Source organism: Nicotiana attenuata, unplaced genomic scaffold, assembly GCF_001879085.1.
Source record: "Nicotiana attenuata strain UT unplaced genomic scaffold, NIATTr2, whole genome shotgun sequence".
Taxonomy (NCBI): domain Eukaryota; kingdom Viridiplantae; phylum Streptophyta; class Magnoliopsida; order Solanales; family Solanaceae; genus Nicotiana; species Nicotiana attenuata.
Window position 1 is genome coordinate 9664 of NW_017672898.1, and position 72089 is coordinate 81752.

Genomic DNA, 72089 nt, shown 5'->3' on the forward strand with positions numbered 1-72089 from the left:
CTTGTTGAAGTTTTCAGAATAAAGTGATAGACAGAAATGTTAGCAAAGAAACAAGAAGAGAGTTAATGAAGCATTATGAGTAAAATGTGGTACATGGATGACAACGGTAGATAAAAAAAGACAGTATTACAGAGTCTATAGACAAGGAAAGGAAAATACGAGAGGTGACAGGCCTTGAGGCAACAAAAAACTATAGGTCACAAAGTCATATCCTCATTTGAGAAATAAGTTTGTGACTCTAACGTGATTAACAGAAGGAACAGCTAGACCCCAGAGTGATAGAAATCAATATGGACTGGTGAACAAGATAAACTAAACATGAATTAGGGACTGAGTAATTTGATAACAGTCGGCATTATGAGAATTTCAGAGATTGCGTTCCAGCGATAATAGAATGGACGATAGAAGAATAACCTTTAGAGGTCATTTAGGAAGATTCTTCCCTAAAGCAAGCAATGTGAGCAAAGTTAAGCTTAAGGGACTATGTGTGCTAGTTACACTAAGTGTCACCCTCGTGAGTAAGGAATTTTGTTATCCTTGGTACAGAATGATTACCGCAAGGCGAGTAAGGGTCATCGATGATGTGAAAAGACGTCAAAGATGAAGAGGTAAAACATCTATAGGTAGATCGTCGTAGCCCTAACTCTTAGTACTCCCTTAAAAGGGGTAATATGGAGTGATGTGGCATTAAGTCAGAATTAAGTGGTTCTAGTATATATTGAATGGTAAAGGAAGAATGCGATAAAAATGATGAAAAAGGGATGAGATCGCACTTATTCAAATCCCACAGATATGCTACGATTCCAGAACATTATGCAAGTAAACGCCGGGGAGAGGCAGTAAGGGTTTCCCCCAGGAGGTTATTGATTAAATAAGTGTGAATGAACACTTGAGACATAAGGAGCTAGTAAGAGAGGTAAGTTAAGACAAAGAAAATAACCCAAGAGAGATTACGCGAAATATAGATATGAGAATGGGCCAACGAGTAGTTAGTAGTTGATTCAGGAAGAGCCTCGTTATGGCTAGACAAGAGGATACAAACAAATCAATCAATCGTACAAGATAAACATAGTGAACCCCAAACATGGGAATTCAATCTCGCAGATATGACATCGTGATCCTTGAGAAATGTTCAGATAGGAGTTGGGGTAGTTAAAGGTACCTTATGAGTAATACGGAAATAAAAAAGAATGCCACTGGGAAGACAGTCAAAATATCAAGTTCAAAAGCAGCCCTACAAGCACAAGGGCGTGGAGGTAAGTAACCACGGATAATTATAGGCAAGGAAGGACATCAAAAATTCCATCGAGTATACGATGTAATAAGCTCACAGCTTTACAAGAGTCAGAGGGTCCTCCCTAAGTACTACAACGAAAGACTAGCTAAGGAAATAAGGAAAAGGCTTCAACCTAAGCTCAGTGACATAAAGAGGAAATGGTCTTATAACAACAGTCTCACAACAACATTGTATGCACAGCATAAGAAAGTGGTACCTATCGTGACTAATGAACAGGAAGTGATATTCGAGATCAAATAAGTTACATGGCATTCTACTATGCGTGAGCCCCAAGATAAGCCAAGCATGCACACAAAAAGGGGCAGAAAGACTAGGAAAAGTAATTGTTTACATTTAAAGAAAGCTGAGAAGTGTCACGACCCAAGTTCTTCCTCTGTGAACTGTCGTGACGGCACCTAGTCTCTACAACTAGGTAAGCCTAACAAATTGCAGAAAATGAAATAAAGATACAAAACTAACAATTAACAAGTAAATATAATAAAGGAATTTAGAATGTCGCTCGACATATACAATAATAATACTCTCGAACTGAACATAGCACTCCCAAAACCCGAAATCTCATGAATCACAAGCTAAAGAAATACACAATGTTTCTAACTCCAGAAGTCTAACAACAAAGCAAAATACAGGAAGTCTGTAACTGAAGGGAGAATAGAGAGGGATTTCTAGGTCTGCGGACGTGGCAGATATACCTTGAAGTCTCTGGATCGCCTCGCCTCACTGGAAGTATGGCTGAGAAGAAGAACCTGGATCTGCACACAAAAATATGTGCAGGAAAGGGCATGAGTACACCACAACGGTACTTAGTAAATGCCAAGCCTATCCTCGGTCGAGTAGTGATGAGGTCAGGTCAGGGCCCTACTGATTTATACATATAATAAGATAAAACAACATGAAATATCACAGTAGAGTTAAAATGCTAACAATCAATAAAGAATGAAATCACAGGAAAGAATAACCCAATTGTTTACCTTGAAAATGGTAATAACAATTAGATTTGATTTTGCGGTTCTAAAAATACGTGATTTATTTTTATTCTAGTTTTTAGGCAAATAGATGTTAAGTGAGAGACTAGAAGACAAGGTAAAAGCTTGAAGATAGTATAATAATCAAAATCGAATGACTGGAAATTGGGGCCTCGAGATCTAGTTGGATGCTTAGCTACGGGCAGTCGATGAAGGACTAACAATTATGAGAGCTTTGATAGCGACTCTTTATGATCAATAATGAACAATAAATGAAGAACTGAAATGTAATAAATGCAAGTAAGATAATGAATATAGGCAATGGAACCAAATAGAGAGTATGCTTAAGTTAGAGAGCAGAGAATGTTCTTCTTTTTCTATTGAATGTTGTGTCCTTCTACAAAATGATAAGGATCCCCTCTTTTATGTGAGAGGGAATCCCAACATAGTAAGAATACATTTAATACAAAGATACGTGGTTGGTACAGCCATTTAATGCTACAGTACGGGCTCATACGAGCCTAATAGGCTTGGTCAGCTTTAATTAAGTGCCTTGGGAACTTCCCGTTTCTCCATCATAGCTATTGATTTGCATTGCCCCAGAGTCGAGCATTTGGGAACCCTTCGAGGTTGAACCTCGAGCCTTAGGAGTTGTGTCTACGAATCACCGTAATGACCATAAAATCGGACTCTCTGATTTTAACGTATACAGATAGTCCCCACGTTTCCTAGAATAAAAATGGTAGGAAACGGTTTTGAACTCTTGCTTCTTCGATACTACCGTCATGACATCAGCCTATCAGAGCATTAAATGCCATGACTCAAAAAGTCGCGCAGGGACGCTGTCAATACGACTATCGAGAAGCCCACGAACCACTGTTGGTTTGGCCTTTCCGCTTCCCAAACGCTGCCCATATGGCTTCTATAAATACCTCAATCGTTTTGTGATTCACGCTTTTACAACATCTTCAAATTTTCAGAGCCAAGTTCACCAGCTTTTACATTCTTCTCTCTTCCGTTCTTGATTCCTCGCTTCCTTTTCAAGAAAACCTTTCTATAGTCATGGCTAGAACCTCTAAAATAGTGCCTCGAAAAGAGGGTACTGCTTATTCATCTCGATCATCCAGGGGCAAACCAAAAGTGCCCCCAACTGTTGAACAATGTACCCCTACTAAATTTGACACTGTGCCCGATTTTTCCATTGAAAATCCCCCATCTACACCGGGCCGATGCGAGCATGTGTCTCGGTATATTAGCGTGGTGACTAATACACGCAGAGTGAAAGAAGACTGCCGATGGGAGGAGGCAGTGCTAGTTGAGATTCCAACTCTGATGAAAGCATAACAAGACATAAGGCTGGCTTTCTTTATGTATACACATACCCATTCACTTTCGGTCCCGTCGATTCTTCAAACCCTTCCTCCCCGGCATAGATCCGGTTATTCTCGACTTCTATCGTGAGTATCGGGTGATACTTGGCCAAATCTATCCTTCTTTATAGAGGATAGTCTATATGCTCCGATATTTTTCTAACAAGGTCGAGGGTATGACCTTCACCCTCGACCACTTGATTAGACTATACAGCCCTCATCTCTTTCGAGGTTTGATCAAGCTGCACTCTCGATCTGTGAAGCTGTTTTTCTCGAGCATTGATGAGGACAAGGATCGGGGGTAGATGAGCCGATTTGTCCGAGTGAGGACCTCGGACATCATCCCGACCGAAAGGATGCCATTCCTGGAGGAGTGGAATATGGAGCGTAAGTGCCTCTCCCTTGAGCACGTTTTACTGCCTTCTTACCCTTTCCTCAAAAAATGATATTCTCTTTGATTATGCAGCCACCGCTTGGTACCCTGACGCGGTCCAGGACCTATCGGGGTGGATTAGGCGGTTGGATTCTTCTTTCCCTTTCATCGAGCATTCTTGGCGTGACTTGGCCAGGACGCGATGGCCGGCTAAGAATCATGATACGCTTTTTACTGTTATCTTTACCATGTTTCCTTTGAGTATCTTTTATGTTGGTGAACCTAACGCATCATGCTAATGTAGGCCTTGGTGATGGAGTGTTGATGAGACCGTCTCTCGACGGCGAGGAAGGGACCCTCGAGGAGGGTGCAGATATAGTTCCTGAGCTCCAAGGCCTTTGAGTTCCTCGAACCCGTTGATGATGACTCCAAAGGGCCTGAGCCCGAAGCTTCTCAGGGACAAAATGGGGTCTTTGGTGAAATTGATGCCCTGAGTGGCCTTAATTTGGGCCCTCGGTTCTCGCTGCGGGAATTCAGGGATGCACAGGACCCGAAAGCCGCCAATGTGGGGGGCCCTCATGAAGGGGGGGATATGCTTGGGGACTTCCTTGATGGTGTCGGTGAGTATATTGATCTCGATGCTCCCGATGCTATCGAGGAGGCGGAGAGGCTCCAGCAGCAGGTGATACCTTTTGATATATTTTTGTGTTTCAAGTATTTTCCTTTATTTTTCTGACTCCTCTGTCTTGTTGTAGGCTAAGAAAATGTATGATCCTGCCATGTCTAAGCTGCGAGACGAGCTTACATGTTGTAGGAAGGAGGTCGAGAAACTCACCTCGGGGCTAAAGGAGTCGGGGGCCTCTTCTACCCGAAAGGAGGAGAGTTGAGCGGGCTCCGGGCAAGGTTGGAGGGAGTGTGCCAAGAAAAAGCTGGCCTCGTTGAGCAGGTAATATTGCATCTACGAGTTTGCCTTTCATTCTTATAACTTAACACTTACCAACTTGTTTTACCTTTGCAGGTTGGGCAAAGGGATGCCCTCGTGGGGCAACTTCGAGAAGAGGTTGTCACCAAGGATACGGAGGTCCTTGAGCTGAGGGGGCAAAATGAAGCTGGGACCTCGGAGAGGGACTTTCTAAGAACGGAGTTGGCGTCAACTCGGGACCTTCTTCAAAGTGCCAAGGAGGAGGTTGCCGCATTATTGGCGGCCAAGTCTGTGGCCGAAGAAAATGCATTTTCGTATAGGAAAGATGCCCGCCACCACATATAAACGAGCTCGAGAGATATTAGAGAAGGCCGAGCAGAAGCTGACTTAGGCTATTGCTCATGCTCGTTTGCAAGCAAGGAGGCAGGCTCTCAAGGAAGCAAGTGACAAAGGCGCCGAGCTCTCAGCCGAGATTGAGGAAGCCTGAACCTTGGAGGAAGAATCCGCATTCTCGACCACTTCAGACGAGGGTTCCGGAAATGATCTAGAAGATAGTGAGGGTAAAGAATAGACTTGCGTCATCTTCCCCTTTTTCTTTTTTGTGTAAAGATTTCTCAGGGAAAAGGCTTTGTAAATGCTCCCCTATTGTAAATATATTTTTGGGGATATAATAGATTTTCTGCTTCAAGCCTTCTTGAGTTCCGTACTTCAGTGCTTTAGTTTATGAATTCTTGTCTTGGCTCTTCGTAGACCATGCATGGAGCAGTTAGGGCCCTTGAGATCGGGCACCATCTCAAGATTAGGCCGATAGTAGCAGAAAATCCTTGAGATCTAATGGCTCCCGAGCGCTTGTATGACAGTTTCATTTCATGTGACATGGTTGTGAAGCGACCGAGGTGGCCCCACCGGTACACTTCCCAAGAAATGGTACTGACATGGTTAGATTTAATTGTCCTTTAGGGTAGGCGAGCAGTCGCCGCCTGCTCTATATATGTACTTGTTTTCCCTTTATTTGAAAGGATTCTGCTACTTTGAGTAACTATCCCTTTTATAGAGCTCTTTTTGCGCTAGTTCTTTTACCATTTCGAAAGCTTTCGCCCAAGCCTTTACCTACCCCTTTCTTATTTTATCATAGCCATGGCTGCTACGTCCAAACCTGTTTACCAAGGAGAAGAGAGTTCCGCCTCTGCTTCGCGCTCGGTCGGTGGTACACCACCGGTATCTGGTGAGCCAACCTCGAGATGCTTTGTTACGCGGAGGGATTTTGCGTTAGAGAGACCTCCCAATGTTCAGGGTCGTCGGGAGCACGCATCGAGGTTTATTTCCTCAGTAGGGGAGGAGCACCTCGAGGCAGTTAGAAAAGACTGCGAATGGGGAGAAAAAGTGGTACTACAGGTACCTTCCCCGAAATAGAGCATCATGGCTCATGTCGAGGGGTTTTTGAACATATATACGTACCCTTTTGACGTTGGGCCCCCTCGATAGAGTCGTGCTTGAATTTTATAGGAGATGTCGGGTTACCCTAGCACAGGTTCATCTGTCGTTTTGGAGGATAGTGTTGATGATAAGGTATTTTGCAGATAAAGCTGGGCTCGAGTTCACCCTTAGTCATTTCTTAGGCTGTACCAGCCCCTGCATCATTGAGGCCTGATTACTCTACGACATCGATCCACTCGGCCCTTTGTTTCCAGTAATGAAGAAGATTGGGACCGAGGGTGGATAAGTCATTTCGTCCGAGTACGGACTGTCGATATTATCCCCGCAAAGTTCCTTCCATTTCCTGAGAAATGGAATCTCACACGTAAGCGGTACACTTGTGTTATTATTATTTTTGCCCATGGTGAAGGCGGACTCTGTAAAGATGTTTTCTTTGTCTTTTCTTTTTTGCAGCAATCCCATGGATTCTACACGAGGTTCCCGACCTGGCAGATTGGTCTCGGAAATTGGCAGCTTACTCGTCTTACGATGAGCGTAAGCGGCGAGATCTGGCCAAGGGTAGATGGGAGGAAAAACATCATGGTGCGTGGTGTGTGGCTCGCTTTCTTTGAAGGGTACTTTCATTTATGTGTACTAACTCCATCATCGCAGGCATCGGAGATTTTTCTGAGATGAGGCCGTGCCCCCTCGGGGAGGAAGAAGGATCATTGGCTTTGGGGTTGAGGACTCATAACAAGCATAAGGAGTCCTGGAAGTGCAAGAGTGCTCATAGCGGGCAAACCCTGCTCGAAGGATCAAAGAAGACATATATGCTGATCCTGCGGCATCTGAAGCTTCTAGCCTTGGAAGAGCGGTTCCTCTCTCGCCGTCGTCTTTAATTCCCGCCGAAGTTACTTCGAGGGATACGGGTGTTCAAGCGCCGTCCTCGCCCCCATCGAAGGTACTTCGAGGGATGTTCGAGATTAGGGGCCGCTTCTCGAGCAGCCATGTCCCCACCGAGATCGGTTCGGCTGGGGTCGGTGAGACCAGGCCAGTAGGTGTACGCTCAACCTTTGAGGAGGCTCAGCAGCTTTATTCTGTGGTGAGCTTTGGTCGACTTCGTTGATCTTCTGATTTTACACTTTCATTTTCTCATTGAGCTTCTTTTTCATAGGCCTTTGACAAGCTCAAGTCCGAGTTGCTCCGCCGTGAAGCCTGTTTATGGAAAGCCTTGGATGGGGAGAAATCCCTCAGGCTTCTTTGTGATGAAAGGGGAAAAGAATTGAGGCACCTTCGGTACGAGGCAAATCAAAGCCTGAACTATGGAAGCCACCTTGAGAAACAGGTAACTTTTGCTCCGAGGGAATGCATGCTCCTTTTTCTATCCTCAGAGATTAATATTTTAATACTTCAGTTGCAGAGCAAGACAGAATATTTGGAATGCCTTTGGGGCGAGGTTGGCCAGGCCAAGCATGAGTGTAACGAGCTAAGGGCTCAGATAGATGCCCAAGTCGCGGCCAAGAAAAATGCTTCGGCCAAAGTTTCTACCCTCGAGGTACAGCTCTGGAACGCCCGTGAAAATAGCTCGGTTCAGATGAGCAGGATTGCAAGGCTTGAGTCCAACCTTTTGGAGATAAAGGCCGAGGTCATGGATGTCGGGGCTGAAGCTGAAGAGATTCGGGCTAAGGCCGATAAGAAAGTGGTTGTCTATTTAAAGGACGCTGCTGATGCTCGAGCTAAGTTGAGAGGTGCTTCCGATCCAGAGAGCAGAAGTAATAAATATGCTCGGTGCAAATCTCGGAGGGAAACCCTCGAAGAGATTCATACTAGGGACTTCGATCTCTCGGAAGAGATAGCGCAGGCCAAGGCGAATGAATACGACGCCGAGTTCCTTTTGTTTGATGCCGAAGATAATGAGGAAGAGGCCGATGGGGCCGCAGTCCCCGAGGGGAAAATAGACTAGGCTTTTTTCTTTTTGATTCTTTGTACAGTGTTCTTTAGAGAACTTTGTAAATGTAGCCTTGCATCGCTTCATATATGCATATATAGAGAAACCTTTCGGTTTTCTCCTTTTATGAGTTTCTATTTGCTTGTGAATGTCTTTCTTTGTTTAGGATCTGTCCGTTCATCGATGATTGTCCAGACGATTTGGCTTTTGAGTAGAAACTCTTAGGTTTACAATACGGCCCTAAGGCTCGTTGGGCTGGCCCGTAGGCTCTTACGCGTTTGCCTTTAGGCATTTTTAACTGTTTTCGGGCTCAATCCTTGAGTCGGGTTTCAACTTTAGTTTATTGACCCTTAAGTTTTTGAATTTTTAAGCTGGCCCTTAGGTTCTTACACGTTGGGTCGGTACGACTCTTTAGTATAAGCTGGCGTTTAAGCTCTTACGCGTTGGGTCAGTACGACCTTTTAGTATAAGCTGGCGTTTAAGCTCTTACGCGTTGGGTCGGTACGACCTCTTATGTAGGCTTTATTTTTTCCTCGTTAAAGACTTTTTGAAATTTTGTGTTCACCCGACTCTTCGACGGTTCGATAAGAACCTCGATTGTGAGCCGTTATGTAGCGATAACGAGCACCTCGGGAGGTTTCGCTCGGTGGCCGAGTGTTTCGAAGCCTATTGTTTGGAGCTGACGTTGTCGAAGCTCTTTTGCTTGTGTCGAGGGTATCCTGTTTAACCGGTTCTTTTAGAAGTTTTTTTGAAGTAATCAAAGGCCTGTGATTTTATAGCGACGGTCAGGCGTCCCCGAGTCGCGTTAGTTTGGTTGGAATAGCCTTGTGACCGTAGTCATTTGTATTTGGCCGTAGCCTTTTAGTCCCCGAGTGAAGTAACTTCGGCGTCTATATCGAGGGTATGCCTTTTTAGGGGTCTTACAAGTTCGAATATATAGCCTTAGCTTTAAGACTGGGATTATGCCTTTTTGTAAGGTCTTATAACTTTTTACATGCCTTACTTGAGGTCTTACAGTTTTGGTTACTTGGTACAAGTATGGTTCATGCCTTGCTTGAGGTCTTACAGATTTTGGTTTTGCCTTATAAGGTATTACGAGCTCGAGGTTGCCCACATGGGGTCTTATAGCCTCGGGTTTTCGATAAGTCGATGGGGTGGCAGTCGGCGACAGTCCCCGAGATATTGAGAGTTTCTTGGCTCTAGAGCCATTTTGTGTAAACTTGGAGTTGCCTCATTGAGGGATTACTAGTTCGAAGTTTTCGGCCCGGAGGTCATGTGACTTCGAGTTTTTGACGTCAGTCCCCGAGTGTTCGGGAATTTTCTGGCTCCGGAGCCGTTTCTTGAAAAAATAGCAGATTTCTTTGAAGCGCAAAGCGTTTTGATGGAACAAATATTTCTCGATTACTTGGCACAAGTATACATGTTTTCGCTGTCAAGGGCTCAATTGTTCTATACGGACACGGTTCGTTCGACCGTTTGGCTTGATACTTTATTTTCCTATCGAAACCCTTTTTGGCACATCTTGACTTCTCCGAGGAGGTGACCTCCCGGGGGGGATGACCCCCAGTATTCGAGGTTGATTGAAGAGAAGCCTTGAATACTTGTTGAGTTTTCCTTAGGCAGCACATAGATGTTGCCTCGTTAAAAACCTTGCCGGTAAAACCCTTCTTGGGATAAAACCCGATCGAAGGAAAGCATGCTTTGAAACCTAAGGTCTTCAAGCTGGAGATCGCTTCGACTGTTCCAATCGGATACCTGCGCATAGGTTAGTGTAAAATTTAAATGAAAAAGGGAGATGATTATACCTTAGTGTTGATGGCGCTTCGAGCCTCGATATGCTCCAACCGTTTGCTCCGAGGACGCAGTATGGTCCTTTACTCATTTAGTCGGGTGTAGCCGAGAATATATCTCGCTATTGCTTCTTCACTATTTGCTTATATTTTGCTTCCTTCGATGCTGGAGGTGTTGATGTCGGTGCCATATCGTGCACCGCGAACATCTCTCNCTTTAATAAAAATGGTGGAAAAATGTCAATTGATGCTAATGCATAGTTTTGAAGGTATATATGCACTTAAAAAGTATTGTACGAAAAAATTGGTTATCAACAGCTACCCCTCTTTACCCGGGAAGGATGAAATAGTTTTCGGATAAAGAAATAATGGCCAATTTCGACCGAATGAGCGTTTTGTGAAATATAGGCCATACCCCGGTCTTTGAGCTGCCTACATATCCCTGGTTTTAGAGGAATCAAGCCATTTGTAGTTCTGGATCCACCGGTGAATGAAGCCGATGGAGTTGTTATAGGGATGGTATGGAGGTCATGTGACTTCGAGTTTTTGACGTCAGTCCCCGAGTGTTCGGGAATTTTCTGGCTCCGGAGCCGTTTCTTGAAAAATGCAGATTTCTTTGAAGCGCAAAGCGTTTTGATGGAACAAATATTTCTCGATTACTTGGCACAAGTATACATGTTTTCGCTGTCAAGGGCTCAATTGTTCTATACGGACACGGTTCGTTCGACCGTTTGGCTTGATACTTTATTTCCTATCGAAACCCTTTTTGGCACATCTTGACTTCTCCGAGGAGGTGACCTCCCGGGGGGGATGACCCCCAGTATTCGAGGTTGATTGAAGAGAAGCCTTGAATACTTGTTGAGTTTTCCTTAGGCAGCACATAGATGTTGCCTCGTTAAAAACCTTGCCGGTAAAACCCTTCTTGGGATAAAACCCGATCGAAGGAAAGCATGCTTTGAAACCTAAGGTCTTCAAGCTGGAGATCGCTTCGACTGTTCCAATCGGATACCTGCGCATAGGTTAGTGTAAAATTTAAATGAAAAAGGGAGATGATTATACCTTAGTGTTGATGGCGCTTCGAGCCTCGATATGCTCCAACCGTTTGCTCCGAGGACGCAGTATGGTCCTTTACTCATTTAGTCGGGTGTAGCCGAGAATATATCTCGCTATTGCTTCTTCACTATTTGCTTATATTTTGCTTCCTTCGATGCTGGAGGTGTTGATGTCGGTGCCATATCGTGCACCGCGAACATCTCTCCCGTTGCATGTTGTTCTCCGTAGACGGTTTTTATTCCGTCATTTGTCGGAAATTTCATCATTTAATGGAGGGTGGATGGTATTGTTCTCATGCAGTGTATCCATGGCCTTCCAAGCAAGGCGTTGTACCTCATGTATCCTTCGATGACATGGAACTTGACATTTTGGGTTGTGCCGGCCACGTTGACCGGGAGGGTGATTTCTCCTTTCGTTGTCTCGCTCTCCATGTTGAATCCGTTAAGGACTCGAGAGGCGGGCACGACCTGGTCGAGCAGTCCAAGCTGCTCCACCACCCTTGACCTAATGATGTTAGCCGATCTACCTGGATCCACAAGTACACATTTAACTTGAAATGTATTTACAAGAAAAGAGATTACCAGTGCATCGTTATGAGGTTGAGACAGGGTCTCGATGTCCTCGTCGCTGAATGTGAGAGCGTCCTTGGGTATGTAGCCCCGAGTTCGCTTTTCCCTGGTGATGGATATTTTTGTTCGTTTGACGATGGGTTCCTATGGGATATCGAATCCTCTAACAATCATATGGATGACATGTTGTGGTTCTTTTGTTTCATTCTTTCTGTTCGCCTCTCTTTCCTGAAATTGATTTTTGGCTCGGCCGCTGAGGAACTCTCGGAGCTGTCTGCAGTCTTCGGTCCTATGACCGTGCGTGCCATGAAACTCGCACACTAGGTTGGGGTTCCTTTGTGACGGATCTGATTGTACGGGTTTTGGCCACCTGGTTTCTCTGATTTTACCGATGGCAGAGACGATGTCTGAAACGTCAATGTTGAAGTTGTATTCGGACAATCGGGGTGCCTCCGTCGGTCCTCTGTGTCTGTCGAATCCCGGCTCTGCTTACGAGTCCCCGAGGGTTTTGAACTCGATCTATACTTCGGTCATTTCGGGGTATGTTACGTCTTGGGGCGTTTCTTCTATCTTCAGTGTATGGTTGGTACCTTTCCTTGTTTGGCTTTGGCTCCTTTGCTAGACGCCTGCTAGGATATACTGAGCCTGAGGGGGATCCTAGTTGGTCGTCCTCGACCCTGATCTTCGATTGGTATTAGTTGTGGCCATCCGACCAGGTCACGGCGGGATATTCAACCAAATTCTGCTTCAGCTACTTTGAAGCTATCGAGCTTCGCTCGTTCAAACCTTAAGTGAAGGCCTCTATGGCCCATTCGTCACAGACTAGTGGTAATTCCATTCGCTCCATTTGAAAGAGAGATACAAACTCCCGCAACATCTCGTTTTCTCTTTGTTTGATTTTGAAGACGTCGGATTTCCTTGTAGCCACCTTGATGGCACCGACATGTGCCTTTATGAAAGAATCTGCCAACATGGCAAATGAGTCTATTGAATTCGGGGCGAGGTTGTGGTACCACATCATGGCCCCCTTCAAAAGTGTTTCTCCAAACTTCTTTAGTAGGACAGACTCGATCTCGTCATCCTTTAGGTCGTTGCCCTTCACTGCACAAGTGTAAGCGGTGACGTGCTCGTTGGAGTCCGAGGTTCCGTTATATTTCGGAAGGTCGGGCATTCTGAACTTCTTCGGGATGGGTTTTGGAGCAGCATCTTGTGGGAATGGCATTTGTACGAACTTCTTCGAATCTACATCCTTCAGGATCGGGGGTGCGCCCGGGATTTGATCGACCCTAGAATTGTAGGTCTCCACTTTTTGTCATTGGCCTCTATCTTCTTCTCGCCCGATTCAATCCTCTTCGTGAGGTCCTCGAGCATCTTTATGATAACAGGATCGGCTTCTAACCCATTGTTGCTTGATCTTTCTGGTATCTGTTTGGCTCGAGGAGCTACCTCCGGTGCTGCTGTGCTTGGAGTTTTTTGGTGGCTTTGTAGTTGAGCAATCGCCAGTTGTTGTGCCTGCAACATTTCAAAAATGACGTGAAGGCTAACCTCTCGCTCTTCCCGAGCTGGGGTTTTCTGAGCTTCTTGTTGGTTCTCTTGGCATATACTCATGTCGGTATGGGAGCTTATGTCGACGTGTTGGGAGTTGCGCGAGACCACGTCCACGGGAATTGGTTCTGGTGTATTCTCAGGGTTTCGTGATGGTACACCAATACCTGGAACAGCTACCATTCTCTCCATGGTCCTCAGGACCGTTGTTCTCCTGTGCGTTCACTGAGTTTGACATTTTGACCTGAAATCAAAGATTCTTTGGACAAGAAAAAGCATGAACGATAACTTGCGTTATGTAGTAAACCAGCAAGAAAACAATCACTATTATTTTTAGCCCCACGGTGGACGCCAAACTGTTTACCTTGAAAATGGTAATAACAATTAGATTTGATTTTGTGGTTCTAAAAATACGTGATTTATTTATATGCTAGTTGTTAGGCAAATAGATGTTAAGTGAGAGACTAGAAGACAAGGTAAAAGCTTAAAGATAGTATAATAATCAAAAACGAATGACTGGAAATCGGGGCCTCGAGATCGAGTTGGATGCTTAGCTACTGGCAATCGATGAAGGACTAACAATTATGAGAGCTTTGATGGCGGCTCTTTATGATCAATAATGAACAATAAATGAAGAACAATTAATGAAATGTAATAAATGCAAGTAAGATAATGAATATAGGCAATGGAACCAAATAGAGAGTATGTTTAAGTTAGAGAGCAGAGAATGTTCTTCTTTTTCTATTGAATGTTGTGTCCTTCTACAAACTGATACGGATCCCCTCTTTTACGTGAGGGGGAATCCCAACATAGTACAAATACATTTATTACAAAGATACGTGGTTGTTACAGCCATTTAATGCTACATAACGGCCTCATACTAGCCTAATAGGCTTGGTCAACTTTAATCAAGTGCCTTGGGAACTTCCCGTTTCTCCATCATAGCTATTGATTTGCATTGCCCCAGAGTCGAGCATTTGGGAACCCTTCGAGGTTGAACCTTGAGCATTAGGAGGCGTGTCTATGAAGCACAGTAATGACCATAAAATCGGACTCTCTGATTATATCGTATACACCAATACACAGCGATAGCAACAAGGGATCTCCCGGGATACCGTCCCGTAGTCCCAAACCTAAATGTACAGAGGATCTTCCGGGATACCGTCCCGTAGTCCAAATCATAAATGTGCAGGGGGATCTCCCGGAATACTGTTCTGTAGTCCCAAAGTAAATATCCAGTACAGGGGGATCTCCCGGGATACCATCCCATAGTCCCAAACATAAATACACAGGGGGATCTCCCGGAATACCGTTCCGTAGTCCCAAAATAAATGCACAACTCATTCAATATACACAACAGTTCCAGCTAGGAAATATCTGCAATTCTAATCAAATTCGTAGCAAGGAAGACAAGTAGTTCTTACTCTAAACATGCTACACAGAATCCAGGTAGGCAGGTAAAGCAGATAAAGCAGTTCAGGCACATAAGCATGCTTTCCTAAGCTAAACAGGAGGTTACATATGCTAATATTGATCACTTAAAGGGAAACACAGTTAATTACTTAATGAAAATGAGGTTTTTCAACAATTAGCTCATGTACACACTCGTCACCTCACGTACACGTTATTCATATAACAACAGTACCAAACTCATATGGGGAGTTCCCCCACACAAGGTTAGGCAAGCCACTTACCTCGAACCAAGCTCAAAAATCAATCTGAAATCACGCTCTTGCCACGAGTATCCAACTTCCAGTGGCCCAAATCTAATCAAATCAATTACATAACGTAAATATAGCTACAAGCAACTCATTTAACTAATGAATTCAAAGTTATAAGAGTTGATGGTACCACCCTCATGTTGTGTATTCACAGTCTTCCAAGTAAGGCATTGTACCTCATGTCACCTTCAATGACATGAAACTTGGTTTCTTGCACTTTGCCAGACACGTTGACTGGGAAGTTGATTTCTCCCTTCGTTGTCTCACTTGCCATGTTGAACCCATTGAGGACTCGAGAGGTGGGTACGATCTGATCGAGCAATCCGAGCTGCTCCACCACCTTCGACCTGATTATGTTGGCCGAGCTACCTGGATCCACGAGCACACATTTAATTTGAACGTTGTTCAAAAGGTAAAGATATTACTAGTGCATCATTATGTGGTAGGGACAAGGCCTCGATGTCTTCTTCTCTAAATGTAAGGGCGTCCTCGGGTATATAACTCCGAGTTGGCCTTTCCGTTGCGATGGGCACTTTGGCCCATTTGAACTTAAGTCCCTATGGGACGTTGGTTTCTCCAACGATCATGTGAATGATGTGCCGAGGTTCTTCTGGTCCATTCCTTCCGTTTGCCTCTCTTTCTCGAAAGCGGTCCTTGGCTCGATTGCTGAGGAATTCTCGAAGGTTCCCTTCGTTAATCAGATGGGCCACCTCCTCTCGGAGCTGTCTACAATCCTCGGTCCTATGACCATGAATGCCATGGTATTCGCACATCAAGTTGGGGTTCCTTCGGGAAGGATCTAACTGTGCGGGCTTTGGCCATCTGGTATCCCTGATTCTACCCATGGCTGATACGATGTCTGAGACATCGATGTTGAAGTTGTATTCCTACAATCGGGGTGCCTCCATTGGCCTTGAGTGCTTGTCAAACCCGGTCTTTCTCATAAGTCCCCGGGAATTTTGGCCTCAATCTGCTCCTCGATCATTTCGAGGTATATTCTGCCTCGAAGTGTCTCTTCGATCTTCGAAGTATGGTTGATGCCTTTCTTTGCCTGATTTTGACTCCCTTTCAGTAGACTTTGATTCCTTTGCTAGGAGCCTGCTTGAACATACTGAGCCAGAGGGGGCTCCCAATTGGTCGTCCTCCACCCTGATCTTCAATTGATATCTGTTGTGTACATCTGCCCAGGTCACAGCGGGATACTCAACCAAGTTCTGCTTTAGCTGCCTCGAAGCTATCGAGCTTCGCTCGTTCAAGCCTTGAGTGAAGGCATGCACTGCCCAGTCATTGGAGACCGGTGGTAATTCCATTCACTCCATCTGGAAGGAGATACAAATTCCCTCAGTATCTCGTTCTCCCTTTGTTTGATTTTGAAGACATCGGGCTTCCTGGTGCGACCTTGATGGCACCAGTGTGTGCCCTCACGAAAGAGTCTGCTAACATGGCAAACGAATCTATTGAGTTTGGGGGTAGGTTATGATACCACATCATAGCCCCATTTGACAGTGTTTCTCCAAAAATTTTCAACAAGACGGACTCAATTTCGTCATCCTTTAAGTCGTTCCCTTTTACAGCACAAGTGTAAGCAGTAATGTGCTCATTGGGGTCTGTGGTCCCGTTATACTTCGGGACATCGGGCATTCTGAATTTCTTCAGGATAGACTTTAGAGTCGTGCTTGGTGGGAAAGGTTTCTGTATGAATTTCTTTGAATCTACGCCCTTCAGAATCGGGGGTGCGCCCAGGATCTGACCGACCCTCGAGTTATAAGTCTCCACCTTTTTATCATTAGCCTCTATCTTCTTTTCTCCTGATTCAATCCTTTTGGCGAGGTCCTCGAGCGTCTTCATAATAGCGGAGTCTACTGTTGACCCGTTGTTACTCGATCTCTCTGGTGCCTGCTCGACTCGGGGAGCCGTTTCCGGTGCTGCTGTGCTTGGAGTTTTCTGTTGACTTTGTAGCTGAGCAATAGCCACTTGTTGTGCTTACAACATCTCAAGAATGACTTGAAGGCTAACTTCTCTTTCCTCCTGAGCTGGAGTCCCCTATGCTTCATGCTGGTTTTCCCCGTCACACCTGTCGTCGGTATGAGAGCTTACATCGACATGCACAGTGTTGCGCAAGCTCACGCCGATGGGGATTTGTGCTGGTGTCGCCCCTGGGTTTGGCGGTGGTACACCGACATCTGCACCGTTCTCTCCATGAGGCCCAAAATCGTTCTTTTCGCGTGCATTTGCTGAGTTAGACATTTTTACCTAAAATCAGAGATTCTTGGACAAGAAAAAGTGTGAAGAATAACTTGTGTTTTTTAGAAAACTAGCACCAAAACAATCACTATTATTTTCAGCCCCACGGTGGGCGCCAAACTGTTTACCTTGAAAATGGTAATGACAATTATATTTGATTTTGTGATTCTAAAAATATGTGATTTATTTTAATGCTAGTTGTTAGGCAATAGATGTTAATTATAAATAAAGAGAACAAGAAATGCAAACCAAAGCTATCGCAAAACTGAGCCTCGAGCTGGCTGGAGCAGGGGCCTCGAGGTAGTTAGGGCAGATAACAATGAACAAATGATGAAGAAACAATGAAAATGAAGGCCTCAATGGTAGCCTTTTGTGGTTAATAATGGACAGTAAATGAACAGTGAGAGAATAGCAATAAATGTGTAGAATAATTGTTTAAGCAAAGAGAGTAGAGAATGTTGCATTGTATTCCATATGTTGTATATCCCCCTTACAAAATGACAAGGGTCCCCTTTATATAGAGGGGGAGACCCCACATGGTGCATGTCTAATAATGACGAGGAAATGCTACTGGATACAATGGCTCAGTAATGATTTGTACTATTTCTCGTAGATTCTGTCAGTTCTAATCACGTGCCCTCGGGAACTTCCCACCTTTCCATGACGGTCTTCGATTTTCATGTTGCCTCGAAGTACGTTATGATGAGTCCTCGATATACCCTCTCGAGGTGAGTGCTTCGAGCCTTAGACTGTGCTTTGAGCCCATCGAGGCCGGGCTCGAGAACTCCATAGAAGCCTTGAAATCGGCCTTCCCTGATTTTGACCATATACAATTTATTTCAATCCCTACGATGTCCTAAGTGACCTCAGTAGCAAGCAAGAATGTAAGCAATAACAAATATGGCATGAAACGGGTCCTAAAATACCCGGACAATTAGCATAATAGTAGCTACGCACGGACTCTCGTCACCATGTACATACGTAGACCCCACAGACAATCACATACATTTATTTAATTCACCTAGGTGGTTCATTTCCCTCTTACAAGGTTAGAAAGGAGACTCACCTTGCTCCAAAGCTTACTTCCAATATCAAGAACACACTCAAAACCTCAATTCGGAGCCGAACGATCCAAAACTAATCAAATAGGGTAAGAACTAGTCAATACAAGCTCAAGAGTTCATATTCTAACTATTAAAGCAATTTCCCAACCCTAAACACAAGTTTCCTAAAATCCATCCCCGGGCCCACGTGCCCGGATTCTGGAAATTCTTGAGGGAAGTTGTTACCCATAACCTAAGGATTAAGAATATATGATTTTTACTTCATTCCATAACAAATTTCGTGGTAAAATCTTATTTTTATCAAAACCCTAGTTTTTACTCCAATCCCATGACTTCTACAAATCTTTAGGTGTTAATCTACCCAAGAACCAAGTATTAAACTCACATTAAGAATGAGTAACTTACCTCACAATGGCTAGGTTGAAATCCCCTCTTGGAAGCTCCCAAATCACCCAAACAATGAGTGAAATGTGTCAAAAATGACACATTCCCGTATTAAATGAAGGCACTGCCTTCAGCGATTTCCGCACCAGCGGTTAGGGTACCGCATCTGCGGTCAGGGTGTCGCATCTGCGGTCTCGCTTCTGCGAGGAAGTGTCCGCATCTGTGGACTCTGCTTGGGCCGGCTGGGGACCGCATCTGCGGTAAGTGGCGGCTTCTGCGGTCCCGCTCCTGCGAAAAAGGAGTCAATTCTGTGGTTTCTAGGCTCCCTACCTGGAGCCGCATCTGCGATGGGTGGACCGCTCCTGCGGTCTCGCACCTATGGTTGTTCAACCGTAGGTGCGGTTATGACAGCAAACTGTAGCTTCAACCCTTTCCGAAGTTTTCTAACTCAACTCGAGCCTCGTCCATTGACGCTCAAGGCCCCCGGGGCCCCGCCCGAACATACCGACAAGTTTGAAATCATAAAACAAACTCGCTCGAACCCTCGGAATGCCCAAAACAATGCTAAATCTACGAATCACCCCCTTAAACCAATTGGATCAAACTTATGAACTTCAAGTTCTTCAATTCACATCCAATGCGATGAAACACACTTGTACTACTCGGATTGACACCAAATTTTGCGTGCAGGTCTTAAATGACAATACAGAACTATTCCCGGTCTCGGAATTCCGTTCGGACCTCGATAACACAAAAACCCGCTCCAAACCAAATATTTAAGAACTTAGAAATCCTTAAGGAATCAACTTTCACTATTAGGCGCCAAAACACTCCTGGGTCATCCAAAACCCGATCCGGCATACGCCCAAGTCCAAAATCATCATACGAACCTGTTAGAACCTTCAAATCCGGATTCCATGGTCGTTTGCTCAAAATGTTAACCGAAGTCAAACTTGGCCTTTTAAGCCAACCTTAAGCAACCAAGTGTTCCAATTTCAACTCAAACTCTTCCAAATCCCGAACCAACCATCCCCTCAAGTCATAAATCAGTAAAAGCAAGTACGGAAAGTTTTATTTAGAGGAACGGGGTTCTAGAAAGCAAAACGGCCAGTCGAGTCGTTACACACGCATATCAAAGCTTTACCATATTTTTATCTCTCGCAAGCTCTGTTGTTCAGTTCATACTTCCAATATCTTGTTTAGTTTGTTCGAGGGCGATTAGCTCGAAGGCCATAATATTTCATCACATTGGTTTGTTTATTTTACTGTAATTCCTAGCATTAACTCTTATATTTTGTCAATTTGTGCCAAGTGAAATCACATATCCTTAATACCACTTATAAGTTTAATCGTTATCCAATTTTAAGGGTAAACAGTTTGGCGCCCACCGTGGGGCTAAGGATAATAGTGATTTCTTGGTACAATTTTTGTAACACACATAATTTTATGTTTGTTCTTATTGAAGTGTCTTTGATTCTCGGATCAACATGTCAAACTCTCAAGTAGCACCCACACACACAGAAGATGGCCTTGGTCTCCATGGCGAGAACAACAACATAGCCGCCCTAGGAAACGGAGTACCTCCAGTCAACCCCGATGGAGCTCTAGCCGTGGATCCAATAGACGTCAACTCCCATATTGCCATTAATGGGAATTTGGGCGTCAATCCTAAAAATAGCATCCGTAGAGATGATCGAACAGCGGATCAGAACACACAGGGCGGTGAAGAAGGATGGATTAGCCTTCGAATGATATTCGAAATGCTGCAGACTCAACAAGCTGCAATAGCATAACTAGGGGTGGGCATAAAATCCGAAAAACCAAATTCCGAACCGGACCGAATTATTTCGGTTTTTTTCGGTATTTCGGTCTAATTCGGTACTAAATTTTTGGTATTTCGGTATTTCGGTTCGGGACTCGGTTTTAGAAATCTGAAATTTCGGTATTTCGGTATAATCGAAATACCGATTTTTAAAAGGCCACTGCCCATCCCCAGCCCAACGCCCAAGCCCACCCATCTTTTGTTAGCTGGTTAATAGTTAGAGTTAGGGCATGAGTAAAGACGATAATTTTAATTGACAAGTTTCATCTGCTCAAGCTCAGCAGACTGCTGCAGCGCTGCTACGATTTTGGCGTCGGCGATTTGGATTTTGGGGGGATTTCCGACTTCGCACTTTGCAGCTCCGACTCCTCACTCCCCAGTCTTCAATTTTCAAAGGTATGTTTCTACTTTCTAGCGATTTCTATTTTCTAGCGATGGAAATGAATTTGATGAAGATTTCTAGTTTGAAGTGTTGTACTATTGGGTGTTTCTGGTCATTTTCTTGGGTTAGAAATCTACTATAGTTGTTGTTTTTGCTGTTTTGCTGCCTGTGTTGTTCTGCTGTCCACTTCTCGACTTTGCGAAGTGCGAAGTCGGAAATCGCCCCAAAATCCATTTTTGGATTTGTTCTGTTCTGTATCTGTTCTGTTCTAATTTGCGATGTGTTGTTCTGTAATCTGTATTTGTTCATTTTTCTGCTATCCAGATAACTCCCTCAATCAATAGTTCAATACAGTAATTCTTGACACGATAACGAATGAGGATGAGATGATTTGAGCTATTTCATGTCATGAATATGTTCTTCTCCACGATTGGTTTATGTATTGAAACTGTGAAATGTATTAGTTCTAGCTTCATTATTTCCTTGTCAGGTTATTAGATCTAGAAACATAAGTTATGTTAGGTGTTTACAAATTACTTTATAACAGTTTCTTTTCATTCATCCTTATGTCTGCTTAGGTAACTAGCATGCTAAAATCTGTTTGGCTTTCTTGTTAAGTTGGCATATGAAACACTGTGAATGGGGCATGATACCAAATTAGGATTATGAGATAGTATTTGAACTAAAAATCAGTATTTAAACACGATATTCAATTAAGGTGTTTCTGCTCCCACTTTTCTGCTCCCTTTGATTATATTTGTAACCTTGATCAACTTTGTAAATAGCTAAATGCCTATGATTGTACCCCATGATTGTTAATTTGTGTTTATATTTGTTTAATTTTGTATAGATGGCAGATACAAGTAGAGTAAGTGATGCTGGTTCAAGTGAAAGTTTACCTATTACGGTAGATAGTAACACCAACACCATTGATACCCAAGATTCCAAAAAAAGGAAAGCCATGCAACCTAGGCCTGATGTTTGGAACCATTTTGATAAATTTGAGGTTAATGGGGTTGGAAAAGCACGATGTCGATATTGTAAACAAGCCTATGCGGCTAATTCATCTAGGAATGGAACAACAGGATTGAAGAATCATTTGCTTAGATGCAAAGAATACCCACTTAACATTGATAAAGATAATAGTCAAACAAAGATAAATTTTCAATCTTGCCAAAATGACGAAGGATCAATTTGGAAATTTGAACAAGAAGTTGTTAGGAGGGCCTTAATTGAGATGATAGTTATTGATGAACTACCATTTAGCTTTGTAGAAAATGAAGGCTTTATGAAGTTTATGAGAAAAACTCAACCATTATTTTGTCTTCCTTCTCGTAGAACAATAACAAGGGATTGTTATGAAGTTTACAGTGAAATGAAGCAAAATCTAAGAAAGTCTTTTAGAGAAGCACAACCAAAAATTTGCCTCACAACAGACACATGGACTTCACTACAAAGAATAAATTATATGTGTTTGACAGCCCACTTCATTGATAAGGATTGGAAGTTGCATAAAAGAATACNGGAGGTTACATATGCTAATATTGATCACTTAAAGGGAAACACAGTTAATTACTTAATGAAAATGAGGTTTTTCAACAATTAGCTCATGTACACACTCGTCACCTCACGTACACGTTATTCATATAACAACAGTACCAAACTCATATGGGGAGTTCCCCCACACAAGGTTAGGCAAGCCACTTACCTCGAACCAAGCTCAAAAATCAATCTGAAATCACGCTCTTGCCACGAGTATCCAACTTCCAGTGGCCCAAATCTAATCAAATCAATTACATAACGTAAATATAGCTACAAGCAACTCATTTAACTAATGAATTCAAAGTTATGGCATGAAAATAGAGAAACGCCCAAAAATCCTCCTCAGGCCCACGTCTCGGAATCGCATAAAAATCACAAATTACGAACACCCATTCACTCACGAGTTCACTCGTACAAAAATTATCCCAATCCGACGTCAAATTCCTATTCAAAACTCAGATTTTCAATTGGGGAACTTTTTACCCCATTTCCGAACTTCCACCCTCAAATTCCTTAATTAGATGAGGAAAAAAATAATAGATTAATGTATTTAGGACCAAATTAGAGTTAGAATTCGTTACCCAATAGTTCTCCTTCAAAATCTCTCAAGAAATCGCCTCCCACCGAGCTCCAAAAGTCCCAAAATTGAAAATGGGATAAAACTCTCATCTTGGCCCTTTTTCTGCCAGAGATATTGTTCTGCGAGAGGGCCAATGCATCTGCGGTCCCACACATGCGGGAAAATCATTGCAGGTGCAGAAGTCACTTATTCGGGCTGGGGCCGCATCTGCGGTAACACATCTGCAGTCCCCCAACCGCATCTGCGGTTCCTGATGCCAAGTCCATATTCGCTTATGCGGTCCACTCAGTCGCTTCTGTGGCACCGCACGTGCGGTCCAACATCTGCAGGTGCGATTATATCAGGTTCAACAACTTCAGAAATTGCCTAAGTCCAAATATTCATCCTTCAAGCATCTGAAACTCACCCGAGGCCCCCGGGACCTCAACCAAACATACCAACCAATCCTAAAATATCATACGAACTTAGTCGAGCCCTCAAATCACATCAAGCAATGCTAAAACCACGAATCACCCTCCAATCCAAACTTAATGAACTTGAAATTCCAAAATTCTACAACCGATGTCGAAACCAACCAAACCATGTCCGATTGATCCCAAATTTTGCACACAAGTCATATTTAACACTACGGACCTACTCCAACTTCCGGAATCGGATTCCGACCCCGATATCAAAAATTCCACTATCGGCCCGAAACTCCAAAAAGTCAACTTTCGCCATTCCAAGCCTAAATAAGTGTTGCCTCAAATCCTGGTACATCTTTGCGGCAACGAGATGGATGAAATAGCGCGAACTGTGGGCCTCCTCCAAAATCAACTCCCGAAGCCCATCAACATTGGGTACACATATCCGACCCTGCATCCTCAATACCCTATCATCACCAATGGTCACATTTCTGGCATCATCATGCAGAACCTTATCCTTGAGGACAAGCAAATGAGGGTCATCATACTAACGCTCTCTGATACGATCAAACAAGGAAGACCGAGAAACCACACAAGCTAGGACCCGACTGTGCTCCGAAATATCCAATCTTACAAACTGGCTGGCCAAGGCCTGAACGTCTATCGCCATGGGCCTCTCTACTACTGGTAGATAAGCCAAACTCCCCAAACTCTCCGCCCGACGACTCAAAGCATCAGCCACCACATTGGCCCTCCCCGGGTGGTACAAGATAGTGATATCATAATCCTTAAGCAGCTCTAACCACCTCCTCTGACGCAAATTAAGGTTCTTCTGCTTGAACAGATGTTGTAAACTCCGGTGATTAGTGTAGATCTCACAAGGAAGACCGTACAAATAATGACGCCAGATCTTCAAGGCGTGAACAATATCAGCTAACTCGAGATCATGGATAGGATAATTCTTCTCATGCACCTTCAGTAGTCTGGACGCGTAGGCAATCACCCTACCATCCTACACCAATAGCGCTCCCAGGCCAATCCTCGAGGCATCATAATAGATAGTATAAGACCTCGAACCTGTAGGCAATATCAATATTGGGAATGTAGTCAAAGCTGTCTTGAGCTTCTGAAACTCTCCTCACACTCTTCTGTCCACCTGAACGGAGCACCCTTCTGGATCAGCCTGGTCATAAGTGCTGCAATAGATAAAAATCCCTCAACAAATCGATGGTAATAACCCACCACGCCAAGAAAACTACGGATCTCTATAGCTGAGGATGGTCTGGGAAAACTCTGCACTGCTTCCACTTTCTTCGGATCCACTTTGATCCCTTCACTCGATACTACGTGACCCAAGAATGCCACGGAATCCAACCAGAACTCATATTTTGAGAACTTCGCATATAATTTCTTTTCTCTCAAGGTCTGAAGCACTTCCCTCAGGTGCTGCTCATGATTTTCCCGACTCCGGGAGTACACCAGAATGTCATCAATAAAGCCAATGATGAACGAGTCAAGATATAGCCGTAATACACTGTGCACCAAATGCATAAATGTTGTTGGGGCATTAGAGACTTGGTTTTAAGATTTATGGACTAATTAAGGTTGAGAAAGGATCTTTTGTTAAATTGTGTTGACGGGCTTATATGGGTTGAGGTTATGTAGGGTCACCAGTGAGTATGTATATGGGAAGTTTATATGGTGATTTGATGGCTTTGGAACGACCCTTGGCACGTTCGAGGACGAAATATATATTTAAGTGGGGGAGAATGTAACGACCCAACAGGTTATTTCGAGCATTGGCATTTCGTTCGGTGGTTTGAGGTCTTAAATAGATTGATATGATGCAATACAACTTGCGTGCATGATTGTTTTGGATTATGAAATGATTTCGGAGTGATTTGGAACACTTAGTTCCTAGTTTGGAAGCTTAAGTTACAAGTATTGACCGAGTTTGACTTTTGCGTATTTGACCTCGGATCGGTGTTTTGATGGTTCCCTTAGGTCCGGATGGTGACTCCGGACTTAGGCGTATGTCCAGATTTGAATTCAGAGGTTCCTAGGTTGATTTGGCTCAATTAGCAAAAGTTGGAAGTTTAAAGGTTTAGAAATCCATAGGTTTGACTCGTAGTTGACTTTGTGGTTATCGATGTCTGTTTGGGATTCCGAGCCTTGGAATAGGTTCATATGGTAATTTATGACTTGTGCGTAAAATTAAGGGCATTCCGAGTTATTTAGGCATGTTCGGCATAAGTTTGGAATTTGGAATTTGGAAATTCGGATTAGTCCATTATGCTTGAATTGATGTGCAATTTGATTTTAATATTATATTATGGGATTTGAGAGGATACGTTCGTATTCTGCTATGGGATTGGTTGGTATGATTTTACGAGGTCCCAAGGGGGCCGGGTGTGTTTCGGATGGGTTTTCGGACAATATCACTCATGTTGGAGTTGCTGATATTCTGGTGTGCTGGTGTTCATCGTGATCGCAGATGTGGTGTCGCGATCGTTGAGTGTGTTTAGTAGCTGGCAGCCTTTTATTCTTCGCGTTCGCTGTGTGTAGGTCGCGATCGCTGACCTTAGGGAGTTGACGCTTCGCGTTCCCAATGGACGGTCGTGATTGCATAGTATTTTGTTAGGATGGGGAGGTCAGGTATTTTGACCTTCACGTTCGCGAAAAGTCCTCGCGTCCGTGTAGGCTTAGGTGGATGATGCACAGCGATCGCGTCTCTATAGTCGCATTCACGTAGAGGCTTCTGGAGGTAGCTGGTGATTTGTTCTTCGCGATTCCAGCTATCGCGAAAGGGACCACTAGGCAGACTCATTAAATATTTCACTTCGAAGGTTTTAGTTGTTTTATCATATTTTGAGATCTAGAGCTCGAATTTGGGCGATTTTGGAGGGAATTTTCACGATTTATATTAGGGTAAGTATTTTCGACTCGGATTTATTTATTATTTGTGATTCCAACCTTGTTTTTAGCATTTTTGATGAATCTAAGTGAGAGAAATTAGAAATTTTGGCAAAACTTTTCGAAAAGTAATAATTGATGATTTGAGGGTCGATTTTAGGTTAGATTTGGATGAAATACATATATTTGGACTCATATTGGAATGAGTGTTCAGAATTTGTGAGTCTTGTCGGCGCGCGTTGACTTTCTGGGTTGACTTTTTGATTTTTATTCAAGATCAAAGCTTTATTGTTTGGGGTTATTTTATATGGTTGTTATTTATGTTATTAAGTTATTTTGGCTAGATTCGAGCCGTCCGAGGTTGATTCACGCGGGAAGGGACTTTTAGAGTACTGATTTGGCTTGTTTGAGGTAAGTATCTTGCGTAACCTTGTGTAAGGGACTACCCCTTAGGATTTAAACTTATTGCTTATCCATGTTATATGAAAAGCGACGTGTACATGAGGTGGCGAGCGTGTAGACGAGCGCTATGTGTGGCTTTATGATCGGGTTGGACCGTAAGCTATTAATATGCCTTAATTTGATAAAATAACTTATATGGAACATACTTACACAACTTTGTGATTTTATGATCAGGATCGCTACATTTGGCTTAGCCATAGTCATGCTTTATTGTTAAGCACCCCTCCGTACTTTTACTTTATTGTCATGTCCTTGTGTACTTTGCTGGTAGATGTGAGCTTATACCGTGATAAATCTTTGGTATTATTATATTTGTGATATTGTGGCACATGTGAATATGTTGTATAGATTGATTGTTGTAGTGCAGAGTATAAGGGTTGAATTTCACTGTTTGTTGATTGTGTGGAGCGATACAGGTGGGTATTATGATAGTATGTGGGCGGAGCGATACGTGTGGCTATTGTGATATTATCAACGCATAACGATACGGGTGGCTATTGTAATATTGTCTGGGCGGAGCAATACGGATGGCTATTGTGATATTGTTTGGGTGGAGCGATACGGGCGGCTATTGTGATATTATCTGGGCGAAGCAATACATGTGGCTATTATGATATTGTCTAGGCAGAGCGATACAGGTGGCTATTGTGATATTATCTGGGTGGAGCAACACGGGTGGCCATATTTGTAGCGATAAAAAGTAGGCATGAGGTGTTATTTGTGTGTGTTTTTTTATGATGACTTATTGTTGAAACTGGGCCTTTACTTGTATTGAATTTTACCACTTAGTTTTGATGGTTACTGCTACTGTATTCTGCTATATTTTTCTTGTCAATCTTTGATTTATTGCACATGTCATTCTGACTAGTGGGTATCACATGACTTGAACCTCGTCACTACTTCATCGAGGTTAGTCGTAATACTTACTGGGTATTGACCGCGGTGTACTCATACTACGGTTCTGCATATTTTTTGTGCAGGTTCAGGTGTTGGAGGTAGCGGACCCTAGCAGTGAGAGCTTCTTTGATCATGGGGATTCAAGGTAGAGTTGTTTGATCGTCACAGTCCCTTGGAGTCCTTTCCTTATATTTTTACTGTCAATTTCTCTATCCAAACAATATTATATTTTGAGATATTTCTATGTATTGGTTAGAGCTCTGACTATATAATATCTAGTTCTAGGAATATGTAGTAATTATCGCCGTGTTGGCTCGTATTAAGTTTATTTCCGCATTTACACTAAACTTTGTTTCATTATATCATGTCTTTATGGATCTAAAAATTGATAAGTTATCGGCTTACCTAGTTTTAGAGATTAGGTGCCATCATGACCCCTATGTCGGGAGTTGGGTCGTGACATAAGTTATTATAAAAATTGGTCATTCATATACCAATATTAGCCAATTAGCTATTTGTAGCCAAAAAAGGTCAATTTTTCGCTTCCTTTTGAGTGTTGTTGTTGGAATAGATTAGGTACATCTTAAGGAGTTTGAACTCAGTTTTGGGATGATTTGGTGGAGTTTTGAAGTGATTTGAATTGAAAATACAAAGTAGAAGATTAATATGGAAAAAGATATATGTGTATCACGTTGGTATTATTTGTGTATGAATTGGGTATAACATGTATATCCATGTATATTTGTGTGTGAGATACATGCATGATACATATTGGATACATGTGTCGTAGAAGATTTTTTCAAACTCCATTTTAACTACGAATTTTGATACCAAACCATTCCAAATCACCTCCAATCTTGCTTAAATCTTGTATATTGCCTCATCTATTTGTTTTCGACGAATTTCAGCCATACCCATTAAAACAAACCTTTTTTGCCTAAATTCCTTTTTAATATTTTATATCATTGATAATGATTTCTGACTTCAAACTAGTCTAATTCACCTTCAAACTTCCTCAGATTGTGTATATTATTTCGTTTATGTATTTTCAACAAATCGCAACAATACCTATGGAGAGAAATTTTTTTTTGCTTATGTTTTTTGAATGTTGTATATCAATAATATTTTTTCTTGGCTATTTTTGGTAGCATGACTAAAATGGCTAGTTGTTGGTAAATAGTATCTTTTTTGGTTACATTTCTGTAAGATTACCTAGAAAGATCTAATAGGAGCAAAAGCTATGTATGAGCATAAAATGACGAATCAGAAAGAGATATTTTATTTTCCGTTTTCTGCTATTACTTTTACTTAGAGTTGTCAGATTTGGCACAAACCCAAATGACCCGCCTAATCCGCCCAAGGTTGTGCTGGTTATTGACCCGCTCATTTATTAAACTCAGTCCATCTTGATCCAATCTATCTCAACACATTTAAAGTTAGGCTAATCTTTAACCCAAATTGATCCATAAGCAACTTTGCCAAAATATCTTAGAAATAATTCTTTTTTGTTTGATATATTATATTTGACTATAACAAAAAAAAAATATTTAGTAATTATGCAATTCATAAAAAAAAATAACACATATTAATTAAGGAAATTTTACCTCCTATAGCAAAGCTTTACACCCTATTTATTATAAATAAAAACCCTTTTAATATATTATTTTCTGTAGCTACCTTTTAGTTTTTATAGCAAAATATGTATTTATGGTTACTTCCTACCATTAAGCCATTAAACACTCTCTCTAATATTTTTCTCTCTTATTTTTTATATAAAACTACCTCCTTATTAAACCCTAGCGTATGTTCTTTTCAAACTGATCAAACTAATTTGCTTCTTTCTCGGATGGCAACTCTTGTTGATACATTCCTGGCAGATCTGGACGAATTGTCCTATAATGTTCTTGATGAGGAGAATTTGGATGTTGAACAGGAAGTTGTTGGAGACTTGGCAGACACGTTAGAGCGAAGGGCTCACATGACAGTTGTGAGAGTTCATCCTCTTCATCCTCCACCTGTGTTGGTTCGTAATCATTTTTCTATTAAATCTCCACTGAGAAAAAATCCAAAGCGTGGAAGAGGTGAAAGGAAGTCTAATTCAAGACGACATCGCAAAGTTGGTTCTAGAGAGGCAGTACTTTTTGATTTTCTTTGCCCCCTTGCGGCCGGTTGACAATTCCAACATAAGAGTTATTCTTGTATTCAGATGTACTTATATGTATTCTATAAGGCATACGCTGCTTTTTATTTTGTACAGTTATTTTTTATTGTTGTATTTGGATGTATTTATATGTGTTTGAGTTCATACGACAATATTTTTAAATACATTGTTAGTTCTAATTGTATTCATCTGAATTTTTAACCTACTATATCCATCTGTATTTAAAACAACAATACAAAGAAATACAGTAAAATATTCTCATTATAAATAGAAAATCAATGAATACAACCAATGAAATGTATTTTGATTGTAGACAGTGACTTTTAGATGTACTTAGATGTATTTAGATTTTATTAACATATATTATGAATACAAACATTATACATGCTGTATTTTTTAAAATTCTACCATGAATACATTATACAACTAGCCAGAATACATATCCATACAGTTGGATAGAGCAAATTGGTGAAGAGGTTGTAAGTATATACCACGAAAAAAAGGATGAACTAAATCTCTGAATATTGCTCTATTTTTTTGGGTGTTTTTCGTCTGAGAAATCCTTTCCTTAACTGGATTAATAATTTTGCGTGTTATACTTGAGTTTGTTGAGTCATATTAGGAGTCTATCACGTTAATTGATTCACTTTCCGTTTTTAAACAGTTGGAGAGGCCTATTTTTACGATGTATTCATGAATACATCTCGCGAATACATATGAATACAGCTGATGATAGCTGGTATGCCCTGTTTTTTCGCCTAGTTTTGCTACTGTATTCGTGAATACAGTAGCTTGAATACATCGAATACATTCCATAACAACTGAAAAGTTAGCTATAGGAAGCAATTAAGTAAATGGTAGCTATAACAGATTAATAACCACTAAACAATAGTGGTTTCTGAAAATTTCTCATTAATTAAAGCTCGGTAAGAGTTGGGCGAGTTGGGTTATGATCCACATTTTAGCCCATTTTGATCCAGTCCATCTCAACCGAAATAACTCTTCTCAACCTATTTTGACTCGCTCAAAATCGACTCAACCCGCCCTTTACTTAATCTCCCCTACAAATATAACAATTGATGTTGCTATAGATTTTTGTAATTAAAACTATAAATGGTGATTTACTTCCATGCAGGCGCATTGTCGAAAATATAACATGATTCTAATGCACTTATGAAGCTATAACTATATAAGGAAGTCATTAAAGTCTTGTCCATGATCTCTAGTTGCAAAATCTTTGCACTACAGGATATTATTTTAATTTGTGCTGAATTTTAGGACAGAAGAAAAATCACCTAATAAAAGTTACGATAGACTTGTACAATTATGACATAGTATAATATTATGGAAAAACGTTAAATTATAAAATATCTTTTTAAAATTCTATATTTTTAGTACGAATTAATTTCTTATGCTTTTTATAGTCTTATTAAAGCCCGCTAGTACATTGAAGTTTAATAAAAGTTTCTAAAAAGGAAAACAAAACACTAGACGCAATTAAGACGATTAAAAGTGACCATAAATAGAAAATTTGAAAGAGAGATTTTTAGAGGAAAATATATAAAACATACCTAAAAATATCCTTCCTTTTGTGTATGCCTTGCATTCTTTGTCCTATATATTGGCTATAAGCGCCTCCATATTTCATAACAAAGTGAAATTTAAAAAATAAATCGTCACACCACACAACATGGAAAAGGCTTCAAGAAAGTTGCTGTGCTTATTCACCTTCTGGCTTTTTGTAACTGGTTTGTCCTCTCAATCATGTGCATCAAACTTCATAATCTTTCTTGGGCCATTGCCCGTTCAATGTGTTTCTTTCACGATATGCTATAGTTTCAAGTGTCTTTGGATAGTCTTATAGCCTTAGAAGAAATCATGTTCATCTCGAGATATGTTATTACCCTCTCCGTTTCAATTTAATTTTTTTGCCATAGTTTGACTTGGATCGGAATTTAAGAAAGGAAGACTTTTAATTTATGGTTATCAACATGCCATAACACTTGTGTGGTTATAAGTCTTTTAAAACTTACATCTTAAACATGTCACAACATTTGATAAATTTATTAGTCATATCGAAGTAAAATTTTCTTGTTTGTGCTATATATGCTTAAATTTAACATATTTTTTTTACATTATTTGTCCTTGAAGGTTGAATCAGAAAGAAAAAAAAATTGGACTTTCAATTTTGGAATTCAAACTCTTTATTTTCCGGCTGGTGTATGTAAAAATGTGTAGTGATTTACTATCTTGTGTAATTATTTGCAGGGTTTCATTTCATGAGTGGAATTGCAGAGGCAAGAGGTTCAGGTTCAGCCCAAGGACCACCATCATGTAATTTTAATACAGACTGCCAACCATGGTGCACTTTTTGGCGTGCTGGCTCTGGAGCTTGTATTAGTAACTCGTGCAAATGCGTTATAGTACCCTGCTGCAGGAAGACATTATTCAAACACAACTGAAATGAAAATAAACTAGCAAGAAGAAAAGCAATACAATTTTAGTGGCTTTATATTGATAGATATATTTGCGCATTGTAATGTGATAGAAAAGCAATACAATTCTAGTTTAATACTAATATTATAATTTTGAACATCAACTTCAGTTATGATTTGATCTCAACCTCTCTGATAAACTGACTTATTGCACTGATCACAGGGAGAGGATTCTCAATATGTGCAGCATGACCAGAATATGGAATTTCAACGATTTCTGGAACGTTTGTGGTGTCTGTGCTCTGGCACATTGTGTCGCGCATCTTTTGAGCAATCCTTCGAAACTTAACATCTTTCTCTCCAACAATGAATTGAAGAGGTACTCTGCAGCTCTTCAGATCTTCCCATAATGGCCTGTTATACATGATGATGACAATTAGAAAGCGGGACTAGGGAAAGGGGGAAAAAATAGAAGGAAGACGCATCAACATGTTTTGGAATATAAGGCTACCAGTTCAGAGGCGGATCTATGATTTCTAGAATATGGGTGCACCACTAAAAAAAGGAGGGGAAAAAAGTGTTAAGTGAGAATTGATCCTTGTTTCTTTGATTAAATAATTAAGTACTAAACCAAGTGCACCATTCAACATTTATGGAACATGGGTGCCAATACATAATACTGGACCAATTCTAGAAAATATGTACATAAAATACCTAATTTGGCGAAGGCACCATGGGTTCACGTGCCCCGCAATATGGGCTATAGATCCGCCCCCTGTACCAGTTGAAGTAACTCAGGTTACTGAGATACAAAATATTGACTAGCTAAGGGATCATGTCATAACATGCCCTCAACCAGAGACCAACCGACTTAGACACTAGTGGGTGCTTGAGCACCCATTATTCCCGATCTTGACAGTACATATTTGTATAGGCAATTAGTAATATGATAACAAGTAGATCGTCTGAGCACCCAATCTCTAAATTGCTAAAGGGTGCATTAATTTGGATGGTGGGTGCAAGACCCTGCAAAGCTCTACGATGCAAGATTGAATCTTCCGAATGAATTTTTTTCCTTTATATTCTGTTTATGAGTGGTAGAGCTAAGGGCGAGAAGGAGCGTGACTATTTCCGAGAACCAATTTGGGTTTATGCCGGGGCGTTCGACTACAGAAGCCATCCACCTTGTTAGGAGATTGATGGAGCAGTATAGGGAGAGAAAGAAGGACTTGCATATGGTGTTCATCGACTTAGAAAAGGCGTACGATAAAGTTCCAAGGGAGGTTTTGTGGAGATGTTTGGAGGCTAGAGGTGTTCCTGTTGCCTATAATAGATTGATTAAGGACATGTATGATGGAGTAAAGACTAGAGTGAGGACGGTGTGTGTGTGTGTGTGTGTGTGTGGGGGGGGGGGGGGGGGACTCGGACCATTTTTCGGTTATGATGGGGTTGCATCAGGGGTCAGCACTAAGGCCATTTTTGTTTGCTCTGGTGATGGACGTACTGACGCGCCACATCCAAGGGGAGGTGCCGTGGTGCATGCTATTTGCAGATGATATTGTATTGATTGACGAGACGCGAGACGGTGTGAACGCGCAATTAGAGGTATGGAGGCAGACCCTGGAATCTAAGGGTTTTAAGTTGAGCAGGACCAAGATAAAATACTTGGAGTGTAAGTTCAGCGGCGAGACTGTAGGAGGGGAAGGAGAGGTGAGACTGGACTCGCAGGTTATCCCTAGGAGAGGGAGTTCTAAGTACCTCGGGTCTATTATTCAGGGGGATGGGGAGATTGATGGAGATGTCGCACATCGTATTGGGGCGAGATGGATGAAATGGAGACTCGCTTCCGGTGTTTTGTGTGACAAGAAGGTGCCACCGAAACTTAAGGGTAAATTCTACAAAGTGGTGGTCAGACCAACGATGTTGTATGGGGCTGAGTGTTGGCCAGGCAAGATTGCTCATGTCCAAAAGACGAAGGTAGCAGAGATGAGGATGCTGAGGTGGATGTGCGGGCACACCAGGTTAGATAAGATCAGAAATGAGGTTATTCGCGATAAGGTAGAGGTGGCCTCTATTGAGGACAAGATGCAGGAAACGCGGCTTAGGTGGTTTGGTCATGTGAGGAGGAGGAGCACAGACGCCCCGGTGAGGAGGTGTGAGAGGTTGACATTGGAGGGCCTACGGAGAGGCAGAGGTAGGCCAAAGAAGAGGTGGGGAGAAGTGATTAGGCAAGACATGGCGCAACTTCAGCTGATCGAGGACATGACTCTTGATAGGAAGGTATGGAGGTCGAGAATTAGAGTAGTAGAGTAGGTAGTGTAGAGTGTTCATAACTTTAGTATTGGCACGCAGTCTCGTTTCTGTTGGTAGTAGGTTTTTATGACTAACCATTGTTTTCTTTCATTGCTGATCACTTTACTGTCTTGTTGTGTTATTCTGCTTTTATATGGCTTTTTGATATTGTCTCTTCTTGCCTATATTTTTATTAATGTGGTACTTGTACTATCTTGAGCCGAGGGTCTATCGGAAACAGCCTCTCTATCCTCACAAGGTAGGGGTAAGGTCTGCGTACACACTACCCTCCCCAGACCCCACGGTGTGGGATAAACTGGGTATGTTATTGTTGTTGTTGTTGTTATATTCTGTTTATTAGTTTTTTCTTTTTGACTTCCTTTTTAACTTCTTTCTCGCTGAACCTCATATTCCCTATAATAGAACATATCTATTTTTCCATTTTTTTCTTAGTTGCTTTTTTCTTTCTTTCCCACCAGACCCAACTGCCCCAAAAGATAACACATTTCCTCTCCTTTCACAACAAATTTCAGGAATTCATGGTCTTCTTTTCCCTCTCGCTAGTAGGCGGCCGTGTAGAAGCTCAGCGAAAAGCAGTAGAGCATTCATGATCTAAACATCCTGGGTTTGCGATTGGTTACAAGGGAAAAGAAGCGGATATACACTAGAAATTGAAAAGAGCAAAAGATTTCTCATTAACTTACGGTTGTCTCCCAACACTCAGATCTGATAATACTCTCCCGAGATTTTTCAAATCACAATGCTGCAATCGGCTCGCAAGTGTTTTAGAGAAATGTGGATGAGTTCTTAAACTGCAGGATGTAAACATATATAACATGTTAGAAGTTGGTATGAAACATCTCCTGTATCGGTGAGCAAGAGTGATGCAAACTCCTACGAAGAGAATCTCATCAAATACCTATTCCACAGATCTCCAGAATACCAAGCATCTAAAAAAGGCTCTAGGCCAGAAGAAACAAGAGAGCAGGCTGCAAAATCATCCTTGGCCCTACGGAATTTTCTGGCCTCTTCATCCATCAATCCAGGACTTCCAGATATTATAACAGCTCCAGCAACCTTCATCATCAAGCATATTGCATAATTATATTAACTGAGAAATTTTTCTGCAACATACTGTAAAAAATATTTTTATAGTATACCTTGTCATTGTATTTTAAAGCCATGTAGAGTGAAATTCTTGCCCCCAAAGAATATCCAACAAGAGTAACTTTTTGACACTGTAGACTGTCAAACAACTGCTGCAATATATTTGCAAAGGCTATAATTGACAACCTTGGTTCCTCTAAACCATAATCCTGGCCGAGCAACTTTGATCTTCCATGTCCAGGTAGGTCCACTGCAATGCATCTAGCTGAGCCTGAGATAGCCTTCATAATAGAGATCCAATCTCCTCCAGTTCCAAGGAAGCCATGAAGAAACACTACTACATTACTCTGTATCGCTCAGATTATGCAACAAAAAGTATATTATTTGGAACTTCAAGGTTACAAGATGAGAAACAGAAAAAAAACTTCACCATGTAAATGACAAAAGTATTTTACAACAATAATTGCTAGATTAGACTTGTAATATAAGCAACCAAAGGGCAGCCCGGTGCACTAAGCTCCCGCTATGCGCAGGGTCCAGCGAAGGGCCGGACCACAAGGGTCTATTGTACGCAACCTTACCCTGCATTTCTGCAAGAGGTTGTTTCCACGGCTCGAACCCGTGACCTCCTGGTCACATGGCAGCAACTTTACCAGTTATGCCAAGGCTCCCCTTTGTAATATAAGCAACCAAGCAGGAAAAATAAGATAACACCTGGTACCCTGTTGCCAAACTTTTTTTTTTCCAAAGCTAAGTTCAGCATATTGGATTGCAGGAAACTTCTTCAACTAACTATCAGCATTACCAGAATACATCTGACTACTTACTTCATCGTACTTTCCAATCTCTTGTACGTTAAGGCAGATGGAGGTGCCTTCAAGATCAGCTACAAATTCATATGTATGAACTTCTCTGAAAGTACAATCACGAACAACTGCGTTTTGGTTGAATTGAAAATGCTGCAGGACCTGTCCAGCATGAGTAACTGATGCCTCCACAACACCATTGCAAGGATTACAGGTAATCGCTAAAGGCCTTCTGCTAACATCTTCCCTAAGCCATTGATAAGTTCCAAGACCGTGGGCTATGCAAGAGTTCTCTTCCTTGTTAAGCATTCTACTTGTATCTAACTTCAGCAGGTCAACATACCGTGAGAACTGAATCAGAGCTGACAAACCCAAGGAACTTTCAAATGTGGCACTGATAACAGCGATCTTTCCCTGCTGGTGGGCCCATTGTGCAAGCAATGCCGCATTTTCAAAACCCCCAACAACGCTTGGTTTGATAACCTGACATTATTCAGAAATCGCTTTTATTTGTAGTATCAAAGTCAAATCCAATTAACCTAATTACTGTAACTGCAAAGCCTATTTTAATCAAGATCCCAATTTTGATAATATTTGGACTTTGCCTTTGAAACTTCTGCAAATGCAGCAATCAGGAAGTTCAATCCATTATTTTCAGTTTTCACGCCAAACGGTGATCTCCTTTCAATCGTGGATATTGATACGAGAGTAGGTAGGTAAGACAAAGTAGAGGATTCACTTCATATGAATATGATGAAAAGAGTTTAATGACTGTAGTTGTAGTCATGATTCTTATTTTTATTTTTTGTGATGTGGGGTGGGTTTTTTTTTTTTTTGGGTTTTTTTTTAGGGGGGGGGGGGGGGGGGGGGGGGTGGGGGGGGGGGTGTTATCCTGCTTTCTGTCCTGCAAGTAAATGGGTTAACAAAAAACTGGAAGATTTCACTTCATAGATTACTTGGACCAACAAGATTGAAGTTTTGATGCAGATAATTATAAGATTGACACATATCTACACAAATCTATTAGGGAAGAGGTCCTTTTTTTTTTTAAAGTATCTTATAGGGAAGACTTCCTTTTTTTATAAGTATCTAATAGGGAAGGATTCCAAAAAATAATACCTATGTGCAACAATTAAAAACATGTCATGTTCGAAATAATGATAGACCATAATACCCTGTAGACTTACAAAAGCAACTATCATTGGGTGAGTGTACTTTGCAAGCACTTTAAGGTGATTTTTTCTTATACTGTTGATAGTTTCATCCAGAGCTACTGGTAAGCCAGTCTCCACACAGAACTTGATTATATCATCTGCATCATTAACAGGCTCCTGAAATAACCAAAATTTGATTTAATTATCTTATATTATAGGAACTGAGAACTAATGACAGAGAGATGGATGCCTAACTTTTAGGCAAAGTATGTTGCTGAATTGTCTAAACATTAAAACAATGGCCAAGGAACAGGATACAAGGAATTTGCTCTTTTCCTAGACTATCATTCCCTGAAATTAGGAATCCACTAGATTGAACTTTTTACAACTTAAAAATTATAATGCTGCCTCTTAGTTGCAGTAATTGAACTCCTCAGAATGTTACTTCTTGAACTTCTTTCCAAGTCATGTCTCATGATTACTTTTTGCAACTATGTTGATTTTAATTTTATATTCAAAACCAAAATCACTTATTGTACCTCTTCATTAATGTAACATAGTAACTCTAAGCCATCACCTTATTGCTCTATTTGCATGGTGTAATGACATAAAGTTCATAAAATTTTGAGTGTGCTGATATGCAAGAAAGGCAGCATATTTTGATGTGAAGACCACTATATGTTAGAGAATTTCAGCACGATATTAGTTTGAGTCTACAACATCAAAGGAAGGAAAGAGGGAAAAGAGGAAGGATCAATGGCTTCTGAAGAAGTACAGACAGGCAATATGCATATGATCTTACTCTCTTCATCTTGAAAGTGTTCTTTGTGGTTCTGGCCCTACTTAGATAAATAGGCATTACGTTCCCCAGCCGCTGGGGAAATTATGACTAGATTAGAAACATTTTATAAGTGTTTTGGTGCATTACCTCAATATACTGCAGGCCACTATCTTTTATAGAAAGGCCAAATTTAACAGCTTCATCATAGTTCCAACTTCGATTTGCATCAGCACGCAGTTCAATCTCCCAACCAACTTTCTTCCTTATCTCCTTTATAATTGCAATGTCCACAGTGGGATCTGCTTGGCGTGCTACCTGCTCGGAAGAAAAGTAGTTTTTAAACCTTTTTACAAATTGGAAGCATAAAGCTTCCCCTGGAAGTTCTAATTATTAAGAAGTTCCAGCTTTTGTAAATGATATACCAACCTTTAGCTTTATAGCAGTAAATCCTTCTTTGACAAGTGTTGTTGCAACAAGAGCCATTTCATTGGGACCACCATTAGACTCAAGAAGTGCACAAACTTTGACATCTAAAGTCCCCCCAGTTGATTCTACTGTTTGTTGATAGAGTACATTCAACAGACTTGAACCTTCTCTAGCTGCGATAGCATTGAGTACAGCCATCTCCAGGCCAAATCTCACACTTGGGAAGATTGAATTGGGCTAGAAATGAAGTGAAAACATAATTCACAAATAGTAAATCTGGAGAGATACATTGAGTAATATTTTATATCAACCTTACCTTATCAGTTGTAGAATTTCTAGTCATATCTACTACTATCCCTCAAAATAAAGATGCATCAACCTACCTGGATACCTAAGCTGTGCCACAACCAACGAGAAAATGAACCCTTCAGCAAAGGAAGAAAATGGTCAATAGCAACTCCTTCTACAACATGCATAAGGAATTGAAGCTGCTCTTCCACATCAAGTAGGTTTTCTTTGTGGATCTCAAGAGGTGCAACCTGTTTAAATATAGTAGATGATAACCACAAACTTTTTAGCTTTCCAGAGTTCTGTCTAGGAATTGGAGAGAGGAAGCAAGGGGAGCAAGAGAAGGAGAGGGAAGGACAAAGCAATACATTGTCAATAACGTTAATGCATATTCTTGGATATTTGGTTTATCAAGAAATTCCGGGTTACAAGTTGAAAATCGTATATGGTTTTCAATTTCTCTCAAGTGAAAAAAGTACAACAAACAGCAAAATGACATGCATTACCAAGTTTCAACTGAGAAACAGACTAAGTTGGCTACTTTAGATAAGAATCTTCAATCAACGTTTCTGGAGCAATATACAAGGAAAAGCTCACGAATTTAATATATCAGACTCCGTTAACTTTACCATATTTCACTCTCTCCTGACCTTAATTATGTAGGCAGATGAGTTTCCAATTAATGACTCATGAATTATGCCTGTTCTGATTAAATCATGTATTATTTCAATCTATGTACAGAAGGAATGTTCAACTGAGCCTTCAACTACCGAACAGCTGCACCATCTAGCAAATATTCTTCTGTATCAACTGGAGTATCATAGTATGAAAAAAAAAACTATCTTCAAGGGACGAAAGCAAGTATTAGCAGCACCTTCAGCTAAACATATCCCAGTTCATCATGTCCTGTTGCAAGCTGACTGGCTCTCACAGTTTTAGAGTAGCTAATTTATGACATGCTCAAGACATTGTTACTGACTTTGGATTGCATGAACCCCTGCTCTACGGTAAAAGCTTATCTTACTTCTATTAATTTGCATGTATGTGCTAAAGAAGAAAAAAACAGAAGTATATGCTTTAGGTGAACATATATCTATGTCTGCTGACAAAGCACAAAGAGTAATTGATCAAATTCGCGGCCGTTCCTATGAGGAAACACCTATGATATCACAGGATTATTAGATAATAGGACTAATGATACTTAGAGGCTAGGCCAAGATGAGATTACAATGCATCCAATATCTCTTGTAGAAGCCCATCACGAGAAATTAATATTAGAGGTCAATTTTTTCCATGACCAAGTTCATTGAATTGACACAATCAATCATCCACATGAATGATAAATTCATATATAAAGACATAGTAAGATGATTTTACAATCCCCGACGCCAAAGCATTCACTTACCAATAACGTAGGGAGAATTGAAAATAAGGACTTTGTTATCACCAACAACAATTCAAGGTTTCAACCTCAATTTTATACTATATATATCATGAGGGTTTACATTTAGTTATATGCACTCTAAGTTGTCCTTGGGCTACACCATCATCAAGTCTAATGGTGCGGGTACCATGTGAACTTGTGCTCTATCTTATATAGACATTTTTCTCTCCCTTTCAGATGTGGGATTTGCCTAAGCTGTCACGTGTACCCCTACTTAGAAAGCTCGTCAACCTAGATGTCTGTGAGTCCTTCTTCTTGACAAGCCCTTATCAGCCCGTCCTCTGTCAGAAAGCGTCACATATACCCCCTAATGGTGCGGGTACCATGTGAACTTGTGCTCTATCTTATATAGACATTTTTCTCTCCCTTTCAGATGTGGGATTTGCCTAAGCTGTCACGTGTACCCCTACTTAGAAAGCTCGTCAACCTAGATGTCTGTGAGTCCTTCTTCTTGACAAGCCCTTATCAGCCCGTCCTCTGTCAGAAAGCGTCACATATACCCCCTTTAGGGACTTAGCATCCTCGCTGAGGTTTGCCGCACCATCATACTGCAGGAGTCCGACTCTAATATTTTATTCATCATATCCAAGCCCATGGGATGTATATTCTCTTTGGCCCAACAGAGTTCACAGATTTGTCCCTTGGCCTATCATTGAGTCCAAAAGCGCGTGTACTATGTGAACTTGTGCTCCTTAAATAATGCTTTATATTTCTCTCCCTTTCTGATGTGGGATTTGCCTATAGTGTAAAGTGCAACCCTTCTTCAGAAGCTTGCCAGTCATTCTTCTTGACCTGCCCTTGTCAAGCTGCCCTCCATTAGGGGCATCACAATCACATAGATTCAGCTATATTATGTTTCTGATATGGGTACAGTACAGGTACTTGCTTTCATTTCAATTTATTTTATTTTTCGCTAACTTTTTAGTGTATTTAGGAGTATCCACTCAAAGGACTCATACATAACCGATATTGGTACTTCAAAGCAAATAAAGGATCCATGTAACATAGCTAATCACTATATATGATTTTTCTTTTAAAAAAAATGCTAGAACCATGCATCAAACAGCTGCTTAGTTGCTGGATTATCTACCAAACATGTGCAGCCTCCCAAGGAGGGCAAGTATCAAGAAATAGCGGTGACTTACCTCTCCATAACCAGTATTACCATCTTCAAGAAACAAACTTATTATGAAGCCTTCTCGGTGGTAGGTGGATATGTGACTGGCAGAGGATGAAGTTGGAGGAGAGGACAGTTGAATTCTACCACAAAACAGTATGAAAAGTCATTTCAAATTTTCAGGACTCCATATAGAACTGTCTGTGCAGTATATAAATGCTAACCTATATTTTGAGTACTGCATTTTACCAACTTTGCTGGATATCAACCCATCATTCATGAAATTCAAAACATTAAGTTTTGAAAACCTGTTGAAAGCACGATCCACTCCTTGCTGTGAAAATTTCCTCAACATACTGAAAGAGGAAAATGTCTTAGCTGAGAATGTTTAATCAAATTAATATGACAGTGAATTAACATGGCTACCTATGAAAGGCAGCATTAGCATCAATGGTGCTTTCGACCTCTATGACAAAATCTTCCTTGTTCATTTGAGATGCTAATAGAGCATCTTGCAGTTCCATTTTGCTCTGTACTTTCAAATTCTTCACACTGCAAACGAAGTAACAAATTTAACAAGGAACCAAGTTCGGCTAATAACTATGTGCAGTGACCAGGCAATATCAACTTAAACCAATATTTGTATCAAACTATTGGAAGAACCTTGTATCAGTGTATTAAAACTGATTTCTTACTAAGTAAATAATTTTTAGGAGAATGTGTTGATAACTTTGGGATACAGAACACATATGATTGTGGGTGTGTGATACAAGCCACATTAGTATGGGATAATATAACATGGCACCCTAACATTCTAACTAACTCTGTCAGAATTTTACTTTTCTTCTCTCTTTTCGACAACTGTTCTAGCAGTATCATTTTTATTTCTGCTGACCATTCTGGTGGCATCATGCCTTTATTGATGATCATAGAAATCATTCCGGCAAAACAGAACCTCTTTATGGTGATTGTTCAACTGCAGAACGTCTCTTTCTAACACCTCTTTTCTAGCAATTTTTCTGTAGCACCTGACCTCTTCTTCAATGACTGTTTCAGCGGCACCCTATCTCTCTCCAGCCATTCTCAGGCAGAATCTTTTCCTCGAGATCACTACTTTCATCGATATTCCGGTGATAACGACATTTTCCATACCTTTTTCAAGTAACCATTCCATTGACTATTTAGTTTATACTATTAAAATAAGCAAATTCAGTTGGTTTTGGCACCTTGAGTTTGAGCGGGCATGTTAGAATGTTATGTGTTAGTGTTACAATGTAACAGTTAGAGTATTAGAAGAGTTAAGTACTTTAGTTGGATATTGTCCCACATTAGACAAATTTCATGTGTATAATGTTTGACAACTATAAATAGAAGTTTCCAGTATACATCAACACCTTCTTTCAACAGATGTAATATCATATGTGTATAATGTTTGACAACTACAATGTTTCATGCCTCCATCTCTACAGATGTAATATCAATATTATATATGACGTCTTAACATATAATTTTACTACAAAATGTTTGTACTCCATGGTTAAGGTTTAGCCAGCATCATGAAGGATGTCCATGGGGAATCAAAAAGTGAAACTGCTATCAATCTATTAGGAGAGAAGTTCCCCACCAAAGTGTCCTGTAGTGCCATAAAAATTGTGAACATAACATGTTATCTCTATGAAGAATTATTCATATATACATCCCAAGTCCATAGATTTGGAAGTAGAAAAAGAAAAAACTATCATAAAAAAGGGGGAGATATTCTGATGCGACACTAATTGCAATGATAAGAAGCTTTAAAGCTGCATGCTTTGATAAATCATCCTCACACCTGAAGGCACGTATTGGTTAGGTAAATCTAGTTGAAGAGGAGTGATAAGAATGGACCTTGGCCTTAACTCTAAAAGCTAGCTCATGAGGTGAGGGGATTGCCTAAGACCAATTAAGGAGACCAAAGACCCCATCAAGAAGCAATGTGAGGCTCTAGCACCCCCTTGCATGCACGGGACTGGACATCTAAAGCATGGACAATAAAACACAACGGCCCAACATCGGGTAAACCAAGAATTGAGATAGGTCTGGCTCTGATACCATGATAAGAAATGAACCTTGGGCCTAACTCAACTCCAATCTAGCTTATGAGGTAAGGATTACCCAAGAACATATAAGAAAACCAAAGACCCCATCAAGAACCGATGTGGAACTCTAACAGGTGGCAACAGGTTCCACGTCACACTTAACGAGGAGCTGCGGCACATGTTTCAAAATCAATAGAAAATGGGAAAGCGAAAAGAAAAAGAGATGTAATTGAGCAACTGATCGAGAACACCGATGTTATAGATATATTGGTGCTCAAAAAGATATGTTTGAGTGGTTTGATCCCACTAGGAAATAATGGGAGTGGTTTGAGTGAATCATTGAAATATATGTTCTTAAGAAATTTGAGTTTCACACATGCCATGCCCTAAGCACCGGAAAGCATAAGGTTGGATCACCAAGATGGGACAATATACACTGTGGAAGAGGACAACCAGGGAAGACAGTAAGGAGGAAATATTATTGCACAGGGAATGACGTGTCAAGGGTGTTTGTACATGTTGTTTACGATATTTTGGCACACTGTCTGATACCTCATAGGATAACTAGTATACTCATCAGGAATGGGAAGGTCTATGTTGGCAGCAGCAGTAAAAAAAGTAAGATGTAACTTTAAAGCTGGAAACTGGAAAGAAATGCAAACAGTATTACAATTGTAAATCACAAATGATCAGCATGCACTCAAATGCAACATAAAAATATAAAAGTAGATGCTTTGAACATCTGACATTTCTTACCCATGTGCTAAGCATAGGTTGTGAATTGAAACATCATGGGATGTGTAGAAATACTGGTCTAAGATGCTTCTTGCAGTCACATTTGCAAGAGGAAGAAGACTGAATATGGCGCCACCACGGTTGTTAATGACAACTATAGTCATGGGCTTCCGCAACATCCTTCAAACATAAAAATATTTGTATCATTTGGTGAATAGAACTTTAAATTGAAAGAGACTGAAAACAAAAAATACTCACTGATTTCTCAACAGGGATAGCCCATTTGTGTCATGCAGGAAAGAAACATCTCCAACTATGCAAAGTACCTAAAAGAAGCACAATGTTAAATTTCACACATAATCATCTGTGCAAAACATACGAAACAACACAAGAAAATCTTTCCAGAACAAAGGTGAACCACAGAGAAAGGAAAATAATAACTCTTCATGTTAATAATTTAGAAGATTGAAACTATGTGATAATCTAATTGCAAAGAATTCTACAAGTTTCAGAAACTAAATGGTTACGGGAGCAGTCACTAGAAAACAGGAAGACAGCCTTTGCCACACTGGAGTGAGATATTCTAAAAGGGTAGCCTGGTGTACAAAGCATCCCGCGTTCACGCAGGGTCCAGGGAAGTGCCGCACTGCAAGGGGGTGGTGATGTAGGCAGCCTACCCTGATACAAGTGTTAGTGGCTGATTCACAGCTTGAGCCCATGACCTATAGGCCAAACAGGGACAACTTTACCATTCTCCAAGGCTACCCCTTCGAAGTGAGATATTCAAACTTTATGTTAACTTTCATTGGTGCCATCCCATTGTATCTTACATCAAACCTCATCCAGCAAGGGAAAATATTTGCTCCAAGATTGTTCTCAACACATATTGTTAAGGAATATATCAGCACAGGAATTGCAGAGAGACGCATTTTTTTCTTTTGATCGGTAAAGTGCAGAGAGAAGCAGTTACAAGAAAGTAAGCAGAAACACCAACTTTAATGACTACATGCAGTAATGAAGAAAAGCAAAAGCTAACACAATGACAATTCTCGTTACACCCAAAACATTCTCAGTAAGGAACATGAGTATTCTATATTTAGATTTCAATGAATGCAGATTTACATCATATACTGCTGTTTCCATTATATAAAATCTACTCACTCTTTTGTTGCATCCAACTGCAAAACCAACAGCTGTGCTAAGCAGACCATCAATACCACTAGCTCCTCTATTAGCGGCAACCTGAATCCATTGGCATGGTAATCCTGAGCTGAATATGGCTGCATCCTGGGTAGACTCCGCCGAGTTACATGCATACATGTCAGCATCACGTATTGGCATGCTGTTACCGAAAAATACAGCAGACTCGCAGTGAATGGCTTCCAGAATCATTTGTGCAACATAAGGCTCAGTCAAGGAGTGCTCAGAATTTATTAGAAACGAGATATCCCAGGCTGCCTATTAAACGGGATGGAAAGTCAAGACAATAATTAAGGCTGTGACAAGGAAGAGTTATGAGAGCATGATAAATACTAAACATAAGAAATACTCATGGTATAACAGGAAACAGAAACTATATTAATTTCTAGCCGGCCTAACTAGCAATAAACTTGCACTTTCTCCCCCTCAAGATGCTTTTAAAAATGACCATATCATAATTGAGGATTTTATGCAGCAAACATCATATTGTTGCATTTAAATAAAATTCCAGATAGACACATACTAGGATGAAGTGTTATTGACTTATTTGCTCATAGCTATGTCTGATGCTATGCAATGCCATGCAGGCAAAATGTAAAAATGTGAAAACTGGAAAATCAGATGCATTACTAACACTGATAATAGATTTAGATGTATTTCTCTGTAAAGATATTTTCATATTTGAAATCACATGTGCTTGCAAACGACCACACACACACACACACACACACACACACACACACACACACAGAGAGAGAGAGAGAGAGAGAGAGAGAGAGAGATGAATGGAAATATGTCACCTATAGGAGAAATAGACATTATATGAAGATTCATGAATTGAAGTAAAGAAGGTGACACAAAGTCAATAAAATTACATACCACAGTGTTCAATGCTCGCAGGAAACCTTTCCATTTGCTGCTAACATGTGGTGAACAAGCTGTAATCAAATAATCGGCAAACTGAGAAATTGCACACTGGATCCTGTGAGTCACAATATGTGAAGGATCATGACGACTTGGATGATTGTCAACCATAATATATGAACACGGAAAGCAGCTCTCTAGCAGTTGGGCCACACGCTTGCTTGTTATGCGACTTCCAATCTGTTATATGCACTAACTCAATAAAGCTCCTTGTCTGGCTATCAATAACTAAACACATGTACCATAAAGCATAGTTTTATGTTTTTCTAATCTAATAGAGCATATTACTCCTACTCGTTCAAATCTAGCTTTAGCCATACTACATTCATCTCTGGTGCATCTAGAAGTTTATGTAGGATATAGCCAAACCGTTTTAGACGATATTCTCTCATTTTATTCTTCGTGAGCTACTTGTTTCTCACTATCAGTTGTGATCATCTGTAATCTCGTCCAATATCTTTAAGCCACATATCCGTGTTAACACCCGCACAAGACACTCATTTTGTGGATATGATGGCATTAGATGTCCAACATTCAGTCCTACACAATGTTGCTAGTTCTAACAACCACCTTATAAACTTGCCTTTAACCATGTAAGTTTTTTCTATCCCATAGCACCCTTCCATTTCAGTCATCTTATTTCAATTCTAGTTGAGACTTCTTCATCTAGCATACGATTCTCCTAGACAATAGTATAGATATCTTAATTGCCTGCATTGAGACACCACAATCTCGTCTAATTTCACTTCTTCTTCGTTCTTCTTTTGGGGGGCTAAATTTGCTGGTATTAATTTTTACTTCTATTTATCCTAAAACCTTCCTTATAGAATGATTCTCCGTGATTCAAACTTAGGTTGACTCTAGCTAGCTTCATCAATTAATATAATAATGTCTGCAAATATAGCATGCACCATGAAACCTCATATTGTATACTATTGGTTACTCATTCATAACAAAGATAAACAATTAGCACTTAAGGAAAATTCCTGGTTCAAACCCACAGTTACCTAAAATTCCACTCAATCTCCTCTAATGGTTCTCACACATATTCTATTCATTTGTATATATTTTTTAAAGCATTTCTATATTTGATATGAATTCATTTCTTCTCAAGGACGACCAAAGGACTTTTCTTCGCAACCTATCATATGCTTTCTCTATACCAAAAAAAAATATCATGACGAAAGTCTTCTCTCTTCCTATGTACTTCCATCAATTTTCTTAAGAAAAAAATCACCCCTGTTGCAGATTTACTAGGCATAAACAAACTGATTCCCTAATATGCATGATCTGTCACGTTTTCAATAACTTTCATCATATGGCTCATAGGTTTATTGCCGAGATAGTTGTACAACTTTAAATATATCCTTTGTTCTTATATATCGAAAGCAACAGTCTTTCTTCACTCATTTGATTACATTATTGAATAGCTTAGTTAGCCATACTAGTCCAACCAGAAGGTTCCACATCATTTTCAGTACCGTTTGAGAAATTAAGACAAGACATCTGTCATTTAAAAAGGATAGACACTATAGGAAGGTCAAGAACCAGTAATTTTGCCGGGAAAAGGAAAAGAATTCTCCTATGAGTCATTCCTATCTCCACTCACAAAATAAGTTGCTTCAACCTGCCAAATTTTGTAGAATGGAACAGGCGGTATTTTTCCTATCTTACCATCTATATATACATTGTTAGACACTGGCACAAAATGGAGAAATTGAAACAAATGATCTCTCACCAAAGAAGTTGAGAACCAGTGACATAATGCATACAGCTAGATCAAAAAACCTATCCAAGCACATACCTGGATTATCACATCAGCCTTCATCCAGTCCCTGACGGGGTCTGAAAGCAGCATATGATCTAGATGATCGATAAATAGAATTCTATCTTCAAATTCAGGAAATGGTACAAAATATTTCCTCAGTCGGAGACCTGATAGAATGTCAACTACGACGGGCCATGAAAGGTGTTTGGCAAGTAGCAAAGCAGCCCATATGTCATCCTCCCGGTGAATAGCGCCAAGCAATAAAAGGCCTCTATTTGCTTTTTCTATCACTTCCAGAGCTTCAGACATAAGGGTACCATAGTTGCATCTATAAGATTGTCGAACTTGGATATAGCTGGTAAAAGGTACACTAGTAGACATCCAAGAGTCTAACCCTCTTAAACAACTAGGGTTCCACGTTCTTGGACTATTTTCCAGTGGTTCTCGAAAGGGACAGTTGATATGAACTGGACCACTTGGTGAAGTGGTTGCAATATGAACAGCAGAGTCGATGGAGGTAAGTACCATCCTCGCAGAAATATCATCAGCGGGAGCAGGAAGATTGAAGAAGTGCCTCACAAATGGTCCAAAATGGTTGACCTGATTGATGGCTTGGTTTGCTCCAACATCATGCAGCTCCGGAGGACGATCTGCTGTAAGTAACAGGAGCGGAACAAATTCTTGACTGGCTTCCACAACCTGTCCATTTCCATGGAACAGTTAAACAAAGAAAAGACATCATGTAACTAAAATAAAATGATTCCTTCAAGAAGAAAGGGAACCTCTAAAGAGGATTAAACTTTTGCTCAACCATAAGTGGATGATTGAAAGAGGAATGTAGAATGATCTATAACTAGGACACAGAAACTTCTCAGGCTGATATTAAATCTTACCCTAATGCAATATAACATCTAAACTGATACATGCATATTGGCACAGATATATTTAAAGAAGTAGCATACTGGCTAACCGTTGCAGCAGGTATTAATCATCATGTCAATCAGGCTGGGCAGTTTATACAAGTTAATTGTGGAATATAGAACTCACAAATTCACATTTGCATTAACATGTAAATTAAAGAGGAAACAGAATAGTGTTGTACACTGCTGGAATGAATATGAATATTATGTGTTAGTACTCACAGCAGGATGAAGATTTGAAACTGCTGTTCCTGATGATGTGATGACAACTGCTGGTTTATGAGAACTTCTGGCATAACCAACAGCATGAAATGCAAGTGAGCGCTCATCGATGCATGCAATACAACTTGTAGCAGGATGAGTAGAAGCAGCAATAGCAAGAGGAGATGACCGTGAGCCTGGAGCTACACAAAAATACTAGATTTGGAAGAATCAGATACTTGTATTTCAATTAAATCATATTTATAAAGTTGAAAATAGTCTCACCGTCAGACCAAGTCGAGCGCATTCTTCAATTAGTAGTGACGCCCACAAGATATTTATGTTTGCGCAATCTTGCAAGCAGCAACTAAATTGTGTGTTATCATTCTGTTGATGCTGAAAACAAGTAATGATTCAAGTATCTCCAAAGTTTTCAATCGAACATGTTTAAAAACAAAAGAGAATACATTTTTTTCATATAACAAAGCACCTAGAATGATCGCCACATTTTCTAGAGAAGGAAATCCTTACATAGTTTCACTTTCACTAGTAATAAATTCAACCAATTAATGGATATATATATATATATATATATATATATATATAGAGAGAGAGAGAGAGAGAGAGAGAGACGCACATACACAACACTAGCAATACATTCAGGCCTGGGAAAAATATTCCTAAAGCGAACATTTAGAATAATTTGTGACAACTCTCATGATGCTGAAAAAAGCAGAAAACTTAATATAATACCAGAAAAGCTCCATGAACATTATCTATTGACGGAACAACTAAAAAATAAAGGAGCAAGAGGCTCACAAATAATGGCTGACAACAAAAAGATAGAGCCTTTTGGGGTTTAGATAGTTTATCGGTGACGAGCATTTCGATGAATCAAAGCTACCAAAATGAAGGACGAGTCATTGGCCTTGAAATGAAAGGGGCAAATATGGAAGTAACTAGAATTGATAGAAGAATGATACACAAGGACAATGGCAAATCATCTTACCTTCAAACTTGAAATTCACAAGATATAAAAGATGGAAGGTATAGAAGATGCTTTCTACTGGAAAAATTATTTGGTTCACCACAAGATTGAGAAAAGAATTGAATCAAAAGATTTCAGAATTCATAATTTCAAATATAAAGAAAAGGTTCAAATATGACATCTTTGATCGTGTCAAATGGCTCAAAACCAAAACATCAGCATATCCTATAAGGACTTGGCGTGTTAATGAGTATTTTTCAGTAGGTAATCCAATTGAATTTAGAATCAAAAATTTCTTGCACGTAATAAAAAGATGTTTCACTCAAGTGAGGAGAACCCAACATCTCTTCGGCATAAATTTGCAAACAGATAATCCATCTCGTTGATGCAAGATTAATCAAAGCCAAATAGCTTAGACCAAATACTCTGGATTCTACTGCCAAACTTTGTCTCATTCACCTCGAACAATGGACTTTTAAAAAGAACATAGGGGAAACAATTACCTACTTTCTGACATTTCATTATAACCTGGGAATCAAGATGCTAAATCATGCTAACTAAGAGGAAAAGAAAGCAAACTGCCTTTTTTGGTAAGTTAGAATAATGATAATTGTCTCGACAACTCAAAGCTAGCTGTCTTTTGGTACTTTCGTTGTAAACCTGTTCCAAGGTTACCTTATCTGAGATATACTGTCACGTGAACACTAAATCACCAGATTAGCTAAAAAGTAAAGACAAGATCGCAGGTATCATGAACATTAATCTTCCAGAATCTTCATCCTTGAAGTTTATATTTAGCCATCATCTCTGAAATTCTCCCTCGGCTTCAATAGTACTATGAAACTATTTATCATTATACGAACAAACAATACTTGACTAACCAGACAACAAAAGAAAGTTGTATTGTCCAAACATTTTTGCCATCTTTCTAAGGAGACTCATCATTCCAAATGATTTCAATGTTAGTAAAAATGTATGCACATGATCTGTAACTCATATCAACATCTTTAATACAAAATAGAAATGGAGCATGCTGTGCAATTTTGTATTCATACAAAAGGCTCTAACTCGCAATATTCATAGATTAGCATACCATGTTGTTGGAAATTGCTAAAGTAGGTGACATTCTGGCGAAGAACTGACTGGAATAGTCTGAAGCATCTTTCTGCATGCAGCAAAGGAAATTAGAGAAAAGTTAATAAATGAATAAAGCATATCTCATCAGTGATAAGAACATTATAGTCTGTTCGCTTCTTTCACTTATTTCGAACAAATATAGAGAAGAAAGGTCATTTCTTGTTGCATGCAGAATAACTAATGACACTTCAATCACGAGAACATGAAAAGCACCCAAGGAAAGGTAATTACCAGGATAAAGGGGATACCAGTTCCAAAGCACACGGCCCAAGGTATTTCTCGAACAGCTTCTGAAGATACGCATATACCTATATAAGAAATTTCTCAGTGGTGTTTCAAAGCAAAAACATGAGTGGAAACGTTGACACTCATGATCAACAGGGTCAAGTCCTACAATAACCATCAATCCGTAGAATCTCTTGTTATCATATTTAAAGTTTACAAGTACATGAATTATCTAGAAGATGGAGAACAATGTTGTATTGGAAAAGCTGTAAAACAGGGTTCAGGCTTGCTCTTTATCAAGGAAGAGTCAGAATTTCTAGAAGATGGAGAAACAAAGAAGAGTTTTTCAATGTGAAACTTTTTGGTGTGCTTGGGCTGAAATTTGGAAGAAAGAGGAGCAGCGAGAGGAAAGCAAATAGAAAGAGTTTGCTTTGTTGGGCTCATGAGGATTTGGAAGGTATTGGTTCAGGAAGTTACGTTTCTTCATACTTCCCCTAAATTTTACAATCCTTCTAAAAAAAAGTTTTCCCTTTTCAACCCTTACAAAAGGGAAGTACAAAAATGAAATTATTGCAATTTCTCAAATGGGGTATGGCAAAGTGTCGGATCTCCCATCATTTCTATATTCTCCCTTCAAGCACACCTTTTTGTCATAGTGCAATTTTAAAAAATACTATTACCATTTGGGCATCTTCTCCCTCCTTCTTATGGACTTCTCGAAGAGTCGCACCAATGTGATTGCTGCAGCATCTATCTTCTTCAGAACAAAGGTTATTTTCGGCCTGAAAAAATTGAGACTCGGAATATCAGTTGCCCATGCCATGATGGCGTATAAAATGACAATACTCAAGATACTCGTAGGTTTTCGGAAAAGCAGACTTGTCCAACATAATATTTATTGTTAACTCTCTATAACAAGAGCAATAGTGGTCAAATTTAAACAAATAGATTATTATATGGGAATATATCCCTATTATGATACCTAGTATACAACAAGAACATATGAAAGTGAATGGCAGACATAAAAGGCCCAACATATACCACAAGATGAGTGTCCAAAAAATGCACTGTTAAGACGAATTTACAGTGATACAAAATTTGGTCAAGATTAGATGATTACATTAGACAGAGAGTACAAGTAGCACAGACAAAGGATAAAACGAAAGAAGGTTGCCTGAGATGGTCGAGCCATTTACTAAGTAGACCTCCAAATGCACCAGTTCATAGGCGTGACATTAGGATGACTGAAGTTCTAAAGAGGGACGAATTAGATCTAAAATCACATGTAGGGAAGTTAACTTAAAAGACCTATAGCCTCTCAAAATCAATGCACATTTAGCTGAGAACAGAACACAAGGGAAGCAAAGGATCCATATAGGCAATGCCAACTAATAGTTGCACTTCAAGAAGGACAGTGGAGTAGCACAGAGATTGCAATGACATCCCAGGAAAAAGGAAAACTCTCACGCTGCAGTATAACTGGAAGAATCGCAGACAGACATGGAAATAGAAGATTACCTGCAAAAGTGATGATTCATACACTTGAAGAGCCTCCTCGAAAGTACAGATACAAGAATGCCACGCCACTGTTGTAGATAAGATAGAAGCACCTTCAAACTCCTCTAGTTCAATCTGCGGTAATATATTTCTCAAATTAACAATGTCTTAATTTGAAGAGAAAATAAAACTGAAGAACAAGAGTAAGTCCACCACAGAATTCAAGATATTTGGTTCAACACGTACCAAACATTTGGGAGAATAGACAAAAAATCTATAGCATGGCCATGCAAAAAGACTCATTTTTACCTGTGGTATGAAGAAGTAGAACGACCCAGCTTCTTGCTTCATGGAAGATGATATTGTATCAAATCTTAGGTTCAAAAAGCCATATGCCACCACTGGCGTTGATTCAACAGCACAACATCTGTAGAAGTACCAGCATTATATTAGACCATTGATGTCTCTTACAGACATAAAAATCATTGTTCCTTCATGTGATTGTAATGTGTGGAACCAGAATATTTGTAATTCATCCTCTTCTTAAGGGATATCAGAATCACATGCTATTTTCTGCTGATAGGGAGAAAGAAGGGATAAAACAGCAACCACGAACTTCAGTGGGGATCCAAGTCAAGAATTGACCCCTTACAATTGATATTCAACACCAATACCTAAGCACATAATATCTAACATCAAACAAATGCTGAATCAAAATTTTCACAATTCTGGAATTGCAACGACGGGAGCTTCAGTAAGTAAAATGCAACAAAACCTAAAGTGGAGAGTTAGATATCAGTTACCACCTTTATATACAATTTGGATTCAATAGGATGGCAAAAACTCCAAGTACTGCAGTGCTATCTAGTGTCTGTCTTTTATGGCATTTCATCCAAAAGGGTAGTTTGATAAAACAAAGAAAGACTATGAAGGATCATATTAATGCTGTGTTATGTGAGAAAAGCAAGCTTTTTATTCATGTCAGGGTCATTGTTAACTCACTCTAGTTATGTTGTGTTCAATTCCTCAGAGCAAATGTAGGGTCACACTTATCCATAATGCTCAGATTATGGTATTCTCTTGGCCTTTATTCAATGCTCCATAGTGCTCACCATCTCGATAACAGAAGAAGCTGCATGTATAAGTATAACATATATCTCCCATATCTAGGTGCTGTACATCTTTTCGCATTTATCCCGAAGATCATATTGTGTTCAATTCCTCGGAGAAAATGCAGGGTCACACTCATCCTTCATGCTAGATTACAATCACCCAGTAATTTCGTGTCTAAAGTTATCCAGCAGCAGCATTTGCAGATCATCAATATTTGTATCTAAGTTAATCCAACAGAAGCACTCCAAAATCATCTATTTCACTATTAATCAACCTCATGTGTCAAACTTCCTCCAATGGCCGCCACCTTCTTTTCAGAGAAAGGGTTTCACCTTTAGGAGAGATAGTTAATGCTTTACTGTTCAGGCAATATAAAACTTTGCCGCTAATGCAGAGTTGACTGAGAGCATCCCATTTTCACTGATAAAATTTGAAAGTTATAGCTTCAAGATGTTTATACAGTAAAACTGTTTCTTATCAATGAAACATTTGAACTAGTCCAGGTCCCCACAATTGAATTAATTTTTACACAAAACAGTATATAAGTTTCCAGAAATGGATGATTGGCTTCAATGCTAGTACAGGAACATTTCTGACCTTTGACCGACATACTCTAGTATCTCTTCCACCTAGTTGTGTGACAAGCAAGGAAAAATGAATTTCCCAAATAGGGACATGTCTCCTCAATCGTCTATAGCTTATTCTCCTTATATCCATTACATACAAGAATTTCTCAAACAGAGAGGAGATAATACCTTTCTCCATTAAAATTGTCATAAGTCTAATCCGACTGGAAGATGTACTTGTTTGTGTCCATTATCTTTATTCAAAATTAATTTATAGTATCACCAACTCTATTTCCTTTTTTTTCCTAATCACCGGCCAGTGGCGCACGGTTAGAAACTCGGCAGATAATGGGCCTGCCCCTCTACCATTCCACTTTAATACCATGTTTTTGTCTGCAACATTGTACAAACCCATGACGTGTGCCTATACAGTATCACCAACTCTTGGAGAAAAAACCATAACAAGATGGAACGTTGAGTTGCTCCATTTCACTAGTAATTGTTTCTAATTTGGTTTAAATTCATCAAGCTGGGTTTATATAAAATTCATCCATTGGTAGGATGCAATAGGAACATAAACTAATCAATTATGTCAGAGCTGAAACTGAAGTAAATGAAGGTGGTCTGAAATTACCTTCCAAATTCACCATATTCTTGAGAAGCAGAAAAACCCTTAAAGCTGATTGCTTCACCAATTCCAAATATCCCACGAGTATGACCCAATACAAGTGACTTAAATGCCTGGTTTTCCCTCTCCTTGGAAAGGAAAAATTGTGGAAATACCCCTGATGACTCGGGTTGACAGCAAAACCAGTTCAAAGATTTTGTACTGGGAGGAACAGCAACCTGCATATCGACAATCATCCTCACACTAATCAAGAAAATATCCACACCATAGAAAAAAGCACAATGCAAAAAGGATGCACTCATTTAACAGGTGCCACATTTGAATGTCAATGTTTGGAATCAGTTCTAATCCTATGCGATCCCACGACGGTATACTGTTCCCGGCAACATATGATCAACTGATTGTTACAGATGCAAAAGTTTTACCAGATAAACATGCATATAATGCATCCATAGAAAATATATAAAAAGTTTGATACGAACTCAGCTGATGCGCATATTACATAAATCAGAAATTTAATATGTTCCTTTTCTTTTTGGACCATTTCTTGATTTTTGTGTCTCATCCTTGCACAATGGCTATGCTAATCTTCTCTATATATCCCGGAGAAACAGTTAATAAGTAAAGCTGTATGATTACCATATATCATACGAACTAGTAGGCAATAAGATCAGCCTATCCCTCTTATCTGTTTAAAGCTCCTATAGGTGCACATTACGTAAATTAAGGTGATTTTTTAAAATCTCTAGACAAAGTTCAATCGCATCAAATGAATACTTACTAAGTAAATACATGAGGCTTTTTATTTTCGAAGTAGTACCCGGAATCTAAACATCCCACTAGAACAACAAGGAGGCTTGGCCTTCAGCTCCTCAACAGCCTCCTTAATCCTTTCCAATCCTTGTTCTAAAGTCAATGCTGGAGACAACGTGCGAGTAATGCAAGTCGAAACCAACAATGCAGCATCCTCTGGTTCCAACATTCTGTTTTCTTGCATTGAACAACGAACTACCTATTCACACATTTAAAAAATACCAAAAAAGATAATAAAACAGAGAAAAAAGGAACCCATTAGAAAAAGGATTAAAGTTATATGCACTGAATGACAGTATAAAGATTTTTTTTACAGTATTAGTGAAGTTTAACCTGTGATAGTAAGTTATTTACCACTTTTACTAGATTATCAATTGATGTTTATCAAGAGCTTTACCCATAATTGCCTAATAATTGACCTGATTGTGTAAATATTTACACCGTGCATAGAACTTAAACTCGAAAAGGGATTTAAGTTATATACACTTACAGTGTAAAGACGATTTTTTTACACTATAAGTGAATTTTAACCTGTGATAGCAGGTTATTTACAACTTTTACCAGATTATCATTAAAAATTTATCGATAAATTTGCCTATAATTACCTAATAAGTGACCAGTGACCTGATTGTATAAATATATTTTATTATTTTTTTGATAAGGTAAAGGTTTCATTAATTGTATAAATATTTTTACTGCATAGAACTTAACTCTAAGAAAAAAATTATTGCAAAATTGTAAAACCTGAAAATTAAAGGTTTTAGGACGGCGATGCAGTGTGAAGCGCCGGGAAATGTGTATAGAGAAATGGTTGTAATTGGTGAATTTGATGATTGTACAGCGATTTGGGAGAGATAGTGAACAAGGAAATGTATGAATTCCGGTTAAGCTGTGAGATTTCATTAGCGCCCGGTGAGAAAACCGTTTGAGATTTCTGGGAGTGAAGAGGATAAGGTGAGCAGATAGAATTGGCCGTTCGGTAAACTTACCGTACTTTTGGGGGTCGAATTGGCGGGAGCCTTTTGATTTGGGCTTTATTTTTTGGGCTTTCTCAGCCCACTAACCTTCACCAGAGGAATAACAAGAAAAATTGGCATCCTATAACAACACATAATAGGAATTGGCAATTTTTTAGCTTTATATTAGGTTTGTCAAAGATAGCCCCAAACAATTGGCATTATAAAATCAAATCTTAAAAAAACTACTCTCTTTTACATTCTCTCTCAAAAAAATTACACGCTTATTTTGGCTTCCCTCCCCTTTTCTTTCATTGAATTCTTCTTCTATCTCTTCTCTTCTGCTCTCATAGTTTAGCAAAAATTCTTGCAAATTATGCAAAAAAAATAAATAGCTGGGATGAAATGGTAAGGTTGATCTCACATCAGAGAAAATCAGAAGCAAAAACTAAGAGAGAAAAAATATATTTCAACTTTGTTTTTCTTCTCTCTTCATTTTTTTTTTTGGTTGGATTGAGTGAGTGGGTGTGATTGAAATTGGTTGAAAGTACTTAAACGAGGCTATATACAAAATTTGAGCAAGATTAGCAGTAAAAATATCATGGGCTAGCCAGTTTTCGGACTGGTCATTCAAAAATAGCCAGCGGTTGCAAAGTCATTGAAAAATAGCCATTATTTTGCTGTAACAGGGACCGGTCCAGCATAATATACTAGAGATCGATGCACCTGTGTATGAACTTCAAGCATAATATACTGGAGATTGGAGCACATGTGTGTGAACTTCCAGCATATTATACTGGACCGTATATTATACTGAAACTCCAGTATATTATGCTGGAGTTCCAGTATACTTATGCTGGATCTCCATTATAATATGCTGGAGTTCCAATATACTTATGTTGGAGTATTTTCCGGATTTTGAACAGTGTTTTCGTTCAGATTTATCTTTACATGAAAAGTGGCTAAATTTTAATTACTTTTAAAACTGTGGCTATTTTTGAATGACCACTTGTACATCTGGCTATTTTTGAATTTCTCCCAGATTAGCAAAAACTGAGAGTATATTTCAACTTTGCTTTTCTTCTCTCTTCCTTTTTTTTTGTTGGATTGAATAAGTGAGTGTAATTGAAATTGGTTGAATATACCTAAACGAGGCTATATACAAAATTTGAGCAAGATTAGAAGTGATTTAGACTGGTTTCAGGTAAAAAAATCAGACGTAAAAATCCAACTGCGACATGTGTATATCACATTATATATCGTGCACATCCGCGTATATCACACACAAATTTTTAAGGATATCTATGTATATCATTTTGTATATCGTGTATACAACATAATATTTTTATGGACGACCATGTATATCACATTGTACGTCGTATATATAACACAAATTTTTATGGATATACATAGATACACATAATATACATGAGATATCACTGATGTACATAGAGATATACATGGGTTACAATAGGGGATACACATGTGGAGTCGTCTTGAACTTGAGTTTTCAATCTGAAATGTGTTATACAAAGAAGGAAAATAAAATTTTAATAAATATTTTTGATATACACGTTATTATTATGTTATACATTGTGATATACAAATGATATAATTATTAATTATTAATCAAAAAAAAGAAAATAAATTTTTGATATAGAATGTTTAAGCAAGTTCTAAAATATAAAAATAATAAATAAAATTATGGGAGTATATAATATTTTGGTATACAAAGAAAATTAATTTTTGATATACACAAAGAAGAAAAATAAACTGATATATATTTTGGTATACACATGTCTGATGTGCTATACACTATGATGTACAAATAATATAATATTTTTATTATGATATAAACTGATATAAAGCCATCAATAACTATATATATAATTTATATTATAGATATACAAAGAATAACATTATTTACATACAAAAAATGAAAATAAAACTTTAATATACATGTTAATATAGACAAAGAAAAAAAAGTTGTGATATACATATTATTATTGTGACATACATTTATTGGCTATTTGATGTCAATATCTATAATTAGTGCTATTTTCTGCCAATTATATGGGTATGTTGTTATACCATGCCAAAATCCGAATAACAATGGCTGATTTATGCAAATGTCCCTTTTTGTAGGCCTCTGTTTAGATTTGTCCCTATTTTTAAAAGTATGGAAAGATAGCCCTTGTAAAATTATTTCTTTCGGATAATGTTAGACTTGGATCCAATATTTGCTATAATCTAACCAAAATATAAAATTAGTCCATCGGCTGAAATTAATTGGGATATTGACAAAGTTAGCCGCTCGGCAAAAACAATAAACAACCGCTAGCCCACAATTGCACATTACAACTTGTAGCCAAAAAACAAATAAATTATGTTAGCCAGCATTCCTTTTTCCCCTTTTTACTATTTACAAAAAGGTTAAATTCTCATATAATTTTTTTTTGTCTATAAATCCTCATATTACTCTATTATGTTTCCAAAATGGTAACTACTAACTATGTCGTGATAAAAAAGGAGATACGATAAATTTAACTACTTAAAATTAAATTTACCAAGTCGACTGTCATAGAAACAATCTTACCATATTTTCTGTTTTTTTTTCCTTTCGAAAAGGATTCTAATTCAAAATCTATTCCAGTATTTATTAATCTATTATATTATGTCAATCTTGTCTTGTTGAAAATGGTTAATAAACGGCACATTAACAATGACATCTATTATATTATGTCAATCTTGTCTTCTTTCTTGGAAACAAATCATTCACCTGGAAAAAAAAATTGTAATAAAAATCAATAATACAAACTTTTCTGACTATCAAAAGTATTTAATCTTTGAAAACAATAAATTTTCATGTCATTTTAGATACCTAACTTTTTTTTGACTATCAAAAGATTATGTAAATTATTTTTAATTTATTGTTGTTGTTGACTCTCAATTGGCTAAATGAAAGCAGTCGGTCATCTTCAAAGTGATATATCTTTAGGGGTCGTTTGGTATGAGGTATAAGAAGGTATAGTATTGGTATAAAAATTTAATACCACCTTAATACTTTATTTGGTTAGCAAACTAGGTATAAGTTATCCCAGGATTAAAATTAACTCTGGGATAACTTATACCTAATAAAGAGTAGGGTAATTAGCATCGGTATAACTTATACATTCTTCTTACAAATTATGCAATTGTCATATTTAATACAACATACCAAATAATGGATAAAAATAATCTCAGCATAACTAATTCCAGCATAACTTATACCAGTATAACTTATCTCGGCATAAGCCGTATTCAACCCGAACGACCATTTATTGTTATGGTTTTCATTTCATGGATTTATTTATTTATTTAATACACAGTAATATGTTCTTGCTCTTTAAATAAAATACCCCTTTACGTACAAAGAACATAAATGTACATTTAAATAAATACTATATAATAGATATAAATTGTCAATTACTATCATCATTGTAATTTTTAACACAATATTAAATTCTAGAAAATATTTTATATATACATTTCACTACATCACTACGTAGTAAAATGCACGATACTCTTTATATATACAAAATTTATACACTGTAGAACAGTCTATACACTTTGGATACACAAAAGCGCTCGAGATACATTAATGATACATTATGAATACATTGCAAGATGCACGATACACTCTAATACAAATTTTATGCAATTTATATACAATAGACTGTCATTATACAAAAATATACTAAGATAGACTCTCACTATACAATTTACATACAATAGACTGTCACTATATATATACAAAATAGACTGTCAGTATACAAAAATATACTAAATAGACTGCCACTATACAAAATATATATTAAATAGACTATCACTATACAAAAAAACATACAAAATAAATTGTCACTATACAACAAATATACAAAATAGACTATCATTTTACAAATAATATACAAAATAGATATTTCGGGCTATTATATGTAATATGTCCATTGAGGCATGAAATAAGGCATGAAATACGCTATTTATGTTTTTCCTCTCTCTTAGACAGCTGGACATAAATATTTTTAAGGTGATTGTCGTTACTATATTCATGAACACATGGCGCGAATACATGTGAGTACATGCGCGTACAGCTAGACTGCCCTAATTTTAGGCGCTTTTTACTGTTGTATTCATGAATACAGTAGCACGAATACATGTGAATACATGCGCGTACAGCTGCACTGCCCTGATTTTAGGTACTTTTTGTTGTTATATTAGAATACATGGCACGAATACACGTGCATATATACGCGTATAACTGGACTGCCCTAATTTTAGACGCTTTTTACTGTTGTATTCACGAATACAGTAAAGCAAATACATGTGTGTATAGCTGGACTAACCTAATTTTAGGCGTTTTTTGCTGCTGTATTCATGAATACATGGCGCGAATACATGTAAATATATACGCGTACAACTGGACACCCTGATTTTTAGGCGCTTTTTGCTACTGTATTCATGAATACAACAGCGTGAATACAGCGAATAAGTACCGTAACAACTGAATAGTAGCTATGTGAAGTAATTATGTATGTGGTAGCTAGTGGTGGCAAAATAATTCAAAGAAAACAGTTAACCACCCATATTATCCACTAAAAAATGGGTTGGATAATGAACTTTTTAAAAATGGGTCAAATATGGATAAGAACCATATTATCTATTTAGAAAACGGATAACCAATGGGTCTAACTTTTACATTTGTAAAGCCTCAAATTGGGGGTTCCTCAAGTTAGGAGACTAAGAATTCTCCCAAAAGTAATCAATATATAACAAGTCATGGATAATATGGTAACTCATATTATCCGTTTTTTTATTACCCGTTTTCGATCCGAACCACATCCGACCCGACCCGCCCGTTTGCCACTCCTAGTGGTAAGTCTAAACTATTTACTTTTCCTATCTATGCAGCCCAAACTATTTACCCGACCCACCCATCTTCTTATTTGAAGTACAGAATGTTAAAGCCATTCGGCTTCATTTTTGCAATATTACCTGGTAGTGGACTTGAATGGATCTACTTCTTCTACGCTAGATCGATCATCATTTAGAGGGTCAACGCAAGCTATTGCTCTACCTCATTTCCTTATGATTTTTGTGTGTGTATGAAGACCCACCATTGTTGAGCTTGAAGCTTCTAATTTTGAAATATTATTTTGAAGATTTATTGTTTGACTCGATGTAGGTGCTATAAAATATTACTTATAGTACCTTCGATTAAGCTTCCCAAATTTAAATTTTTATGTGTGTTTGAATATCCACCATTGTTGGATTGAAGCTCAATTTTTGTTTTTGAAGATTTCTTATTTGATTCAAAGTAGGTGTTATTAAATATTGCTTATAGTACCTTCTGGAAGTTCATACTGAAATTTGATCGCATTTGAAGTTGATTTGAGGTGATTGAGATCGAATATTTCAGCTGAAAATCGAAAAAGAACACAGTTACCTAATAGTATACTGCTACGGTATACAATATGTTGTAGGAGTATATAGCTATATTGCAACAATATACTATTATAGTATACAATATACTACAACGGTATACTATAATAATCGAAGAAGAGCATAGTTACCTAACAGTATACCATTACGGTATACAATATAATGTAGGAGTATATAACTATAATGCAACTGTATACTATTATAGTATATAATATATTGTAACGGTATATTATAAAAATGTATAATATACTACAACAGTATGCTGTAGTAGTATACAATATACCATAAAATGCAACTGTATACTATTATAGTATATAATATATTGTAACGGTATATTATAAAAATGTATAATATACTACAACAGTATGCTGTAGTAGTATACAATATACCATAATAATATACTATTTTAATGTAATAGTATAATGTTGAATGAAGAACATAAAATATCATTTTCATATATTGTATGCTATTTTTGTATATAATAGATAATTTACTAGTATATAGTTTACTACAATAATATGTTATTATACTATACAATATGATGTTATAAGGGTTAATTTTTAATCCTTTTTAAATATTTTAATAAAGTTCTCATTTTTTTATAATTTTTCTTCTTCTTAAAGAGGCATTAGATGGAATTCCATGGAGATGTTATTTATTGTATTAAAAGTAGATGATAGAAATAATAATTATTTCTCTCTTATACTTAACTTTTATCGGCAGCCTACGATTTCACCTCTTGTTGGGTTTCTCAGGTTCTCGCTTCCCTTCTCCTTATGTAATGTATCAAGAATAAATTATGGGTACAATTTAATCTCACGGTTTAACAATAGCCTCTTATGACTTTGCGTATAATTTTTTGAAAGCATAGTCACAATCACGATTCCCCTTTCTCCTTTCACTAATAATATTACGCACAAAAGTTGCAATGGCAGGAAAGATAATTAGTTTGGTGGGTAGAGAAATTTATGGGTAAGTAAGGATAATTAATTTAATTTTTATAAATAAAACTATAAAACTCCCGCTAAACAATAGTAGTTTCTGAAAATGTTTAGGTATATGCTTCTTTTCAGCCCAAATCCAAGAAGTATACTGAAAAGGTAACCTGTCTATAATTTGGTTATATTGACAGGACCACAATTTGGATTGTACTAGATTTATGAAGCCATCTCCGTACACATCCTAATTACAGCTGGTCCTTTAATTTGTAATACCAAACCACACGTTCATCAAAAAATAGTTTGTGCATTATAAATTTTATATTATGAGTTCCTTTTTTATTATAATAAATGTGAAATATTATCATTAACAAACAAAATTGATATACCTAAAGAGCACCTAGGACTCCAATCACTTTCTAGGAAGGGTGTTAATAGTCATCTAGGCCTCAACTGAAACTAATTACATAGTCTCTGAATTAAAATTTGATATCTGCGAGCTCTTTTTGCACCCTATATTATTTCTAGTCTATACTTTATTTCCTTCTGTACATGATCTATGGCAAAATTTATTTAAAATTATGCTTCTAAACTATTTTCAATTCCTAACCTGCCATGTTTAGTAGTAGATTATAGCTCCCTCTCCTTCTTCATTTGTCTCCAATGCCTCCTTTTGATCCACCTTATGCTAAAAAAAAGTTTATTACTAATTTTTGTATTACAATCATTACTTTATATTGCATTATAACTCTTATATTATTACTAATAAATGCATAACTAGTCGATCTTCATGGCAAATGACCCAAAGGATTTGAAGTTTTTCCTTAAGGAGTGCTAAAATTTCAGAAATAGGATCACTAGCACCCATTTCTGTTACACTAGAATATTAATTAAATATTTTGGCGTATAAACTTTAAATTTGTGTCTTTTTCCATACAATAGTTACTTAATTCACTAAGGTACTTTAATTAGGTTGGTTAACAAATGCATTGAAATTTCTTGACTCTTAGAAGGACTGAAAGAGTATCCATTTTCTGGTGTCTCACCACGACTATACAATTTGTATTAATAATGAGGGGTACATTTAGTTCATATATGCATCAAGTGAATGGTACCTACCATTAGATGTTGCTAAATGACAGTATAACGATTCTTATAGTATTAATATAATGATGATTGGAGATTAGTTACTACTCTATGTGTTTCAATTTAAATGATACATTTCGTTTATCGAGGGTCAATTTTACTAAACTTTGAAGCTAACACGGATTCGTTTAACCTAGTATTTTAAAATTAAAATTTATTCCCTCCGTTCACCTTTACTTGTCCACTATTGACTTTGCACGCCCCTTAAGAAATAATAAATACAGTGTATAATTTACTATGATACCCATATTAATTGGTGTATTGTCTTAATGGATTTGAAAAATAATTTGGAATAAGTAATCAATGCTAAGGGCAAACCAGGAAAAACAAATTATTTTTCTTTTGATATGTAAAAGTGGACAAGTAAAAGTGAAAATCTATTTTTAAAATAGCGGACAAGTAAAAATAAACGGAGGGAATAGATATCTAAAAACTATACGAATAGTACTATAAGTTACAATTTTTCTTATGTCAATATGATAAAAAAAATTGTTGGTCAAACTTCACACAGTTTAACTCTCGATAATCGAAATGTGTCAATTAAATTGAAACGAATGGAGTATTTTTATCATTTATTACTAGTATAACATTTACATATAATTGCTTTATGGATGACTTAATCGTTTATATTTAATAGTTTTATGCTATCAGTATATAGAACTTAAACGCCTATATTATTTGATCGATTTCTTTTCGCCCTAATAATAAAGAATGGCAAAACGTTCTTTTTGCACTTCCCAAAATTTGCATGCTATGCATAATTATATGAAACTGTACTCCTCAGTCCTCTATACTGAAGTAACGACACAATACCCAGCACTCAAATTCAAAAGCTAGATAATTATGAACACCATCTTCTTCTTGTTTGGATTTTATCTACTTTTTGTCCTTAATTACAAAAAAAAAAAAAAAAGAGATTTAGCCCCATATTTAGAGCTGATTTGCTGTTCATTCTATCGATAGTTAGTATAAATAGTATTATCATGCGTCAACAAAATGAAAGAAACAAAAAAGAGGTTATAAGATATGTTTGTCACTGCGGTTATTTATTATTATTATTATTATTATTATATATATATATATATATATATTTTTTTTTTTTTTGCTTTTCTTTTGTGAGGAGGGAAAGAGATATCAGATTAAACAAAATTGAGAAAGAAAGTCGTCATGTTAATTTTTTCAATTAATGGGGACGTCTGGTAGGGCAGAAGTGTCTCTAGATGCAATCAAAGGTGCACTCATTATCTGCTTTGAACTTTAGTTTTCATGGTTCTGCTTCTAATATGTGGCTTTTGTTCACCCGAACTAAACTGGCCTTTATCGGGCATTAATTAATAATAATAATAAACTGAAAGTATGTATTAATTATAGATAATTAACTAATAATAATCTATATAAAGACATGTCATATTTATTAACAACAACAATAACAACAACCCAGTAAAATCTCACTAGTGAGGTTTGGGGGAGGGTAGTGTGTACGCAGACCTTACCCCTACCCCGAAGGAATAGAGACACTGTTTCCGAAAGACCCTCGGCTCAAGAAAACAAAAAGACAAAAGGAGACAATATTAGTATCACCACAGAAATCATAGGAAAAATAGGGACAACATGAAATCCAGAAGAAAGATGCAAAGCAAAAGCGATAGCTAGTAAATAGGCCCTGCACTGAAAAGCGAAATAGTAAGATACAACATTGCCACTAACTATCTTAGACAAAAACCCTACCAAACTAGTCCCACAAAGGTACGAAGTAAAATGTCATACATTTATTGAGAAGGTATAAAATTAAGGGTGTTGTGCCAAATTTTATTGTTTAAAGTTTAAACCCTGTGGAAGTTATATGCATGAATTGGCAGTTGACAGCTATCTTTATAAACGAGAGAAAATGACGACAGTATATGTTATATATCCAATTTGCCAACATGAAAGAAGATGGATTTCTCTATCATGGAGAAGTCACATTCTAGAAATTATTTAGCCATATTTCTCCTCAATGATTACGTCCCATAATTTGTACCACCCCATTTGCTCCACATTATTGAGGAAATTTACAGTTTATACTATATGTAATTATGAGATCCGTGAGCAATCCATTAATGAAATTCATGGAACGGTTTTATTGATTGCCTTTGTCTCTCTAGCGATCAATTTATTGTATCTGCCTGTAGTTTAGAAACACAAAAAAGTTTTTTTTAGTGCCATAAATACTCAAATTATATGGGTTGCGCACATTGAATCTCTAGATAGCCGATGAATTTTGATGCTAAGTCATGTGTTACTTAGTTAAGGGGGAATTTGCATCTATATCCGTTTGGGTCACGTTTTAACTTGTGCCTGCTTTGCAAAAAAAATTGCAAGCGTACCCGCTTTTTCGCGTAACTTCAGCATACGGGGCTGAAGTAGCAAAGGCAATCACGCAAAACTTCAGCATTCTAGTAGACGGGCCCGAAGTAGCAAGTGTGCTGAAGTTTTTGTTTGTAATTGCTGAACTTAAGCATAGTAGCTGAAGTTTTATTCTCTATTTGCTGAAGTTTTTATTTGTAATTGCTGAACTTAAGCATAGTAGCCGAAGTTTTGTTCTGTATTTGCTGAAGTTTTTGTTTGTAATTGAACTAAATAAGCTGAAGTTTTTTTTTTGTCCTGGATTCATTAGTTTTGTCATTAAGCTTTTTCAAAAACTTCAGCAGAAGATGCTGAAGTTATTTAGTTCATTTGTAAAAACTTCAGCACTATATAAGCTGAAGTTTTTGAAAAAGCTTTCTAACATAATCAGATTGTCAACCGTATCTAAATCATAAATTTTGGAAACAATAAACGTGAAAAGAACAAAATTATCATGAAAAGAATCACTAAAGTGTGACCTTAAACTTCCAGTACGTGAAAATATAAATTATTATCTACTAACTTACATAATTATTTATAATTTGTTTTTAAATAATCTGATAAACATACTTATGGCAATCATCCCATGAACTGAAGTTTCATACCAGCACCAACAGCAGCAGAAGAAAGAAGAAGAAGAAGAAGAAAACGAAGGAGGAGGAGAAATGGGGCTGAAGTTATTAAAGAAGTGGGTACAAGTTAAAACTTTTAAAAAAAATGCGTATATGTTAAATGAGGGCGACCAAATAAGACGGCTTGTGCAATTTTTAGTTAGTTAAGGGAGAAATTTGTTAGATGTTCGGTCATAGTGCGTTGAAATTTACAAAGTTTTTAAAGTTTAGCCATCTTGAAATTAAGTGCAGACAAGCAACTTTAAAGTTAAAATTGCGGGCCTATAGTTTTCAAATTCTAGACTTTTGGGTCTGAAGTTGGACTCTACCAAAAGTTGAACCGCCGTTTAACAAATGTCAAATATGGTATTGCGGGCTATTAAAAACCCACAGTATTAAAACCACCAAAATAACTCCTCTTTTTATTTATTTATTTATTTATTTATTTATTATTATTTTTTTATAATAGTGAGTGTTACTTCGGGTTCGAAATTTGAATAAAGTTCAAATTAAGACATAAGGTTTGAAGGTAAACTTTGTTGTGCTACAAGTTACTATTTGGTGCAATTATAATAGATGTTCGAATAAAGGCCCACATGAAAGATGTTCTATATAAGATATATCTATGTTTCAATAATAGTGTAAGCTTTTTTTTAAAAAAATCGTGCAAGTTTAACTTAGAATAAATATTATCATACTATGTTATAAGAGTGTTTATTTACTAGTATAGTTACCCCAACAAGATGAAGTTGAACTTAGTGAACTGGACCAAAACATTTTACACCAGGAATTAGACATTGTATTTGTGTTGTTTGATATCAGTACAATCTTCATGTTTAAGCCGTACCTCTTTACATAAGACAATAAACTTAATGAAATAACTCTTGATTTTTCAAAGAGGCTGGACGTAGGTGAAAGGGGGAAGTACACTATTTTACTTAGCTCCACCACTAAAACAAAAAAAGCTATATTAGTGACTTCACAAAGAAACACCAATAGAAGTGGAGGGGGGGGGGGGGGGGGGGATGATCATGCTATAGTTTGAAGAAGATTTCTCAGTGGGCACCAAAGCTTTTAAATGTTTGCCATGTACAATAGATATCTAAAAAATCATTTGGACAAAATCCCTCAAATATCTTTTGTTAATGCATGGAAATTTTGACTTAGTGATGCATGAGGCAATGAAGTTACTAATGGAGACACCAAAAATCATTGTTTTTGACAAGTTTGTGCTGCCTTTTTTTTCACTATGGTGTTAGGTTCAAATATGGCAATTAGTGTTTAGAGCACTTTCCAAATGTCAAACATTTAATTTGAACTATATATTTATCGGTCAATCAATCAACTATACTTTTACATTAGTTGAGCTCGGTATACTAATTTTCTGTATCCATATGACTCTTTTAAAAATTCATCACGAGAGTTTTAACATTTTCTTTATGCTAACCGTCTATCTATCGCATCCCTCTTTCTTCATACATACTTGAGTATATGAATGTATAGTAGGGAGTATTTCATGTAAGTCCCTCAAATATCTTTTAGTTACTTATCGTGACCTATTAACTTTTACTCTTAATATTGACTTAAACATCATATTGAGACTTGTCCTGTGAAACTATCAACTGAGCGTAAAATGCACTTAAAATATAGATACATTAAACAACAGAAATTCTTGCTAAGACTGTATAGGGTAAAATCGGTTTATATTAAATGCTCGAATGATAGCGTGACACGTGGAATCGGAGGCAGGCAGAAAATGAAGCGAGTGAAAACCAAGACCGAGGATAACAAATTCAGTTGGCACTGGGTAGATCCCGGAGGGAACATAGCCAACGGGAACAAACGAATATTTGTCACCAGATGACATTTAGTGAAGCAATATTAAATACACAGCCATTGCAGAGAATTTTGGCATTCATGACCTGTCGTTACATATCCATCAATAGCCCCCATTATTGACATATAAGAGGGGCTTGATCCTAGGACCTTGTTCCCTAGATATAGCTATAAATAGTGACTTCAACAACCATTGTAACACACGAAATCTCTGGCAAAACTATCACGACCCAAAACTCGACACGTCGTGATGGCGCCTATCGTGGAACTAGGCCAGCCTCAACTCAATAATCCAATACCGCAAAAATATTCTTAAACAATAAATACGGAAGCAATAAATCATTAAGTAACATTTGAAAACACAATGAAATCCAAATTACGATACAACTGCCCAAAACCGGGGTGTCACTGAGTGCATGAGCGTCTAGAGGAGGACATGGTATATTATAATGTTTAAAGGAACAAACTGAAATACATCTGGAGATAAAGAAGGAGGGTCAAGACCTGCAAACGCCGTGCAGATACCTCGATAGTCTCCTAAAGCCTGAAGCCTCGATCAGCGACTGCCACTGGGACCAAAAGTGCCTGAATCTGCACACAAAGTGCAGGGGGTAACGTGAGTACACCAACTTAGTAAGTAACGAGTCCAAACTATGGACTGAAAGGTAGCGACGAACTCAATCACAACAGAAATAATAGAAATGAATGTGTAGAAACGTAGGCATGCTTTCAATTTAATATGCAGATGAAACAGTTGATAGGTTACAAGTACTTTGTTCATAAGTACTTTACTTTATGTTTTGATGTTCTAACAAACTTACTATCCAAGAACCAGATAAGGAACCTGTTACACATTTACAAGACCTTAAGATCACAAGTTCCAATTTAGGATCCAGCTTGCGTTATGATTCAACTCTTCAGAGTGGAAGGAATAGTTGAGGGAATAGGTCCCTGCCAGTTCCCGAGGAGACTGTACGAAGTCAACTCTCCAGCTGGAAAGCTGCCTGCACACGCTACAGTGCAGGAACAGTGCTGCAGTCAACTTTCCAGAGAAGACTTTTTACCTACCTTGCTTACATCATTGTAAGTGATGTCACACATGTATATATACAATCAAGGGAGGTAAAAAACATTCACTTGAACTTTTCAGAAGCTCATTAACGTGACTATCCAGCAAGAAAGTTTCAAGTGCTTCAAGAACAAAGAACAAAGCAACTACGGACCAGTTCCCACATTGAGTTACTATATGTACTTAGTTGAGTTGTAACTTTGTAATAGTTGTTCAATTGTAGTTCCTATCTAGCTTGTTTAGAAGCATTCTATAGGAACCCCTTTGTAAACCTTAAACCGGTGTGTTTGAGTCTTGGCTAGAGTTAGTCATGTTGTAAAGTCTTTGTAATAGAGTTATTACAAAGTGGCTTGTAATAGAGTATTACAAGTTAGTGAGGTATTAAGAGGTTAATTCCTAGGTTGTAATCTAAAAGTTGTTTAGTATTGAAGTTGAAATCCTACATGGGTAGGTCGTGGTTTTTAATCCCGTTGAGCTGGGAATTTTCCACGTAAAATTCCTCTTGCCATTTATTTACTGCTGTGTGTGTACCGTTGAACCTGGTAGAGAACCTGGTTCTCTATAGAGTTTGGCGGATCCTTATATTCTATTAGTAAAATAGAGTAGACACGAACAAGGTAAAGAATAAAACTCTGCTCCATCTACATGCCAATGCACATGCTGTATGTGATGCACCATACTGAATATCTCATGTGCTCACACTCTCAAATGCTCGTCCACTCAGTACTGTATATGGCTCATACGGCTAGGGAAGATCCATCCCAGATTATATACATATATGACAGCAGTCATTCAGTACTGAGGAAGGCCAATCCATCCCTATGGAGAAGATCCTTCTCCAGTTAATAATAATAACCTCACAACCACTCGGTACTGTATATGGCTCACATGGCCCAGAGAAGATCCACTCCGGAATATATACATCACTGACCATCAGTCTCCAGTACCGAGGACATAGGCCAATCGAGCCTCATGGAGAAGATCCATCTCCAAATCATAATATCAACTGCGCTCACTGGGGGTGTGTACAGACTCCGGAGGGGCTCCTTCAGCCCAAGTACTATCACAAAACAATATAACCGCTACGGCGACTGTCACTCATAATCAGGCTCTCAGCCTCGCTCATTCATCACTCTCCAGTTCACCTAGGGGCTCACAATGCCATGATAACTAGCCCGGAACAATGATATGATGTGCCAATAAATA

At 38.5% G+C, this 72089-nt stretch overlaps 1 protein-coding gene across 2 annotated transcripts; it reads right to left on the bottom strand.

Moving 5' to 3' along the window:
* Nucleotides 1–32314: 32314 nt before the first annotated feature.
* Nucleotides 32315–57434, bottom strand: LOC109214856 (protein PHYLLO, chloroplastic). 2 transcript variants are annotated; one of them, XM_019378812.1, is made up of 27 exons: nucleotides 57209–57434; nucleotides 56472–56663; nucleotides 55658–55869; nucleotides 53654–53771; nucleotides 53366–53479; nucleotides 52528–52629; nucleotides 51871–51930; nucleotides 51579–51650; nucleotides 49783–49893; nucleotides 49519–49713; nucleotides 48413–49075; nucleotides 46564–46788; nucleotides 45646–45942; nucleotides 44743–44810; nucleotides 44506–44664; nucleotides 42101–42226; nucleotides 41899–42030; nucleotides 41703–41817; nucleotides 39209–39364; nucleotides 38826–39062; nucleotides 38547–38714; nucleotides 37652–37795; nucleotides 36486–36947; nucleotides 35712–36005; nucleotides 35471–35628; nucleotides 35256–35363; nucleotides 32315–32673 (listed from the first exon to the last, which is right to left on the bottom strand). In XM_019378812.1, exons 1-27 carry the CDS (start codon nucleotides 57365–57367, stop codon nucleotides 32430–32432), a joined length of 5091 nt encoding a protein of 1696 aa, XP_019234357.1. In that variant the 5' UTR covers nucleotides 57368–57434; the 3' UTR covers nucleotides 32315–32429. The 2 variants fall into 2 exon arrangements, with proteins under 2 accessions (XP_019234357.1, XP_019234358.1); XM_019378813.1 differs by lacking the exons at nucleotides 52528–52629; nucleotides 53366–53479; nucleotides 53654–53771; ... (1 more) ...; nucleotides 56472–56663; nucleotides 57209–57434 and having other exon boundaries at nucleotides 51854–51924.
* Between the last annotated feature and the right edge of the window lie 14655 nt (nucleotides 57435–72089).

What these genes read in the sequence shown, in the direction of transcription:
- LOC109214856 (XM_019378812.1), bottom strand. Translation starts at nt 57,367, where the DNA reads ATGAAATCTCACAGCTTAACCGGAATTCATACATTTCCTTGTTCACTA. An exon ending in GAATATGGTGAATTTGGAAG is followed by an intron (nt 53,772 to 55,657) that starts GTAATTTCAGAC and finishes GTACTTCTACAG; the next exon opens with ATGTTGTGCTGTTGAATCAA. An exon ending in AACCTATGCTTAGCACATGG is followed by an intron (nt 42,227 to 44,505) that starts GTAAGAAATGTC and finishes CTTCGTTTGCAG; the next exon opens with TGTGAAGAATTTGAAAGTAC.